Raw genomic sequence first — 65,819 nt, 5'->3', positions numbered from 1 at the left:
CATGTTCACATAGAAATCTGCAATTACAAATCTCATAATCGGAAAGAAAAAAGGAACGTCCAATAAAGAGCAAAGGGAATTCTATTGAAATGCAATCCTGAATTTACATAATCATTATACATCGAAACGTCATAGAAAACTTTCAAGTGCCGAGTAACAAGAGTATGCTTTCTAACAAAAAATAAACCATTATTTTGAAAAGCATGAACATGCATGCATCGCATAATTCACGTGGCAATCCAAGACACTGTAGATGGAGACACCCTCTCTTGATGCCATGTTGCTGTAACTATAGATTAAAAAACTACAATAGATCAATAAAATTTTCATAAGAAAAACAAAATAAAAAAAGGTATTCCTAACCATGTGTTAAAAATAGGCAATAATTTAGAGTTGTTTGAAAAAATATTAACAGAAGCAGAACTCCTAGACAGTAAAGACGAAAAGAAAGCAAAATGAGAATGTATCGCCTAAAAAACTAGGGATCAGGATACCTGGTAAAAAACGTCGAATTTAATTGCATTGCAGATTGTAGCGGCAAAGAACAGAAAAAATGTTTGGGTTAGCACAGTGGAGAAGATCGATCAAAGAAAAGGAATTGCATCAAGGATGTACAAATCAGTTCATAAGTTAAAGAGAAAATAAAGCAGTTGATAATGGAAGATGAAGAATAATTGGAATTATATTTATATCCAAGCATGATGGTCAACTGTTACTCCATTGAACCATAATAAGGTGGGAAAGTGCATCAAGAGTAAATCCATAAAACATTAGAAAAAAGCAACACAGTGGGAAAAAAATATAAATAAAAGGAAAACGCAGATGAGGGCCTGGAAAAGGACCTAATGCTTCACACCAATGAATCAAGAAGCCAACAAGTATAATGAGTGAGAACAACGAATGATGCTTAGTGTCAGGTAAGCACATAATCCTCCGGTGCATGGCGACAGAGTCCCGTCTGTTCATGGTTCTGTGAATTGTTGCAGTGCCTCATTGGTGTCCACCGAGGGAGATGAAGGAGGAGGTGTGAGACCGGCCAAGGGGAGCAGCCGTGTGGCTGATGGATGAACCCATGGCTCAACAGCGAGTAATGTGGAAGTGGACGCTGCTTGACTTCAATGGCAAGAAGATTGTTCAGGAGAGATGGTGCTTTTGGTGAGTGGTTGAGATTAGGGCTTTCTGTAATGCCTTAACACAGGCGAGCAAATAACAAAGTAAGGAAAGAAGAAGGGGGTGGAGGCAATAGACAACCTTCCTTACGAAAGAGAGAACGGGGAATATTGAGCGAGAGAAGGGAATAGTAAGGAGATAGGAGACAGGTTTTGAGAGGAATGCACTCACCCCTTTTCAACATTATGGGTGGAGTGAATCTTGCTCGACCGATTAGGGGTTACGAATAGCACTGACAAGGAGGTGGTGCCTCGTCAACGATTCACAATACTCTGACGATGGGGAAGAAGACACCGTCGGAACATATGCTTGCACTGACGGGGAGGCGCTCATGTCCGGTCAGGCGTTCACAATGTTCCGACGATGGAGGAAAAAGCAGCGTCGAAGCAGATGCTTGCACCAACAGGGACGCGCAGCCTCATCAAAGATGTACAATGCTCTGACGGTGGGGAAAAAGGCACTGCCAGAGAACATGCTTTTTCTTGCAATGATTCAGACTATCACTACGATTTCTGTGTGTGCATGTCTGTGTATTGAAATCGGCCGGTTGATAACGGTTAAAAATTTTTAAATTGTAGCTAAAATCTTTAGCCATGGGGGAACTAGCGACGGGTTTATGGTTCGCTAACTGTTGATGATGCAGTTTGTGGTAGTTTTACCAATAAATCTAAATCTTTTAGTCATCTTGTAACATTTGGCAGTTGTGATTATATATATATATATATATATATATAAGAGAGAGAAAAACAATGGTAAAAACCAGACACTTAGGTCACCAGACCCATTGATTTTTGTTAAAAAACTGTTTTATACAAAATATAAAATTCTTAATATGTTTATATAGACTATTTTGACATAAAACATGATTTAATTCAAGTTGTTTTAATGAAAAATATTGATTTTTTTATTATCATATCATGGGTGCCGTTCATTTTTTGTTATTACAAAAGCCCTATTAAAGTCTAGCAAATGATCAGGTTAATATATGTTTTGCATCAACCCATTCTCAATATCATTTCAATAAGGTTAGACCGCAAAAAAAAAATCAAAAGGTCTAGTTTTTATCCTGAACATGGTGTATATATATATATATATCATTCAGTCATGGATCTGGAATTGTCACACATGCAGCTTGATGCATTATGTTTGTGTGTATGTGTGTGCCAAGATCAATTGCTAGTGGACTAATAAGTCTAATTGAGTTGAGCTTGCACATGGACTTCTTGTTTGTGCTCAGGTAATTAGGCTGGGTGATCCTTTTGGGAAAATTTTGTGAGAGCCAATATGGTCCACAATAATAATTAGTTTGGCTATAATGCATTTATCGCTTGCTAGCTCCTCCAAATTCCAAATTAACTGGTGAAGGATTGAAATTAGGTTCACAGTCCACTCTGATGAAAGACATCAGAGACGAGTTTGAATCTTTTCTTTGCATTCACTCTTTTAATTGGTGGTTGGCAAATTGAGATAAAGGGAGCGTGTGAGGAATTTTACTTTGATGTATCTACATTTGGTTTAATCATGTTAAAGTCCTTAGGAATTCATTGTTTTTCTTGTTTGCCTCTCTTAGCTTGTACGTTGAATACTTATTTTCCAAAACATGTATTTACATACTTTTTGAATCGAGAATGAACCTCAACTACCAAGTCTAATTATGAGGATAATATTGTAAGAAAGCTCATACAAGAAAATATAAGAGTTGAGAACTAATCTTCTAAGACCTTCAACTTTCACAGTATCCTCTTATCAACTGCTCACTCACTGTTGCGAGCCAACTCATGGTCTAGCCGAGTGTCATCGACAGAGTGGCTGAGGCTGGTTGGAACTGCGTTTCAGGGGCGCCACAAGGGCCTTAGCCACAGCAAGGAATGGCTGATGCCTGAGGCCGCGCAAGAAGAACTCGAGCCAAAAGAGGTTGCAGCCCGATGCGCGGCCATAGAAGGCCGACAACCGAAGGAAGATGGCCCGCATCAGGCAATTGTCACCCTGAAAGGTTAGGCAGAGCAATGCCGAACCGAGAGAAAGGAGGTCGCCATGGGACTGGCGGCAGCAGAAGGGCGTCAGCGCAAGAAAAGAGACAATAGCCTCTCCCAAGAAAGAAGAAGAAAGCTGCACAGGGAAAGCCAATCTAATGAGGTTAACATAGGAGCAGCCAACTGGGTCCAGCTGTGTCCAGCGTCTCAAGGCATAGAACCAAGTTGTCGCTACAGGTCTGGCCGAGCATCATCTGCTAAGCACACCCGTAGAGCCACTGCTTGGCGAGCAGCACAAACCCAAGCACAAAGATCGTTAGCGAGGAGCCTCAGTGGCCAGACAAGGGCAAGGACGAGGAGCACCAAGCGCAGTGCATGGTCAACCGGACACCCAGGTGCAGCAGTAGAATGCAGCCTTCTAGCCCTCGAAGAACTAAGGTGATTAGGCGGCAGTGAAAGGCTGAGTGTAGGGTAACGGGCAAAGGGCTCATCATCAGCGACATGGTCAGATTGAAATCTTCATTCGGCAAGCACAAAGCATCCAGAACAACCAAACTACATCCGGTGAGGAGTTCAGTCGAGCCAGTGGAATCCAGCTCTAGGTCGAGTCCAGTCCGAGTCCGTCTAGGAGAGTCTAAGATCGAGTCAATCTAGCGTAAGTCTTGTTTTAGTCCGTCTTTAGGATTGCATGGTTAGGCGCATCTAGGATTAAGTGTCTCGAGTCGTTTTACTCTTTTATTTGTGTGAGTCGTTTTGATTATATTTGTCTCGGGTTAGATTGATGTGAACCGGGACGAGCGGGTTATATAAACCCGTTCAAGTTGTAACTTTGTATCTTTTGTCATTTTAATTAAATCATATTTCGAGTAGTAGGCGCAACCTCTCTCTCCTCCACCCGAGTGGTGTGATCTCCCCGCCGTGTAGGTATGTAACCCCGCCGTGTAGGCGTGTAGAAGCTCTCAAACCGTGGCTCTGATTGAGAAGAATAAGAGGAAGCTGATAAGACTGGTGGAGGCCGGAAATCCACCATTGCCGACGTGCTCCTACGTGTAAGTACCCCGAAGTTTCACCTTCTCCCCACGGTGCATTTGTCTTCAACAATGGAAGACATCTAGAGGCCGTAGGAGAATCCGAGAAGGCCTGTGATGGAACAGACCGGGACAACTGGTTGGGTAATTTCATAGGCAACAACAATCCGGCGGCGAACACCAAGGTAGGCATCGGAACTCTCCTCGGCTCTACCCATTGTTCATCGTAGTAGACCTTGCGAAAGTTCACCCTAGTAGATCGCCTTCTCCCTGGACACATCGGGAAAAAAGTAGTCGAAAAGGTGAGCCGACATCCGGTCCAAGCAAGCTCGTCGGCTCTCCCCTTGCGAACCAATGAGATTGTTGCCGAAAAAGGCGTAGCTAAGCTAGGCTTAGCTAGATCTTGCGTGGAAGTAACTCGAGGGCTACCCAACTCTTGCCAGTAGACGGCCGATGTGGATAAAGTAACATCTTGGCGACCCGACGCCAAGTACATCCTCGGTGTCGCCTTCATCATAACCTCCATCTGAAGGCGACCACGAGTGTGGAGAGGGGCAGCGATCAATCCAGCAGCCCAGCAAGAATCGCCCGGTCAAGTTGGGAACATTGGGCCAAGTCGCGTCCAAATCTGATCACGGACGACGACCATGGAGGAAAGGCTGGAAGTGCAAGTCGTGCAGCCGGAATCCTCGCCACTACTACTTTTCCGACGGCATCCAAACCGCCGCTCGCTGGCTTCCCAAACGGCCTTGGCGAGAAAGGTCGCTTCGTCTTCCGGGGACGCATTAAGTTTGTTGCGGGGTCCTGGAGAGCAATAACTCCCTGTGCCAAGTCCTAAGCAGCCAACGGTCAAGTTCTCCATCTCCACCCTTCATCCCGCCAAGTGTCACCATCTGAGGGCCCACGCTTTTCAAGCTTTGAAGGCGCCATCAAGCCTTCATCTCCAACCGTTCATCACGTCACGTGTCATCATCGTGGGGCCCAAGCCCTTCAAATTTTCAAGGCGCAATAAAGCATTACTCACTTCGCCTTCATCTCCCCTCTCTCTCGTAATCCCTTCATTTTTCCTCATAATCCTTCGCCTAGCCTTAACTCCTCCTCCTCATCCGAGCTCCTCCATAACTCATCACTGAGTCCCTAGCTAGGCTTAACTTCCCTTATCATTTTCGAGCTTAGCCTTAAGCACCCGCCTTAACCCTCCTTTTTCCTTACCGAGTCTGGCCATTACTCCTCTTTCTAGTCCCGAGTCCCCTCTTGAATCCGAGCCATAGTTATTGACCTTACCTTAGTCCCAAGCTTGTCATAACCCCCTCGTAACCCAGCACCCCCTTAACTCCTCCTCATGACCATGAGCCCTTAATCCCTTCCAACTTCCGTCCTCGATTGACCTTGACCTAGACCTAGCTCGAGTCTACCCGGTCAAACCCTAGTCTACCCAATCAGCCCTAACCCGCACTCATACCTCGGGTTAGCCCATACCACATCTCTTCCTCCACTAAGCTCTTTCCCTCACTTCGAGCTTAGCCTCATTCCCTTGGAGTCATGTAGATAGACTTTCTCCAAGCGGACAGCCCGTGAGTTCTTCGTCCTCACCTCCAACGTCGGCCAAGTGGACCGGCTCCTTCCATCCTCGCTACTTACTTTGGCCAGGCGGGTCGAGTACCATAGGCCATCGTAACACCCTTGGTGCTCTCCATTACGACATCCCAATAGTCGTTGCTGAGCTCCACCTGCAGCAGCTTCCACACTCACCTCCTTCCCTCGGCCAGGCGGGCCGAGCCCTTCCGCACCTTCGCCAACTACAGCTAGGATGGCCGCTTCCATCCATCGGCTGTTCATCCCCATCCTCGGTCAGGCGGACCGAGCCTATCCACCCTCTCCACCGGTGTGTGCCGTAGTCCATGACAGTAGGTTAGTGTTAGTTTTTAGTTTGTTTTGCTTATTGTTAGTGTAAGCTGAGGTCCTGTCCAGCGTAGTCATTTTTGTAATAGGACTTGTTTAGTTAGGTTTGGATTTTAGGCTCCCCCGAGAGGTCTTGGGTAGAGGATTCGGCCTAGGGTAGTGGTTTCACTGACTTCGGGTTGCGGTCCTCAACACTCACTGCTAGTATATTTGTGGAGAAAAACAATATCATTTTTTTTTGCTTTTGCATATCTAAGCAAGGCTGTGGATAGTCAATTTAAAAATAATTTCATTGCTTATACATGAATTTGATGTTCATGTTTCTTTTTGTATTTTAAGTATAAAAACGTGCATATTTTTAAAATATTGCATATGACTATAGCCATTCAAGATATATAGTCCATTCAAGATATCTACCTAAATGTGTGAATGTGTGATTATAGATTGGTGGTGTATATCCAATGAAGAAGATGTTGCAGTGCATCTACGTGCGACAAGCCATGCTAGCTTCTAGGTCTGACCCAATCTCACCGAGATCATTACTCATAGTTTCGATAGTAATGTATGCAAAGAAGCAGCTCTAGACCCTGAGAGTAGGAGGAGGGGGGAAGGATGGGCACGGAGTGTTGGTTTCAACTTCCCATAGAGTCACCAAGCCGAGGGGTTATGGGCTTTGCTCGGTCATAGTATGCTGTCTTGAGCTTGAAAGTCCAACCAGAGTCAAAGCCCAAGAAAGCTCGCAGTGCACTTTCCTAAGAACAAGTTGAGCCAATTACAAGTTTCAAAAACATTACTTACGCATGAGTTGAAATGGCGACCTTCTACTTGAGGATGCCCGTTAGGTAGAAATGGTTTTGGTAATAGATATATAATGCATCTTATCAGAAGGAATATCATAAGAGTCAAGTAACTAAAACTACTACTAAAAAATATTTTAAACGGAATATCGATATGCTACTCACTTGGTTATCATTGCTTATATGGTACTGCTTAAATTCAAATTATTTTCATGAAAAGCCATTAAGTTTGTGATGATTAAAGAAATATATATATGCTTAGAAAAGAGTCTTAATATACATTTTCCTACCAAATTATTCTCAATATTACATTTTGATAAAGTGAAATTTCACAAAAAAATACTTCATTAATTTGATTTATGTGATGATTTCAAGGGGTGTAGGGTTCACTCTCATGTCCATCTGTCATATCAATAGCTATCTCAAAAACTAGTTTTCTACTTTTAAAAGCTAGTTTGTCACCTTTTTAAATAATTGCAATAAACGCTAAGGTGTATAATGTAATTGGTCAAGCCGACTGTTATAGAAACATGTCATTGGTTCAATTATAGCAAGTGTTATTCTTATGAATTGCAAAAGGTGGCATCACAGTTTTTTGAATCCTCAATAAAGCCTAAACCCAAAAACAAAAGGTAAGGGAGAGGCTTTTGCTGCCTTATCTAAGCTACATATGATTGCTCGTGCCAACAACAAAATATTTATTTATTTTTATATAAAATGTCTTATAATTATTTACTTCATTATCTATATTGTTCCAATTTCTACAACAGTGTTCCATAACGAAAAATTTTGGATTGTGCAATTGTTCTGCTGCCCATGTATCAACTAAAGCTGCTTATACACGTCATCTCAGTATATGTAATTTCATGCACCATTTTAATTATAACAAAAAAAAACTCATTATTAATACAAATTTTTCATGAGAATAAGAATGAAAACCATAAAATAATATTTAGAAATTCGATAAAAGTAAAACTTGTTAGTTCATATATGCATATAGTCATGACCAATATACCCCTTTAAAGCAATAAAAAGCGTTTTTGTTTTTTTGTCTCGCTTATAGAGTTATCTCATTATTTCATAAACATTTTCTCATATTTATGTCTAGTGTTATCTCACACATTCGTCAGCTATTTTATTATCATATAAATAATTTATTATCTCGTAAACATTATCTCATAAACATTATCTCATGCTTATGTTTAACGTTGTCTCGTTGTTTTGTAAATTTTTTGTTATTTCATAAACATTATCTCTTATGTTTGACATCATTTCATACAATTGTTCGTCCATTATCTTATTATTTCATAAATATTTTATTATCTTATACTTATGTTTAACGTTATCTCATGCATTCATTCATTATCTCATTATTTCATAAATTTTTTGTTATCTATTAAATATTATCCCATACTTATATTTGATATTATCTCTTACATTTGTTCTTCATTATCTCATAAATATTTTATTATCTTATAAATATTATCCCATATTTGATATTTCATCGATATTTGTTATTTACTTTGCTAGTTGCGTGCCATATCTACATCGATCACGGTATCAACCCCACTTCGTTTATTTAACGAAGGAAGCCGTAATGGAGTGAACGCGAGGCTGCTTTTTAAAAGTATCACGGACAAAAACGCCTTACGACCAGATGCACCTAGGCAAGATGGACGGCTGTGAAGTGGTCCAACGGGGCAGGCTTTGATCTCTGCCCATCGCATAAGCCTGCACGCGTCGGTTGCCGGGACCCGAATCGGCCGCCCCCCCGCCGTCCTTTTTTTTTCCGACCTCCTCCTTCTTTCTCTTGTTTCCGATCCTTTCTGCAGTTGCCGACGAGACTAAGGGCCAGGTCAAAGTTGCCGTCAAGACGAAGGGCCAGGAAAGGGGCCGTCCTGTCTTTTCTTATCTGGTGTGGGGAGGGGGCGGGAGCAGTGGCGGGGGGAGGAGAATGGGAGATGGGGCGAGGGGGAACAAACCTGCGTGGCTGCAGCAATACGAAGTCATCGGCAAGATCGGAGAGGGGACGTATGGTCTCGTTTTCCTCGCCAAGAGCAAGCTGCAGAGCAACCGCGGCAAATGCATCGCCATCAAGAAGTTCAAGACCTCCAAGGACGGGGATGGCGTTTCCCCCACAGCAATTCGTGAGATTATGGTATGATCCCATTTCCCCCTCTCTTTGATATCTTCGTATACGTCGCCGGGTGATGTTCGTTCGCTGATCTAGGATGGATGGGCAGCGATTTTTTGGGCTTTTGGGTTTTTTCCCTTTTGTTCCTGGGACTCTCTCTCTCTCTCTCTCTCTCTCCCTTCATTGTCATCTAAGGGAAAGTTTGGTTCTGCTCTTAATGGTTTCCCTGTTTAAATTGAGTAACTGAGGAGCCAGGTGATGTTACCAAGTGTGCCGAAGGCTCTCAAAATAGAGGGAGAAAACAGAAAATTGCTTCTTGTTGGAGATATGGAGCTTCAAGTAAAAGTATTTTCGTTTTTCTATGTTGATTGGAGGTGCCTTTGATTGCCAAAATTCGTGTGCATGAATGAGAATGTGATGGATATAAATCCAGGACTACATTGCGAATTTGCATTTTGTCTAGTTTTGTATGGGTAAAATTAATTCAAAGGGCACTATTTTTAGAAGGGACTAAGTTTCTTTTGGATTGTTGTATTAGACAGGAAACCAATTGAGTATATTGAGTTGCAAACGGTAAGTACTATAGTATAATCTGCAGGTTGAAATGGCTGAGTCGTGCAATTTGTTTTTCTCTCTCATGGGGCAGCTTGTGATGAATTTGGTGCATTCAGGTTATATTGGAGTTACGTAGTTTTTTTCATCTTAACTTTCCTTAAGACTTCATTTGGTGGGTCAGTGGTCTTATGCGACACCAACTTTTGACGAGAAACAAGTGTTGTATATCATATGTTTTAATAGTTTTATGTATTTTCCATTTATGGTATCTGGCCAAATTTCCCTTTTATTGGTGCACTTCAGCCCATAGTTACTCAAGCTACGTAGAATAAGTAGGGATCCTAGTTCTAAGTGGAATCTATCTGGAATCAGCCCATATCACTTCCTCGTTAGTTCTTCATGTTGCTTCCATAGTTTTCGGCTTCCTAAATTATCTTAAACGCAAAATAACCAATTTTTAATGTCATTCCAAGACAAATTTGTTAGGGCAGAGTTCCTGAAACCATCTAGAAAGGGCCTGCAATGGGTAGTTCATCACTTGATTATACGAAAGGTATATACGTAGGCATATAGTGTTGAATCATGTTCTTGATGGGACCCCACTAAAGTGTCCTGAACTTAGTTTCTGCCTTTTCCTGTAAATGTCTTTTTTTTTTCTAAACATAGCTTTTCTCACTCCTGATGCCTTTCTTGTTCAAGAATTTGATAAACTTGAATACGCGTTGCTTCCAATGTTTGAGACTGATATGCTAACACGGGGGCAAAGCCAGAAGGTTTACCCTTGGTTGGGGGGGGGGGGAGGTGGTGTGGGTGGGGGGTTTATTTTGATTGGCAAGGTTTGAGTACTGTTTTATGAGAATCTGAGAAGGTCAAAAGGAGTTTTTGAAAAAGTTTATAAAAGTTGATTTTTTTCAAAATTTATGCAGGCTTTCCTCCTCCATTGCTGTGTCTCGGTGATACCATTGTTTTTATAGTTTGTATTGGATGTTTTACATGTCTAAAGAAATGCTATGCATCTCTGCAACTTGCTTTTTGTTCACTATTTTCATCTTTCTGAGGCTTTGAGAACCATAACTGGTGTTTTGGGATTAGTTTTGTCTGTTCTCATGTTGTTCTTGTTTGTTGTGTTGTTATTTGAAGCAAACAGATTTCTGACTTTCTATTGTACTAATGGTGCAGTTGCTTAGGGAAATATCCCATGAAAATGTAGTCAAGCTTGTAAATGTGCACATTAATCCCTCAGACATGTCCTTGTATCTTGCATTTGACTATGCTGAGCACGATCTTTATGTAAGTATGCTCCACTGCTACATGTTTCCTTTATTTCCTTTCCTTTTCTTGTTTCTGATACCATCTTTTTTGCATTTGGAGGGAAAAAAAAGTTATGGTATATATTAAATGGAGTGATTATATTGCTGTGCACATCGTACACGACACATAGATTGAATCCTGAACTTCAACTAAATCATTTCCCTAGCCAGATTGAAATGTTAGCCTTGATAAGAGGAAAAATTATTGAGATGAAAAATGTGGTGCATATGAAGCTATTGTAGAGGATGGCATATGAAATTGTCATTTTTTTAATTCCATATTAAACAGATTGATGAGAGTTCACCGTCAGTCAGTCAGCCAAAGCAAATGCAGATTAATTTACTGGGGAATTTATGAAAAATATTGATTTATTTTATCACATTTGTGTTCTTTTCAAAAGTTTTATGATGTAATTTACTGGAATTAGTCAACTAATTGATTATTTATTTATAATAAATCTAATGCATGCATACTTAAGTGCCTAAATTCATCCAAGGTTTCAGTCACAAGCTAGAAAGGACAAAGAAAGAAAGATAACAAGACCATGAATATAACACTGAACCAAATTACTTTTGATGACTTCTTGGAAATATGGTAACTAGCTTGGTGTGTGCATATAATTCACATGACAATTGTGTAAAGTCCTTGCATAGAAAAAGGTTCGATTGCAGCTTGCCTTTACAGCTTGCTTTAGTTTGACACCTAAAAGGTTTACAAATCAAGATGCAATGTTGTGTTGGAGCTTAAGTATATATTCAGTCCTTTGTTGGTAATTTGCTTAGGTATGAGACTGTCCTCAAGCCATGCTCATGCATGAAATATTACAAGTTAGCTTCCCTGAGAAACACATATCTTCATGTCTTGGACCTTAGTTATGAGAATTGGACATGATTCCAAGATAATTTTTAACTCAGTACTGACTGATCTGACAAAATGCAACCAACTTATTAGCTTTCTTTATTTCTGCATATTAGACAGTTGCAAAGCAATAGACATGGATGTAATTGGGCCTGACTGTATATAGGGCATTGTTGTGCGAAATTATTTCAGGCTATTCCTTAGCTGTTCCTACACATAGGATGTTATAGCTAGAGGAGACACATCATAGTAAGCAAACCAAAGATTATTTCACAAAATATCTTTTTTCTCTTCTATAATTACATTCTTTTCGATATTTGAGTTGTTTAAAACTTGGGATGATTTGTGAGCTGGAGCGGGAATACAAATAGGTGATGTGTATTTATAATGTCTATGTAAGAAATCTGTGCTGATAGGTCTAAATGTGTTGTTTTAGTTTCTACATTCTGTTTTTCTACCGTATGAGGTAACTACTGTTCTTAATCAGCACATACATAAACACTTATCGTGATATACCATACCGAGGCATACTTATCTAGGGGAAAGTCTGTTAAAGCCTAAAGGGGTTCATCCTGTAGGGTCTTTAGCAAATATGTTTCCTTCATCCTGCTTGTTTGAATGTTCTTCTAATCAATGGTGTGCCAAGCTTTTGACGATTTCACTTCACAGTACAACTACAAGTTTAAAGATGGAAAATGAGAACACAATTTGTACTTTACAATTTTTTTGAGAAGATGGATATTTTAATATGATTCAATCAGAGGTATCTTGTCTCTGTTCTGTTGTTGTTTTGCCTATTTTAGGAAATCATCAGGCACCACAGAGAAAAAGTCAACCATTCTATCAATCAATACACTGTCAAGTCGTTGCTCTGGCAGTTGCTTAATGGACTGAACTATCTTCACAGGTATTGGGAATATTTTTACTTTATCTTTTTTTGGTATTTCATGGGGGCTTTTGTCAATTGTCCACAAATATGTTTAACTAAAAAAATTGTGCAGCAACTGGATCATACATCGAGATCTTAAGCCATCTAATATCCTGGTATGATTCCAATTACTGCATCCATCTCAATAGTGATAAAAAAATCTCCTCTTATGCACTTTTCAAATTGAACCTTCATGACAGGTTATGGGGGATGGAGAAGAACATGGAGTAGTTAAAATTGCTGATTTTGGGCTCGCTAGAATTTACCAAGCTCCAATAAAACCTTTGTATGAAAATGGGGTGAGGTTTCTACTTCTGTTTAGAATAGATTTCTACAGATTAGCTTTGCTTTGTATATTTGTACATTAGTCTGGGGTAGGTTTTTTAGGCAAAAGCAGGTCACACTATTTCAATTCTGTAAGGTTTGCTCATATAAACTAATATTGAAAGGGACCTTTGCCAGAGTAATGGTATCACCATGTCTTATGGTGGTGTGTCTTGGTTGAGACTGTATTTTTAATTCTGCATATGTTAGGTTTCACAGTCAACTGCTTCATTTGCTTATGTTGAGGGTGAGGTGCTTTTATGATAAGTCTTAGCACTTCAACAAATAATCTGTTGACAAAATGCATGAAAGCGACGTACCAAAAGTTCTGTGGTTCCTAGTGGAATAACTAACAAAGCTAGTTGCTGCCTAATGCCTATTGCTACACTATATCACTACCACTCCAAGTCAAGCTGATCTTGCTGTTGCACCAGAGGCTGGTGCTTTGGCCTTTATGTAGTAAAACATGAGTTTTAGCTACAAAAATAGGCTGTAATTGTATAATGAAAGTTGTGTACCATAATCAGTAGATAGGCATGGGTAGGGGGGATAGAATGGATATACTGGGACTTACCAATGGTTGAAAAATTGAACATAGCAGGATTAAGTGCCAGTTCAATTGTAACCAGCAGAGTGGTAATTGCATTAGAATGATTTCCACTTTCCATATCTTCACTTTATGCATGAATAGCTTCTTGAAAAACATTTTAACATGAAGTGTAATTAAGTAAAGGCCTTTTTGTGGATGACTGGGGCCAAAGCTCTGGGGCATAATTTTTTGTTAAAAAAATTCAGAAACAAGCCAAGAATACCAAGAATACTAACCATCCTCCAGCAGCCTGTTGGGTGGAAAATGGATGGTCTAGTGTCACTGGTGTGGTCTAGTGTCACTGGTGTAGTTGTAGCTGGTCTATTTTTTCAGCCATCCAATGTCTAAGAACTGGCGTAAAGGGAAAGTAGGGAAACAACTGGCCCATTGTTTGGCTGCTTACCAGCTTGTCTCCTGATACAGACAACCCTAGCTGCCCCAGTTCAGAGCCTTCTGCATGTTATGGCATCATTACTTTTTTCTTTCATCTTTCCTCAAGAAGAGGTGGAAGATGAAGTTGTCTTTAATTTATAGCTGATGGATATTTGATGTTTCTAATACGTTTAGAGATGAGCGTTTACTTCTTTTGGGTTGGAGATGTATGTCATAAACCCCAATGCTTTCTGCATATGATATAAGCGAAGTCTAAACCTTTTTTTTTTTTTGTTGGGTGGTTTAATAGTTGGAAGTGCTTCATTTTACAGGTTGTTGTAACTATTTGGTATCGTGCACCAGAGCTGCTTCTTGGGGCCAAACATTATACAAGTGCTGTGGGTATCCAGTCAGAAAATATTTTTATGATCTAGTTTGTGTGTTATATTCTATTTTTAGTGGCTATCTTGTGCATGTTTTGGGACTCTTTATTGATTTTGTTTTATGTTAGAATTCATAGCGTTTGGAATGGTTCCTTAAACCATCGTCAGATATGTGGGCCATTAGCTGGTCTAAGTTTGTAGTCTTTTGCAGAAATCATGTATAAGTTATGGGGTTCTTTTCAGATTCCATTTTGTTCTGGAACTCATAGTGTTTGCAATCAATCCTTAATCTATGGAAAGATATGTGGGCTGTTGGATGTATTTTTGCAGAACTGCTTACCTTAAAACCGCTGTTTCAAGGGGTGGAGAGTAAATCAACACCTAATCCTTTCCAGGTGCATCGGTCACTCTATTATCATGCTTTCTGCTTTTTTGGGGTTAACAATATTCTTTGAATCGATTTATTATGTTCCTTAACCATTTCTTGCTTCCCTGTTGCATTTTTTGCTATTTGCTACATTTCTTACAATGCATCATTTGTTTCATGCAGGTTGATCAACTTGACAAGATATTCAAGGTGTTAGGTAGCATAAGTTATCTTGCACTACCTGCTTTGTGTCTTCATTGCATGTGTAATATTGACCTTATATTTTTTATAGGTCATCCCACCCAAGAAAGATGGCCTAATCTGGTTAATCTACCTCATTGGCAACAAGATCAGCAACATATTCAAGGACATAAATAGTATGTTGCAATATGAGCAAAATACAACTCAATTGTGCTTCCTACAGACTTGCTTGGTTATCACTTTTGTTGTGCTTTGTGGCAGCGATAATCCAGGTCTGCATAACATTGTCAATCTTCCTCAGAGAAGTCCTGCATATGACCTACTCTCCAAAATGCTTGAGTATGTTATTCCTCTTACATATGATCGGTTGAATTTTTTTTGTAATTTGAAGGCCCCATGATATTAAAATCTGTTACTGGTGTTCTTTTTTTTCTTTATCTTAAAAAGATGAAAACTCTTTGTTTCAGGCTAACATTGTTTCTTGGATGTTTACCTGTTTATTTCATATGTAGGTATGATCCACGGAAACGAATTACAGCAGCACAAGCTTTAGAGCATGAGTAATGTTTTTCTCTTTTACTTTCACATCTTTGATATATAACGTGAAAATCCTTGATTTTTTTCTTTAATTTATATTAAATTGTATCCAATACTTCTGCATATGGTTCTTCTCCACCAACACAGCCTCCAAACACCAATTGGTTTGTGTTTCTGAATCTGTTGGCAGGAGTTATTGAGACAATAAAGCTGAACATTTTTATCTTTCTAATATAATTCCTGTTGTGTTTGGAAAATTTATGTTAAATCTCTCTTTTGGAGTTGGAAACCCTAATAGCCTGACATGTTCTGATAGAAACATGGGATATTCAGCTTAGATAATTGCCGATTAAGTTAGGCTGGATAATTGAATTGAATCCCAATTTTCGTGCTGTTTGCTACTTAAGGGCCACAACACCACATGGATAACTTAGATATGCATACCTATATCAGCCAATCTCTGTCAAACTTCTCAAAGAGGTAGCAGCATTGAACAGTCCTTGATTCGCATATGACATTAACCAATATACCAAGAAGAAAATACAATGTTCAGTTCTGAGAATAGATTGAAATCTTTTGGACTGTGATCCATCTTGCTAGTGTCAAGTAATTATTTGTCTTTCAGAAATTCTACTAAGGCTTTTTTTTTGCATTTGCTTAGGTATTTTCGGGTGGATCCTTTACCAGGGCGCAAGTAAGTGCCATTTTTGCTGTTGCATGTTACAATTGCAATTTGAGGGGGCATTGAATTAATATGTAGAATGAATGTTCAGTGCACTTGTTTCTACCCAACCTGGGGACAAAGTCGTTAACTACTCTGCTCGTCCAGTGGACACAGCTATAGATTTTGAAGGGACAACAAGCGTTCAGCATGTTCCGCCGGTACTTTGACATTTATTTCACATGCATTTGTTAATCTTATTTATTTTCCTCTAAACTGCTCCCTGTGAGAAGTTCTTATCTTGTTGCATAAATCACGTGGTATGTGCTCCAGAACTTAAGTATTAAACAGAACTTACCTAGGGATGCAGAATTGCACATCCAGGAGCAAACACAGGCACACAAATTAGTGGAAATCATAGATACTTGATAATCACATGTTTTTCCTGGTAATAAATGCACAAAGCAACAATAGAAGAGAAAAAATTCCAAGTTACATCTCTATGTGACCTGTTGATATAGATCGTTGTAGTGGTTAGTTTATAATACAGTACTGAGTACTAACTACCTTACACATGATTATGAAAACTCTGCCCTTGCACAATCTGTTTATTTAACAATGGACTTTTGGCCAGGATGAAATTGGCAATAGTTTGGTTTTCCATTGATATTGAATCATTGATTCATGCGATCAGGTACCTGCAGGAAATGCACATATGGCTGCAGCTGTCAATAGGCCTGGTGGTCGTCCAGTGATGGTTGGCATGCAGAGGATGCAAAATGCAGGAATGCCAGCTTTTAGTTTGGCATCTCAAGCAGGCATGGCTGGCTTGAATCCTAACAACCTTCCATTGCAGCGTGGACCAGCAGCACAGGCTCAACAGGTAAATGATAACCTTACCTCAATACCATATTTCTTGATAATGCATTCTAAGAGTAGTCACACAATGTTCTTTGACAGCTGAGAAGGAAAGAACCGGGGATGGGAATGCAAAATCCAGGATATCCGCAGCAGAAATCCAGACGCTTTTGAGGTATGCTAGTTGATACATTTCTTGTTATATCAACGTGTACTCTTTCTCTTTCTTGGACACTAGCAGCTTGATATTCAAGATACTGATTCTCCCATTTGTTGATAGCCATGATCTTTGTGGACTTGTGATGGGTTAATCAGGATTTCATAAGCATACATTTGTTTAAAATAGAATTATTGAAAGAGCCTGTTTTATTTACACCTGTGAGAAAACTTGATGATTTTGCATGGACAAAAAGGACCAAACCATAAGTGGCTGCATACATTGTCCTACTGACTCCTTGGCATCCCTGACCGGCATGGAGCTGTGGACCAAGTTGGATCAAACTTATTGTCAGGTGTCCTGAGTCCTAGCATAAGTAGTGGTAGAAAGAGTTTCAGACTCGTAAGAAAAGGATATGTCTATGTTGTTAGAATGTATGTACGTGTATGACTTTCAGATTTCTATACATATATTTAATCTGATGTATACTTGTATACAGGAGCTTTTTGTATTTTTGTACTTCGTTTGTATTTCTTTATATTTTATATTTATTTTTGTTAGAGACATTGGAGTCCCCGACAGCTTTATTTCTAACAGTTGGGTTCTCCAACAGATTCCTACTAACTTGTATAGATGCCCATGTAACCTATGTCACATGGGCGCAGGCCCGCTGGGTGTGGGTACAGTACATTTAAGCCTGTGCATTCCGAGCCAATAAGAGTCGGGCTCAGGTTGGCCCGCAGCCCGAAACCCGAGCCCAGGGCCATCCCAACTCGGTTAAAAAAATGTATTTTTTTAAATGTAAAATAATTTTTTTATATAAAATAATTTTAAATAATAAAATATATGCTATTATTAAAATAAAAATAATATTAATAAGATATCGGCCTTAATCGGGCCGGTTTTTTTGGGCCCAAACCTGGGCCCGATCGGACTGAGCACCGGGTATTCGGCCCGATGCCCAGCCCTAAGTACATTCCAAAAAACTTGGGTGCATGGTACCCATACTGACCCGGTATGGTACCGGTAGGGGTACCGTTACGATGCTGGGTAAGGTCAAAATTGTATCCGTTATGGTTTACAACTTTACATACCCAAGACCATACATATCCGTGTTAAGATTCGATCAAAGATGACGGAGTCTTTTTTTGACCAAATTTAGGTTTTTTAAATACTATTTAATACAGTAATAATAAATGTTAACTCTATATTTAATTCTGTAGTAATGAATATGCTGTAATAATAATGTGAACTGCATATTTAATGCCATAATGAAGTTTAATTAAAAAATCAAATAAAGGGGAGAGAGATAGACAGCAAATTTACGAACCTACTGCATAAAAACATGATTGTTAATTGCATATTTCATGCTATAATAATGAAAATTAAATAAAAAAAGGCATAATAAAGGAGAAAGAGAGATAGACAGTGCAATTTAAAAATTGTATTAAGAAAGGATTTGACAAAAAATTTCTGTATTTTGATTTCTAAGTAACTTTAATATAACTTCTAAATAAAACTCCCATCATAAATACTAAATTTCTCATAAGCTATAAGCAACTAAACAAGTAAAAATCAAGTTACAAATATATATATATATATATATATATATATATATATATATATATATAGCCGTACCCTCGTACCCAAGCTTTTTGAAAATTCTCTGTACCTGTACCAAAAGGGTGCCGGCTAGTGCCAAGGCAGCTCTAGCAGTTTGGCAGTGGCAGGACATTGGGTGATCAGGCGCACGTGAGTAGCAACCAGAGGCCAGCGTCCGCAGCTAGATAGGACGGTGCCGGGCAGATCGAGGAAGAGAAAGGGTGCGGGCGCCAATCCAAACCACAAATGAGAAAGTGAAAGGGTGATCAGAGATCTTATTGGAGGGTCATGATTGGCGCACAGTTGGTTGTCTCCATAGTTTCGCCTGACAGCCAAGCGGTGGCCAGGACTTCTCCTTTCGGTAGCCAAGTCATTGTTTAATTGGCTCAATATGGCAAGTGATGCTTGGATCGTAGCCTAACCTTGTGAGAACGTGGGGGAGCCCATTGGCAAGGGCCGGATTACTAAGATGGGTCGTGAGGTTCCTCACCTACCGAAGAGCTCTATGGCTGGGGCAGAGTTGCGACGAGCGGACCAAAGCGTGCGGCGGCGGACTACCTCCATATGGGAGGAATGGCGACAAAAGCAAGGGGCGGCGATGGTGATGCTCCTCCAAGGATGCATGATGAAGAAGAAGAAGAGAGAGAGAGAGAAATTTAGGGTTTACATTAAACAAATCTCATTCCATAACTTGCATAATGAAAGAATAAGGAAAAAACAAGTTTTTTATGGGATGTACCAAATATAGAAGGCTCACACAACTCACAAGCCATAGGAATTCTCGAAATTCAAATGCTCAAATTTGATTGGTCTAGGTTATGAGGTGCCGAGTAGAGGGAGATCTGGTGCTTCTATTGGTCTGCTCACTCTGGCGGTTAAAAACGTGGAGCTAGCCTTTCACTATGAGGTGGTGTGTGCTTGTCCCCGATCCCGCTGCTGAAGTGGCTTGCCATTTGGGGTAAGGCATGTGGATAGCGTGTGGCAAGCATGTGCTGGCCTCGTGCTGATGAAGATCCAACACGTGGAGTGCTGCTTCGGTGCTCCCTGCATGCACACAGTAGAGGGCACCTGTCCTGAATGTGCATTTGTTTGGCCCTGAGATGCCCTTGGACCAAGCTCAGCTCGAGCTGAGGGCGCCTACTCCGCTTTGGCCCGAGCTCTTCTTGGATGGTCTGCTGTCTTGGTCGAGGGCTGCCGAGTGTCGCTAAGTTGGCCGGTTTGCTCTCGGCTGTTGCTGTTGCTGAGTTTAGCCTCCTCCTGAGGCTCGATTGATGGTGTCTACTGAAGGATGCAGGCCGAGGATCGTAAAGGGTGTGGGCCCTTACTGAGGTCCGCATCACACGCATCACGTTGATGGGGGTGCTGCCTTTTTTTTGAGGAGTGTGCGTGACATAGCTTGTAATATATTTTTTGGTGTGGCTGTTTACAACCTATTTCTTTCACCCATACAATATGTCTTCCATTTAGTTGTTTGATTCTTTGTTGGTCTTGTGCCCCTTTATAGGTTGTTTGCTGCTGTGATATTAGCTTTGACTGAGGGCCTTGGTGCCTTGGATAAATTGTTTTTGGTGCCTTATTGCTAGGGCTGGGCGTCGGGCCGACCTGGCCCTATCCAAAGGTGGGCTCGGGCCTGCTTGAGGCCCTTGCCTGACCATCGAGGTCCAGTCCTGGAACTGGCCAGCTCGACCTGGTTTTAATTAAATTATTAAAAGATATTTAACATATATAAATTAGTTATATAAATGGATATTTATAATGAAAAGTATATAAAAATATAATAAAAAACTAAACATAGGACCAAAATTAGAACGGGTAGGACCCTGAACTGAGCTTTGAGGTAAACAAACAAAGTACTGTTTTGATCTGATTTGGGTATGGAACGGTCTGGGGTTCGGTATTTGGACTAGAAAATAAGTTTTGAGTATGGGTCAAGAGTGAACCAGGCAAGAGCAGGTGGCAGTGGGGATAGGTTGGGTTTCAATAGGTGAACTTGGTCTGAGTCCTAGAATCCCAAGAATCGAGTCCATGCCAATGTTGAAAGCTCTCACGATTTTGATCGGAGCAGCAACTTGCAATGTTGGAACTTTGTAATTCCGCTTAGGATCTCAACGCAGTATCAGCCTACAAAACCTGCAACAACAAAACCACATGCAGCAAGAGGCGAAGAGAGAGAGAGAGAGATAAACTAGAAAACAAATGGTGAGGTTGGAAGATTTATGGGTTTGTTTCAAGGGTCCTTGCATGTCTTTGATCCTTACTGTGGTTGTGGCACTTTGAGGATATGGAGTCGCACGCTCTGCAACATACGTCAACGGGCCAGAATCCCCGGCGCGACAGCTATCGCCATCCATGCTTACAGAATCCACCGTCATTACCCTTCGCCGGCGACGACCTTATCAAGGGTCACAGGGGCCTCCCCCTATCATTCCACTGCTTTTACGGAAGAATCTCCACTCCCTTCGAGCACTTACTCCCTGGCACCAAATTGTGCTCTGTTTGTTAAACGAGCAGGTTCCCCATGAGAGCCAGCTCATAGATGAACCAGGACCCATTGAGGAACCTGAGCCCAAGTGATTCAGAGATTGGTGAAGCCCTATCACTGTGTCTGTTGGAACAGTTGGCAGGCTACTACTTGCTAGCTGCTGCCCACAAGCAGTTGGCTGGTGGGTCTCTCCCGTTGGTTGGACCACCTTCTGCCCTTCTTGGAGGTGCCATAGGCATAAATAAAACCCCTCTGTGGGATTTTCTTGAAAAGCATTGGCTGTTCGTAGGGTGTGCATGGGAATTCCTGTGGGCTTGTAGTCTTGGGAATATGCTACAGAGGGAAAAAAATGTGGCTGGTGGCATCACTGATGGGTCGATCCCCCCACTGCTGCCTTGTCCTGCTGAAAGTTATGGGTTCCCAAATCTTCCCACTGTGTAATATTCAACCTCTGAATGCAACAGCCGGTCTCCTCCATTGCCGACAATCAACATTGCAGGTTTGTAAAGACCTAGAGGGCGAAAATTTCTACACCAGCTGCAGCTGAGTTCTTCCAACTTGCCAGTGCTGACCTTTCAAGAGCATGGCTTCTGCAGGGATGACTCCCCCATCACACGCCAAGTTATCATGGGGCAATGAAAGTCTTCTCTTAGAAGCGCTTTGCTTTGGTCTGGTGTGGTGGTTGTTTTCCCTTGAGAGATACCGATATTCCACATTTCAGTTAAAGGATCATTTTTAATCTACCCAGTACTATCACCAAACACATTAATTTTTTCATGAATCTTGCATTTTTTTTAGTGATACAAATAAAATTTGTTTGCATTTGTGTCATCATCTTGAACATCCGCATCATGTGATTTTCATTACCTGTTTTGGTTTTCTCTTCTTGTTCTCCTTTTCCTTTCTTGTTTCTATGAGTCATTCCTCAATTTTTTTTGTCATGTTGAAGAATGAAGGAAAAACCTTGACCTTGGATACCAATCTGACACAGTGATTAGAATTTCTTGCTTTAATCCCCATGGAAATCAAGAAAGGATAGAACGTGAATCGAAAGAAAGAAAAAAGAACAAAAGCAGCACACAAAGCAATTAAGGCTAAACTCAAACCTTCACATTCCCACACTGGTTTGAATCTGATCTTCACATTCCCGCACTCAAATCTTTTGAAATTGGTCTGAGTCTACTCTTACACCTATACCCTCACCCAGGTGACATGGCTTTTCTACTAATTGTTTTGCAAAAATCTTGATAAGACCCAAAATAGTTATTAAAATTACAAAAAAAAAACAGAAAAGGAAAAATATTTTTGAGGGCAAAATAATCATAAAATTTATTTTTATTATGTTTTGAACATATTGCAATATTTCTGTGATAAAAAGGTCTTCCTCTTTTCTTATAAAATTGCAACTTTTTTCAAAATATGACCGACGTTTGCTCCAAGGGTTTGACCTTTATTAGGCCGCATGTATTATAGTTAACCAAATGTTGCGGTTAATCAAGTGCCACAATTTATGCATGCACAAATGACTATTCACATTGATGCTGTCAAAAGAATATAATTTAAGGGCGTCGTAGTTGATGACTTAGTATATGATGAAAGAAAACAAAACCAGGAGACCTCTCCATAAGCCATAGCACGACAATAAAACCAAGAGATCTTTCCATAAGCCATAGCACGCCAATCAGTTTCTGTGCTCGAACGAGCAAATGCTGTTTATTTTTTTATTTCATGAAATTGAATTCTTACCTACCCCACACACACAATGACAGTATTGAGCTTTTTTCAATCGGAATCTGCAACCCATTTGAGTCCTGGTTAACACAGTTTTGCATGTGATCTGTTTCTGGTCTCTTATTTCTCATACATCTGAAGAGTTAGAGCAGTACCTTCTGAAAATGGCTTACCATCTTTATTCTGTTTCTCCTCAGCAGCACCTTCAAAGAGGCTTAATATATTCCGTATTCTTGTTTCGAGGATGAAGCTTTGTTTCATAATTCATTAATCAGGCAACTGGGCGGGAAGCTGTGCTGGCCATACTTCTTGTTTGGTAACATCTCGGTCAGTTCGTGTTGAAAGCTAGTGCAGTAATCATCTCCATTTGACTATGCATTGATGGATAACGAAATTCGGTCCGTTGCCACTATACTGTTGCCTGCCAGCGAAAATTCTTTCAACATGCATTGATTGAGGAAGTGCTGGATTGAGGAGGCAGTTTTGCGTTTTATATTTGCTCGGATGATCTTGAAAACACAAATTGAATGGTCTGCTGTGACTGGCTACTCGGTGCTGCCATTTGAAGCATGTGGCCGTTGATTCCATCTCCAAATACCATTTATCTACCCATTGGGTTGTAATATGCTTGGACCTGAAAAAAATGTAGAAAAAAATGTCGGAACTCTGGTGCAAGTATAAATATCTCAACTAATTCCCTATATTCGCCCTTGCAAGGATGTGTCTCCGGCTTCTGCTGTTGATGAAAAATCATACCATTCGAGGTAGCTGTGAGCAGACCTTAAAAGGGATCGGCCGTGAAAGCAAATTATGGTTTAGACTTCATGGGCATCACTCTTGCAATATCAATGGTGTAGGTATACCGTCGAGTTAAGAAGATGTATCTATGGGGTAACCGCTGCTTATTTTGGTCTTCCTTGGAACTTGTTTTAAAGAAAACAAAAAAGTTGGACATGAAAAGACATGTTGGCACGCAAAGAACGACCTATATAGTTCGTTTATTCTTTACATGCTCTTGCGCATGCATCTCGCAACCTAAAACTTGCCTCTTGAGTTTTGTTACTATTATGGTCAGCCAACTCGTTGGATTCATTGGCATGCCGTCAATACTCAGCTTACTTTCCTAGAATCCATACCCAGATGACTTTCTTGTGCTACTAAGTCGTTAAGCATGCCATCCATCTAGTGTAGTTGTTGATATATAACATATGGACTCTCTCTGATATATCTTACGAGTAAATTGACAATGCAATAGTTGTTTATTGCTTTGTAATTATTTTATATAATTTTTAAACAATCAAATGTGGCTCTACTTCACCTAGACCGTCCACAGCTTAATCTATACTATACTTTCAATCCTTTGTCCCTTAAATATGTGAAGTTTGAGATTATCCAAAATCTACATCTGTTGGAAGGAAATTGTTGTAGATTCAGTAGTTCTTTTCTGCCTTGAAAGCTTCCTTCTCTATGTTTTTAACTTAGTTTGGAAGATGCATTTCATATGAATATTTATGTCAGTAGCTAGTGCACTTTCATTTTCAGTTGGTGGATGAGCTAAAGATGGGCATCGATAACCTTATTATTAAGATTTACTGGAAATAAATCAAACGCGTTAATAGCAATACACATGTTTCATAATGAGAGACTTGGCCAATAATACATAAAGTCTCAGTTTAGAAAAATTCCATACGAGTATTATGCAGCCAATAACTAATTGGCTAAAGCTAAAGACATCATTTATATGTTACCCAGGTGTGGGTTTTAGTCTGAATCACATTAATGGTAGTAATTACGCTACATGGCATGGGTCTAAGAAGATCAACGCCAAAAAGAAAGATCTCCTTTTGTCAATGTTACCACATGAAAAGCAATTTCTGTGTTATCAGATTGGCATATTTGCAAGGACATGATTTAATCTTCGCTGCTTATTCCGCTTCTAAGGACATTACCATTTGATTTAGAAGATTTTCCAATTTATAAACCAATTTCTGATTATTCACAAGAGCGATGCTCTGTTGCCTGCCAATTTTAGTGGTTTAATTTTAGAGGCCTTGTGGGTTGAACCGAATTCCTATATTGGGAATTCCTGATTGTACATGCGGTACTTAAGTTAGATCCTTATCGGCAAGAGAAACAGTATGTCAATTCCTCATCGAGCTGAACATTCGAAATCTAATCCTGGCCATGAATCCCTTACCGGGGATACCTAATGCACGTACACGATATGTTTCAACAAGAACAAAAAAAACTGCGTTGCATCTCCACATTCCTTCGTCTAATTTAAATACTCTCTATGCAAAAGGGTACGAGATTCACTATGCATGGCTCAGCGCAAGAGCTTGTGTGTGGCTGCCGTGAGTGTGACCAGGCCATATCAAGAACGAGTGCTATGCCCTCCATGGCTACCCATTTTACCCACCATCCAAACGCAACCATGCACAGGCAGCTTATGCTCATTTTGTGTACACCGGCAGCTAGCGCGCTGCAGCCCGAGGCACCAACTCCTTCAGATCCATGCCGCAATCAGGACTCCACCAGGTATCAATTATTTTGAAGAGCAAATCAAGCAACTATTCTCTCTTGTTTCTCTAGATTCAAATGTACCTACTGCTAATCTGGCGTAGGTACCCAATTTTTTTCATGGAGATAAGTCAAAATCTTCATTAGTTGGCAGACACATATATCTATTCACATGCATAGGAAAACATATAGCTACCAGACCCTTATATACCACAAGTAATGGGAATCATCCAGGCCATAGATTCTAAGTATGTAAGAAAGTAGAGGTTTAGTTGAAAATATAATGGCCAAAACTATTTTTTGAATGACATTATCCATTTAATTTTTGAATATGATTATTATGTGGGATTCATGTTTGAGTGGATTCAGATTTGGATTAACCCATTTATCCTAGTTATTGGGTCCAATATATATAATTTTATGATATTTATTTACTTGAGGGATCCAATTATGCCAGTATGCACATGCCGCTGAATAAGTTTTTTCCTTTGAGAAAAATTTTGATTGCAATACCTGCATATGACTCTTCAAAACGAGGAGGACCTTAACCTTAGCTTACATGAATAATGATATGTGGCAAATGTAAAATTAGAGGTCCAGATTTGATAAGTTAGATAACAGGTTTATGAAAAGACTGGCACCAAGTTCCAATAAACTATTGATGCACCCTATGTGTTCATCCCTCTGTAAGTGGAAACGAGCATGTTAAAGCCAAGTAGATGAAACATTCACACAATAACTAGCGTGTGATGTGAGCAACACATACTTCTTTTAGAAATTATCAAGTATTTCATAATGTATTTAATGAACTACTTCGCCAATGGAGCATTCTTTGAAAATGGTGATGAAGTTGATGTATTTTGATATGAAAAATCCACCAGCACCAAAATGAAGTTGAAGTCATTTTGCCTCAAGATAAGAAGAAGCTCATAAATATGTTTTCTAGGAAGACATGCTGAGATGCGTGGGGGCTCAAAAAGTTAATATTATCTTTTTATTCATTCCTTACTCTTTCTAGCAGACAGCTTTGGATGTACTCTTCAATAACCTTGCTCAAGAAGCCCAAATGTCTACTCTAACTCTAGAGGACCTACCAAATGCTACTCCTTGAGTAGCTCTAAGCATAGATGAACTTACACAACACAAAAGGAGCCCTCCTTTTGTCACGAAGATGGATGTCGCTTAACTAGAACGTTGGGTCCTCCCTGACTTAGACAATGAGATGAGATGTAGCACCATCTGGTCCTGCTTCATGTCTTTTACGAATATGGTCGAGCAACCATGCTTTAAATGTGTTTCAAAATACTTCAGCTACACATCTGCCACTTCTTTTTTGTCACTTAAAGCATCAACTACAACATTGTTCTTCCTCATCCTGTGCAATAAAGTGCGGTCAAATCAATCAATTGCCAGTAAGCTTTCCTTTGTTATGAATAGGTACCCAACAAGTGGTGTTACCAAATGCAAAGGTAGTGCATCTTGTTATTTCTATGTCGTGCATATATTGCCTCTGAGAGTCTTTCAACCTTCAAAGGTAATGAGGTTGTCCTTCTTCTGCATTAAGATATTGCAGAGTAACAAAATCAGAGGCATCAATGTGGATTTAGAATAGTTTGGATTGTTGGGTAACTGAAGTACTATTCCCATGACCGTTTTTAGCCTCTTGAAAGCATCTTGATATTGCCTTCTTTATAGTCAAGCTTTTTTTCTGAAATGAGCGGAGGGCCATTTGCAGGCCACATGCAACAATTGACCAATCCAAGGGAAGACTGCAATTTAAAAACTTTTGACGGTGGATCCTAGTCTTGGGTGATATTTACCTTCTCATCATCCATGTGCAACTTGTCATGCCCAACAACTTAGACAAAGTCATTGTTTTCCTCTTACCTGAAAAAAGCGCCTCTCCCATTCAATACTTGATACACTATCTATAAACGGTCATTGTGTTCCTTCACATTGTTGCTATAAAATATGATATCATCAAGATCGACTATCATAAACTTCTTGTGAAATAGAAATAAGATCTTGCGCATCGTGTGGTGAAGGTATCTGCAAACTCAAATGGCATCATGAAGACTTCATAATCACCATATTAAGTATTGCAGGTTGTATTTGGCTTTCCTCACTTGGTACTGCTCAACTTTAGATCTGACATCGGGAAGAGTAGGGCATCACCTAACTAACCAAACAAAGCGTGCAATAAGGAGCAAGGATTATTTGGTCTTCTTCATGGTGTTGTATTGGTAGTTCACACATATAGTTGCTTGGAGCTATCATGCTTGATTTGGAATTCTTTTTATAGCCCTTGTCATTCAATTGGCCTTGTGAGACGTGAAACTTTCGTCGAAGGTTTTACTTTTGAAATTAACTTTATCCTGTGATCAACTTTCACGTGTCCCTTCGTTTTCCTCCATTGTCCCTATTGTTTCAGCCCAACTTTTGGCTTTGGCAGTGAGTATCTAACAATTTGTTCAGCCGCACTAAGAGTCATAGCCAAATCTAGTGAGTGCAGCCTCGTTAACTGTGTGGAGCCCATTTGAAAAGTTGAATTATATATATATATATATATATATATATATATATTAGGGCGAGTGGTTTCAGCTTGTCTGCTCCTAAGAGAGGCAAGTGCCTCCCCCCTATGCCCACCACCCCCAGCATTCATTGAGCTTGCGTTGAGACCTATTAGGTCACAGAATGACGCACTGAGTCGTAACAACCAAAATTTAAACCTCAAACCCCTTTGAAGTGGACCGCCTTGCCGCCAATGCGCTACTACCCCTCGGGGTTGAAAAACTGATCCATATCACTCTATCAATACATAACATGAGGGTTGTGAAAACACAAATATGGTCATGAACTGATCTGGTTGTGAAAACACAAATATGGGCATGAACTGATCTTGTTTGCTCCCAATTCATCAATTGGATTCAGGCCAAACACAGGCATCTCCTACTTTAGTGTGCTACAGGAGTTCATAAAAAACCAAGCTTCTTTAATGTCCTAGTGTAGACGTCTCAACCCCGTACAGTTGTTAGTAAGGAACATAGTGGTGACACCCTTTGTCCTCATTGCCAATCATTTTAATGACATCTTTAGGTGCCGTTTAGCTGAATGTTTCATAAGTCTACCTTAAATTTAGGATATATTCATAAAATAATTGTTAAAAGTATTCTATGCTTCTCCTGTGTCTGAGAGTCTGCCCGAACTAAAGGAGTCAGCCATGACACTATGAATGTACCCGAAATTTGTATCGAACACACACAAGTTGGAGAACACGCTTGTGGGTTTAATAAAATGAGTCGACCCCAAGAGAAAGGATAGATGGAGTGTCCCAAATAGTAACCGGACTCACGAGATGCTCTTTTTGCACAGATGATCGATCTAACTAAATTGGTGGCTAGCTTGGTTACAAATGTTAAAGAATTTAAAAAGGGATAAAATTGGGTTACTGGAAGGTCGATCCAAGTCACCTACGCTGTCAAAATACAATGGAGAGTAACTTGCTAAGGAATCAGAAAACTGGATGTTCATGTGCTCTGTAATGCTCCTTATGTCGCGACAAGGTCTCATTAAGGCAGATTGATGTCCATTGCAGGTTGTGTCCCCAGCTTGGTCTTAAAAGCCCTCAAGCACTCTTCTTGAAATTCTTTACTATGAGCAGAAGCTAATCATCCTCTTTTTCTCATTCTGTCTTTTCAGGTTGTTGGATCAAGAAAGGAACGTCAACAAGTGTTCCAACAGCATCTCCAATAACTACCTCTAGACCAGCAGTGCATGCTTGCCTCTTAACATAGCCGAGTCCTGCATGCTTAGGTTCTCTGCTTCCAGCTGAATAACTTGTTAGCATCCCAACCTAGTTTTGACCCATAAATACATCCTTCGTTTAGCTACTGTTTCTGAAGGTGAAAAGAAGAATCTCTTACTCAAAGCCCTACCTTTTTGCCATTCACTGTGATGGCACTTCCTGGTTCTGCTGGGCCATCTAAGTGAATTCCCCAAAGTTTCTGTTTGACACCATCATAGGTGACAAGCCTAGCAATGGTTTCCTGTCCTTTGTAGCATCCTGAAAGTGAAAGTAAAAGCATATTAACATCCTGACCTCGTGAGATCCCCAACCATCCCAATTCACGTCAATCACTACTCTTTGGTATGAGTTTTACTCCTTCAAAGCCGACACAAACAGGATTTCAAATGCAAGTGAACCTCGGAGAAAGCACCTTTATTTAAGGAAATAGCTTTCCATAAACAGGCTTCGAGGACATTGTATTCATCAGTGAGCTCTTTGGCTGGAGCTGGACGCCCTGCATTCATGAAACACCCTGGTAAGCATTACTGAAAACAACCAGTCTTCATCCTTAAATATTATTTTACAAAGTACAATCTACTTCTTAAACTCCCATACAAAAACATTCAGATAGGGAATTTTAAAATTGCAATAATAACCCATCTCTCTGAGTATCATGTGCACCCGTATAATTTGCTGTTGCAAGTTTTCCAAGTACCATCTCATTCATAGGTGCCTCCTGGATTTATACTCAAGTACTTCCAAATATACATTTCACCTGGGAGTCATTTGGAATCTCCTAACCTTTTTGCAGTCGGCACAGAAATGTAGCTAGCACGCCATTGAAGGTCTATGCCTAATTTTGACAACAAAATGACCTAGAGAGAAATCACACGTATTGCACACCAAACAAGCTAGACCTTCTTAGAGATAAGGACCATAGGTACAAAATGATCAATGATATCCTAGTGGTCAGTCAATGTTGAGACAAAAAAGAACAGCAAATTCTGCTCAGGAGTTTCATAGCTCCATTAGTAAGATATGCATAATATTCATGTGTCAGAGAGAGAGAGACAGAGAGAGAGATCATACCTGTGATGACATATGATGGCAAGAAAACTAAAGGCACAGACTTTATTAGTTCAATCGGATAAATTAAGTATGCTCAAGGTAAAAGCCCAATTCTTTCAACAGGAGGTTTGATGCATAAGTAGGTTCTCTAAGCATAAGGCACCAGTTTGCATATCACAATAGCAGAACCCAATAAGCTACCTGTGTGTGTAGATGCACTGTGGATTTGCCACATACACCTCAGCATACTTGTTTACTGGATAGAGGCAGTGTGCAGCATTAGCTTTGCTGCCCTTTTGCCCTTCATACAGGATGGTGCCAACCATGCTGGCACATAGACGTGCCAGCCACAACTCGTACACATGTCATAAGGTAAAAAGTCAAACCACATTGACACAGTCAAGCCACTGGAAGAGCAAGTCCCTGCCAGCATTTTTTTGTCTTGATAACGGTAGATATAAATGGATGGCAAACAAAAACAATAGGACTTTGAAGGCCAATTTCCAGTGCCGTCATGTCCAGAAAATGACTATCTTTTGTGTCATATGCACAAACATGCAGGTGGCGGAAAGAGAGAGAGAGAGAGAGAGAGAGAGAGAGAGAGAGAAAGAGAGAACCTCTGAGGACTCTTAGTCTTTCCCACCCTTTAGTGCCCATTGGAACTGCACCCAGGGTAAGGAGAGCTTTCCAGACTGGTTCAGCATTTGCCGGTGTCAGTAAAAGGGAGAAGCCTTCTTCTGATAAGACACTTCCAACACCCACAGTAACTGGCGCCTTGTTCACCTATTACATGGTCAAATGTGAAGATACATTCATGAAAGGGAACCAAAAGACATATGGCAGACTTAAATGCCTAAATGAGTAATCTAAATAAATATTTTATTCAAAGAACTTTCTCTATCCCTGTACTTCTATCTAATTACAGATAGGAGCACAAACTGTTGAAAGGAAAAGTATCACTTGCAATTTGCAAAGGGGCAACTACTGGCTTCCTTAATATTACTTCTTTAATTTTGTCTGAAATATGATATTGAAAGAAAGAAAATAATTGAAAAGATGCTGCATTCATGCATGGCATAACATAAGTTATCATGCCATTGCTATCAGTATATACAGCTAATTAAAGACGAAACAGAAGCATTCTACGAAAACAAAGAAATCCAAGGAAGTGATATACTATTTACTAACAAATTTTAAGTGTTAATGTCTCTTAGATACAGCTATTTACTAACAAAACAAGTTAAATGATATGCAATAAAGCAAACAAAAGTTCCATCACCTCAGTGGGTGGTTGGATTTAAGACCTTCAAATTGAAAAGAAAGTGAAGTTTTCAGTACACAAGGTAGCCTCTTACTATGAACTTCTAAGTCTGACTTATCTAGCTTGCCAATTGCCGTCCAGAATGCAGAAAAGAGCGTGAGTGCCTTCCAGTAGCTTGAAAATCAGCTTCACAGCATCAGGGGATGTTCTTAAAAGGAAGAGTAAGTTTAGGATGTGTGCAGAGCAGTTACTCTGTTCTTGAAAGGTCCAAAAGGACTTCCAGTATTTGCCGTACCTAATCAATCTATTTTTTCATGGTCCTGGTATTTGCACTACATAATCAATATATTGTCTTTTTCCAGGTGTAGCAATTCCTTGCTGGACCTCTTGACCTAACAATTCCTTCAAGCTCTTCACAAACATCAAAACCCCATTGTCTGGATTTACGGTTGTCTAGTTTCAGTCATGGACAATCCTTTACATTACATGTTCAACTGATTTTTTTGGCACAATTTTCTTGAGCTCCCAATTGGCCAACTTCCCAGATCAGTAAACATGTAAACTCACAAACCAGGAGATGCTGCAAAATATACAAAGTGATACCATAAAGTAACCAACAAATAGCACCTTCAGAAATTCTAATAAAAGGGTATCCAAGTCAAAAGGAGGAAGATTGTCAGATGGGCAATGACAATAGCACTACTGAGAACAAGCTTTCAAGCAACAAAATTGCAATGATAGCCCCGTTTTCCTTACGCTATAATGATGGTGTGTGCCATACGGTTTGCCCAAAAGGTCACTGAGATTCAAATTACTTATCACCTACATTCACATGAAAAATAAAAGTTATAGATGTCCAAAGGGTAGCTTGAAAATGTATAAATGTGCAAGAAACAAAAATTCAAAGAAAACCTCACTTCACTGCTTTTGGGCCCCATGAGTGTGAAGAAGCACGTGGTTTTTGTAAGGTCCTGAACCTCTACTTTGTCTGAGAAGAATATGTACCTATTCCCATGCATGAAATGAAAACATAAAAAAGAAATCTGAAGATATGCCATCTGTCATAATTCATAAATTAACAGAAAACATGCTTTTTCTTTACTAAAAGGAAAGATACAAAGTGCTGGCTGTTAAGCAGTCAACTTTTTCATACGACACCAAATCAAAGTACCTTTATACTTTAAAATGACTTAATATAATTAACTTTTTCTACAAAGAATGCCCAAAGGGGTGGCTGAACGAAAGTTTTTATGCTTCAGATCGGCCCCGGGGCTGTTCAGCCTTTTTTGGCTGGATTCTTGCAGTTTTTCATAAATGACAACTGCAAGGGACGTGGCAGGAATGTTCAAAACTATATGCTTGGGGAAAAAAATGAAATCTGATTGTCATGAGTCCAATCTAAAATCACATTTCAGTTTTTATTTTTTATAGTCATAGAGGTGATCCGACCGCATTTCTGCAGTCAGATGGAAAAATCTGGCCAAAAAGGGGAGATGGTCAAATCCAAATTAACTCTCTCTGCTTCACCATATCTACAGCTATTTATCTATATGACATAGAGAGGTATTTCAACACTGTCAGCATAACAACTCTTAGGTCAGGAATTAACAAACTGGCCCAGCCATTTCCGAATGGTAGCTTGGCCAAGAGGTATAGTAGTTATGTGGTTAAAGCCCGATACAGGAAATGAACCATAGATGGAATAATCCCCAGCACAAGACAAATATACTCAATAACGTTCTTGTCAAATTAGAGAATAGATAATAGATCAGGAAACCAAGCCATGCATCAAACTTAATGAACGTAACTTACCAACCCAAGTGCCTCAGAAATCAAAATCCTTGTTTTATAAGAATATGAAGAAGTACAAAGATGAAAGGCGATGACTATGTGACATATTAAAGAGAACCAGATCTATTGAAGGAAAGGATACCTGTTGAGCATGTCAATTATGCTGCTACAGGTTTCTGGAGAAACATGCAGCAACACAGAATTTTTCTGTAAACAAGCAAGTGCAATGAGAAGTCATCAGGTCTAGGTCAAGAACATAAATGCAACACATGAGAATCAGGAGAGAAGCCTCCAGAAGTACAGAAGGAATTAAAAAAGCAGCAGCACACCATAACCCATGCATGTGCGATATCAATGGTTCGTGCTGTTGGTGTCACAAAAACAGTGTCACAACCCTGCATTTTAGATAATGATCTTGTTAGTAGACAAGTTTTTGAACTAGAAAGAGAATATTTTGAAAACCAAGTTGTTAGTGGTTGTCACCTGTCCTTCACCAAGGGATTGGAAATTGGCTGTGCTTTGGTTGTGTAGATAGTTAATACGATCTTCTCCAGTTACTGCATTTAGATACAACATAATGATACAGCTGCATGAGAAAAAAAAAAGTAATTTTGTATATACAAAGAACAAGAGTTCAAAGAAAAGAATGAGCACTTCATGCTCTGAGTGCCATCTATTAAGTTCAAGTCAGTGGCAATGATTAATATATGATATTTCAGATGTCAGAAGTGTGATATACATATCCGAAGTTAACATAATTAACAGCTATACCCTAATATATCAAATCGGGACACAACTGTCTCTTTTTTGAAGTTAACATAATTAACAGCTATAACCTAATATATCAAATCGGGACACAACTGTCTCTTTTTCTAGATCATAGTCATAGGTTTAGTTCCTATTTGCCTTTTCCATTACCTAAAGGCATCTTATAAATTCATTTTATGTACTGTTAGTCTATTACTTGTGCATCATGTTTTATCTTAATGGTTTCAATTATTCTTCATCCATTCTTCTTAAAGAATTTCAGGATGAAAAAACTGCATTATTTCAACAGTATTACCCAAGAAGAATGAACCATTCCATTCTTATGTAGTTTCACTCCCAAGTAGAATCCACAGGAATCCAAAATTACATGTATAGAATAAAATTTCCAACAGACACCTCATATCATGATCTTATGAAGGTAGTTGAGCATTAGCATCCAGAAAGAGTAAAACAGCTGCATCCTGAAAAAAATGTGATTAAGTGTTGCAAAAATAATACATAATCCAATGTTAAATTTATGCCCCACCATCCAACCTAAAATGCTTCTATGCATGTTGGATACCAAGTCTGCAGGCCACTCATTCACTTTTAGAAACTTCGAGAAATGGGGGCTACTTCAAGTTCAGGAACTAATGATGCAAACTAGGTGGAATTTAATTATCTCAGTTAACAAACATTCCAAACTAAAAACTCAAATGCTTTCAGATTTCCTTGTTGACCAATGTGCTTAAATTCTTTGCTTTTATTCTTTCCTTGTCTTTTCCCTTCCATCATTATCATCATCAACACCATCTTCTTCTTTTTACAAATGAATGCTTTAAAAATATGAAAAAGTATTTCCAATTACTGTTATAAGTGGACAAAATGCCATTTTCTAGTATGAAATTATTGACAAACTTGCTCACACACGCTTCCTTTCCTTCTTAGAACTGTGTTAGCAACTTAGCATCCATCGGCATTAAATCTTTTTCCATAATGTTGTATGTGCAAAATATGCAGATATAACAACCATATAAAACATTCATGCACATCAAAACAAATATAACAGAAGTTAAAATATATCTAAACCATTGTCGAGAGAGAGACTTCTTTATGCTCACAATGGCAAAATAAACAGCAAGGGTGACCATACTTCAAAAGGAAAAAAAATGAAAGCATACCTCGAATTCGTCCAAAATGAGAAAGGTCCACAACCTTGGTTTTGAAAAAAATACAGAATTAGTAGGCATTCCCTAGTAACGGATGCAACCAGTTCAAGAAAAACTCAAAACAGTGACAATAAGAAAGAACCTGTGTTACTTTAAAATCATAGGAATTGGTTTGGAATGTCAAAAATCATCTCCAAATATTTAACCACGTAATACTCAAATTATGGCCCTAATACAGTAGTTCATGGAGGAGCAAGACAAAGAACAGAAACTTGCATTTGGGACTCGCCACAAGCATAACATTATAAAGATACACAAACTAGGCTACTTTTTGGATTCAACTTCTTAGAGTAAAATACAAAATGCATTGCATGCATGAATTCTTTAAGCAACGTGCCAATTCAAAGTGCAAGCACTGTTCCACATGTTAAGAGTGTCAACTTATGAAACATGATTTGCCATATCAACAAGCTAAATACCAGTCTTCTCTTTAACCGCGATGAGAAAAGGCGTACATAAACACATTCAGATCAGTCTCTTCAAAACGCCAGAAAAGTTGAGAATGAAAAAGTATTACAAGTATGACCTAAAAAGTTTCAATAGAAAATATCATGAGTTGTAGCAATTTACTCATTAACCAGAAATATATAAACAATCTTCATTTCAACAAGATTTTGCAATAAAAAATTGAGTTTCTCGTCAAAACAATTTAAACTAAACATGTATTCGGCAAGCTCACAAAAATCTCCATTATTTTGCAAACATCGGAACGTTATCGTCATTTTGAGGTCAGCCGATTATATTGGCAATACATCTCCCAATTTATTAAAATTACAATTCTTTTTAAACCTTTGACAAAGGCCACTTTTTCATTTTTTTATGCATTGATTTTTAAAATTTTGCTTCTTTTTATGTTTCGGAAAAGTTTTTTTAAGTGTTTGCAAGAAAGATAAAAGAAAACTTGTTAAATCTACATCCCTTGAAGGATCCCAGAACTTCGCAGAGAGTGATATGGGTGACTACCATTTACGGAAACAACATCAAGCAAGAGACACAGAATTGGATTAAGCAATTGAAAAGGTGACATTTCCTTCATTTTATCAAGTGGACCAAGTTCCCGGCTTCAACAAGGCCGGAGTAAATCAACTTAAGGACCCAAGGTTTCCGAATTTACACCAGCAATGAACAAAACAGTAGCTTTGCGGTCCAGAGTTATTGTCCCATGTGCATGGCACTTGCAAAGAGTTAAAGTATTCATAGACATCTGCAGTTTTACTTCATACTTTTGCGTTGCATTATGCGGACTTATAATGTGAGATGCCCTAAGAATGAAAACAAACACGAGAGCAACTAATTTGCCGAGAGGTTAACCACCAAACAACCATTATAGCTTAAGTGCTGAACCATGTCCCAGACCACACTGAAGTCTCAACTAATTTCTTCATCTATATACCGTTTACTGAATGGGCCTATAAGTGCTATCATCAGAGCTTCCAATTCTATGGAGATGTAGAATATCGGAACAAAGAAAAGCATGCCTCATACAGCAAAAAAACGAAGCAACGATTGAGCAAATAAAAATAAGAAAAAAAAATCGGCAACCTGAATAGGATTTAGGAATAAGGGCTAGAGAGTTAAAATACGAAAACGCCACTAAAAGGATAAAGAAGAGCCCACCGCAACACCTTCTTCTACTGCTTCTAGTGCCAATTCATCGTTCCCAAAAGTCTCTACACTTCCATCCTCTAAGGTTTCAGCTCCTAAGGCCACCATGGCATCCTACGTATACCAAAAGCAATTTTCAGTAAACGAACTAAAGGCCCGCCTACATAAAACAATCAAAGAAGAAAAACACCAGGATAAAGCAAGAAAAAAGGCAACCGACGAACTTGCAGGTCATGATCGATTGGAGGTGGCTCAAAATCGAAAGGAGAAACTTCAGCTCGCCTCAAGAGCTTTGCTTGGTTCAAGAAACCCACCCTGATCCTCCCATTAGGAAAAAACCTACTGGGCAAAAAACTGGTACCAGGAAACCCAGATTCCACAGACTTCAGAGAATTCCTCGGAGCCAAAATACCAACATTCTGTGGAAAACTAAGGCTAAACCAAACAGAGGAACTCCCCATCAAGTTATTCTTCAAAAACTGATGGATGACCAAAAGGGATAAAGCAGCCAGAAAGAAGAAATGACAAAAAAGAAAAAGAAAAAGAAAATTCGTACTAACCACAATAATCAAGGAAAATCAATGTACAAAGAAAACCATAGGAAGGAAAAAGAAGAAGAGGCCAACACGAGAAAACGGTGCAGTCTAAGAGATTACAGAGTTATATGAGTTCAAACCAATCAGAAAAACAGAAAAAAAAGAAGAAAGAGCGCTTGGAATGATGGTTTTATGAAAGGAACAACAGAAACCACCTAAGAAACAAAACAAGAACAGGAGGAGAGGGATGGAAATGTAACAGAAAAGCCAAACTTGCAAACCACGAAGAGATAGTGTTTGCAAGCATTATATTCTGTGCATGCCTGTAGGGAGAGAGCGGCGCAGACCGAGACTTGTGGCTACGAAGCAGAAAACCACAAGCTTCATTTTTCCTCTCTCCACGGTGAAAAATGAGGGCACCCTAGAGGCATGCATATATACTTACCCGTCCTTGGGAGAGTACGAGTCGGATTCGTATGATACTAGGTATGGACCCAAATCCTACTTAGCTTGGGATGGTAGAGGGCCGAGAATAATGTCATTGAAAGCCTCTTAAGCCACATTTGCGTTTCGTGATGGTCTTTGTTTTTGAATTTGAAGTGAGTTTGATTAAATTTTCTACATCATAATTCATAAATCAAATTAAATTTAGAAAAGTAGAGGTTGTTCCACGTAACAAACGCATAGTTACATTTAGTATATTCTGTAGTCCATAATCTACTTAAATATGGATAAGAATACGTTGTCTAATGTGAAAATCCAGATTTGCATGTATTTCCAAGTTAATTTAGCTTCAAAAACCTGCAGTGGTAAAACTTCTTGGGTGCACGACCCTAACTTAGTATTTTTAGTTGACACATCTTGCTTTGGCATATTGTGTTGCCACCCATGGTATATAATCCACAAAATTGCATTCACAATCATAACAAACATTTACGTGGTTCAACTCAAGTGGAGTCTATTCTCTCTATCTCTTAACACGCCTTGCAAGTTCTGCCAACACAAAGCAAACATAGAGTTGGAAAAGTGGAGGCAGAAAAGGGGTGAGACTTTCGAGTGAGCCGGACAAACCCACTACTCAACAGAGAGTTACTCAACAGAGAGTTGAAGTTTTCATCTAACCCCTTGTTCCCATAAGGTACAAAGTTTGTTTTTGATGACTCATGGTGCTGCCTGCTACTATGCTTTAAGTTGCATATCAGTGACCTTTTTTTTTTGCAGCACAAGAGGTTGATGTCCTTACATACAAAATGGAGGCTGCCTGCCCACTAGCCCCCATTCCAAGCTGTTGCGTCAACTTCTCATGGGCGAAAAGGGTGGGAACGAGTCAAATGCGCTGACATGCCAAACAAAAAGATGCTTTTGGCCAATGTGGTTATGGATGAAATGCATAACAAGTTCAACATATTTAGTGTTATAGCAAAAAACATGATTGGCAGACAGGTAGGGGACATCAGCATTGTTAACAAAACTTAGAGAAAAAGAAACGAAGATATTGCAAGTGAGAGAGAACTCTAAACCATAGACTACTCAATTTCTTTTGTTATTATGCCTTAATGCTAGGATGACTAACAGCATGTTACTTGCAGGTACTCTTGGAAATGACAACAAGGCCATTAGCAGACTTGTAATAATGAAGAAGGAAAATATCAGACAAACAAGAAGATTGCAATGAAGAGTATGCATAACATGTTGAAGGATTCATTTGGTTGTACATGTTGAAGGATTCATTTGATTGTAGACCAATAAGTGGTAGTGAGAGGAACCCAAAAAGGCAAGATCCATCGCCACATCAGTATTTGGGGGAACCTACAACCTAGCAATATTTGATAAGATCACCAAGCAATATTTGGTAAGATCAGCAAAGGGTTCACCATCATAGAAAATGCAAAGGAAGCTTGGTCTTAATGGTCATATAAGTGGAGATTAGTTTGGATCTAGACATCGTTAGTGTGCTCTAGTAAATCAAACATGCATTTTGTTGAGCCAAAAGAAGGCCATTGGGAGTCGGGTGGCTTCAATGTCAAAATAGGAGAAAAGACCTAAATATTTAATAGAAATTTTGTTGGCATATGTTGAATAACATGAGTAATGACTTATGAATCACTTCTAGTATAGATATAAGAATGTGGACAATATGACCGGTGTTAAAGAATCATTGCAATTTAATGGCACAAATATGAAGTAGAAATCCTTTTGAGGTTGTACCATAGAAACATCTTACATAAGGTGGTCTTCGAAGAGAACATTCACTTCAAGTTATATGTTGAAGAGAGCAATTTAGTGACATCAACAGCCAAACAGTGCAAGTAATAGGATGTTTCACAATATGAAAAAAATATGAAAAAATCAAATATCGAATATTAAAAATTCATCATTTATTGTCACACTATATAAGGAAGAATAGAGAACAAGACTCCAGGCATCATTAATTAAGAGACCTTTAAACTCATCATACATACTTTGTCACCAATAAGTGCTTTTGAAGGCTTGGGGAAAAGTAGGTGGTCTTGGATTATTGGGAAATTTTGGTGCATAAAAGTGCAAGAAAAAAAACAACTAGCATAGAAACTTTGAGTTTGGAAGGGCTTGTCTAAAACCAAGTCATGAGGTGAGAGCAAAGAGTAGTAGAAGTAGAGGAAGGAGTGTTGTAGAAGAAGATGAAATAGGTTGGGTTGGTACATTGGTAGAAAATTAGTAGGAGAGGATGTGAAATTAGTGTATCATTGAGTTAGTAAAATTACTATATAAAAGTATATGTACTTTTAGACACTAAAGTAGCGGTTATGACCATTATATGGACAAAAACATAGATAGTAAGGACAACCAAATAGACTATGGTTTGTTGAACAACTTTTGACAAGAAGCATCATCTTCAACATAGAACTGAGCATAAGATTGGTTAAAAATAAACCATTGTAACAAAAACATAATCCAAAGTTTTGGATGTCAAGCCTAGTTGATCATCCAATTAAAGATATGCTTCTTCAACATGCTAAAGTTTGTATTCCGCTCACACATTTTATTCATAAGTGCATCAAAAAGTAAGTCCATATCCAACTCTATTTCTTTAAGACAAGTGAACTATGTTTGAAACAACCTGCTCCAACCACTTTGATTGATTTTTTGATAAGTGTGTGAAAATCTCTAAAACCTTTCATACATTCAACTTATAATGCATAATCTAAATCCTTATATATTGTAAGAAATCATCAATAGAGAAGATAAAATATTGATATCCATTCATTTGGAAAAAAATAAATCAAGAGTTCTAATCAACACATAAGCTAAAGTCTCAAAAGAAAAAGTATAAGTGTGTTTTAGTTGCATATTTCATGCAAATTAGTTTAAGAAGTAATCTCTTCCTTTTTCATTCCTTTCCATTCAAATAAGCTGTTAACTAAACATTTTGTGCAACTTCGTGGACTTAGGTTCTAACTAGGGCCATCATGGGAGGCTAAAAATTCTCAATATTCCTGGTTATGATGTGTTACCCCCATGACCATTATTTGCAGATAGTGCCACTATTCTTTGCATAGCATATTTTCCCCCCATAGAGTCCAACAAGCAATCTTTAGTTGAATTTGAAGCGTGGTACTTAATCACAATAAATCAGTTGTGATTCACATTCAAATTTGGAAAGCAGAATTAAAAGGCTAGGAGGCTGTGTTGGATGGGGTTTACAAAATACAATAAGCCGTATAATACCCATTTTGTTCCTATCTTTTTTTTTTTTTAAATGTCAGAAAATAAAAAACGCATATAATACGCGTATTATACTTTTTTTTTTGTGTTTTTTCATATTTCTTATGATTTTTTATTTTTTTTATAATTTTTAAGATTTATTAAATGTTTGGATTGCTAATTAAGGAGAAGGGAAGGGAAATTATTAATGATTATTGTGTTTGGATGAGAATGAAAGGAAGGAAAAAATACATGTCTCCCCAATCCCTCCAAAAATGGAAAGATTGGGAGGGAAAGGAGTCAATATTTTATATTACGACCAAAACGCCCTTGATAAATAAATAAAAGATGCCTCAGGTCCCTTTTTTACGAGTTTATTGGATGACATGCAGATGGGTGTTAAGCAATACCACATACTGCAACCGAGAGTCCTTGTCTTTTAAGCAATACCACATACTGCAACCGAGAGTCCTTGTCTTTTTTTTTTTAATATTTTTCTATCTAAACAACATTTTACATTGTTTTTTCTCTTTCAATTTCAAGTGAAGTTATTATCATTGTGTGCTATTTATAGTTAGTGATAATAAGTACGAAAAAATATGAATTATTGCATTTGGCTAAACTCACTTGCCTATATGGCTATTTCTAGAACGCCTTGGTATATTTTATTTTCCCAATATTTTTAGTACGATGCACAGTGAAAATTTATGTTGTTAAAGTTTATTTTTTATTGTTAATTTTCTCATGTAATAGAAAATTAGGTTATAAAATATTTAAGTCATTTTAAAAAAAAATTAAACAAAAGTAAAATAAAAAATAAAATAGACATAGAATAGTTTTTTTTTTTTTTTAAAAAAAAATGACATGTGTTACACTTCAATCAAACCATATAGTTGAATAATAAAATTAGTATTTTTACAAGGATAGGAGCATTAGTATAAACCAACTTAATTTTTTTTATTCTTTCCTTTCCATTCATTAATTCCTTTCTCTCCCTTTCCCTCCATCCAAACAATGAGTGAGGAGTTTGATCTAGCAAACCTTGCATTTGACCAAGACTTTTGGTTTGATAATAAAATGCATGGGCACAAAGAATTTGAGAACCAATAAAAGTTTATCGACTTTAGTCATGGAAAACTTTAGATATGAAAAACTATGGGTTGTGTGATCTTTGTTAGTCAGCAATCATACCAAGCTAACTTATGATTTTCTTATAAGTGGACCCACTTATAAAATATTACCATTTTGAACATGCCAGATGTTAAGAGTCTAATCTTAGTCTTATAAAACCATCAATCAAAAATTTAAAGTAGTTGATATTTTCCAGCTTTTTAAGGCTTAATCTTTGATAGAAAACTTAAAATAATTTCTCCTATATGGATTACAAACATTGAAAAGAAAATGCGAGCTAGAGTTCATATGCCTTAGATATATATTTGAATATTGAAAAACGTTTAATGCTTAGCTAATTCATTAGCAAATTTTTCTTCTCATGCATCCCTGTTAAATCTTAATGAATTGCACCAAATGCAAAATTAGTCTTAAGAATCAGAATTATGAATTTAATTGACGTGATTGATATTTTGGTCATTTACATTTGAAACCAAAAGGAGTTGGCATAGTGTGAAGTAAACTAAGGCTATAAAGCAAGCATAATGATCTATCTATCATCAAGTAAGAATCCATGTTATCAAAGGCAATCCAAACCCATACAACATATGCCATAGTTCTTTAGTGATAAGGCTTAAGTCATGTTAATAGGGATAAGAATATAGTGCCAATGATGATGAATGCATAGCATATTGCTATGGGAATCAAAATTCCTCAACATTATAATCTGTAGAGTACACAAATGGATCTTTGTCATGTCCATATTTCTTCTTTATGAAGCTAGAAAAGAGGCCAATAGGAATCTTAAATTTTCTTACGTGGCAAAGGTTTGATCAATCATTTCTAACTTGGACTTTCTCTACCATAGCAAGTTTGTTGGCTTGAACGCATCTTATAGTGTATGCACATGTATCTCTCATGCACAAACTCATGTTTAGCAAGTTCAATCTCAATGTAGAACTTAAGAAGTCAGCAACAGTATTATTGTTTATGTTCTTAAAGCAATGGCCAGCAAAACCCGTGGATGATTTGATGTTATACATCTTGTTAGGGTTACATACAACTAATTTTATACCTCTAATAATATGTAAATGCAAAGACAAACGTCATGAACTTATATAAATTGTTGAGTTTGTTTCTAAAAGACAAAGCAAAACTTCGTGATCATGACAACTTCAAAACAAAATTTAGAAGAATGGGGCATACAACTTCAAAGGCATGATGTCTTAATTTCTCACATTAGTCATTAATCAACTTCTCTTCAACATAGACTGCAATAAGTTCATCTTAGTGCAACTGATTTAAAGGCTGCATTTTTAGGCAACATAACCCTTTCTTATTGTATTGCTAGTGAAAGAAAATTTCATTTTCGATAGAAAGATGGTGACCGATGGAAGGAACAATCAACATATTTCTCCTTTAAAACTGATTACTAGGGACATGATCATTTGTTAATTGATTATTACCAAAGTCTTTTATCACATGTTGCCTTGCACCCAAATTAAGGTATGTGGTTGTCTTTTGGAACACTTTTATCTTTGATAAATTTAAAAGTATTGCTTTGGCACTTGCAATGTTCATGCTTTCAACAATCTTGACAACTAATATGCAACTAGATCCTATATGACCTATCTTGCCACATGTGTGATATTGTACAATCAGAGGTGTTTCTCATGGATGATTGGTTTGTTGTCTTTTTCCTTGCCGTATATACTCATACACATTTTTTGTGACAATGGGTTTAAATTCCAATTGTTTATGAGTTATTTGGGTCTCTCATTCTTTATAGGAAAAGTATGAGAAGAAGACAAGGTAGATTTAAAAAAAAAAAAATCTTAAAAGGATTTGTAGTTAGAATAGGTAACTTGTCCATGCTATGTGCAAACTATGTCAGCTCCTTAAACATGTAGTGAGTGGTATCTTTGAATACTAAGCCATGACATTTAGGTTCTAGGGAAATTTTTTATAAGATTCTGAAGATTACCGAAAGAATTTCTATGGGGAGACTTGAAATAAAACTGAAAATTGCACCTTATAAGCTGGACTTCCATGTGCGTTCTAATGGAGTGTGGGGAAGGGTAGGAATTGAAAGTTTATCTGGTGCTATCGGGGCTAATATGTTATTCTTGGTGATTAAGGCTCATTGTTCTAATTCCTTATAGGCAATGTTTGTGAGAAGCAAGTACTCTGGGAGACATAGCTTATGGACCTACAAGTTGAAGGTAGAATATTCCTGGTCATGGAACGACCCAATATGGGCCAGTATTGATGAGTCTAATCGTCTCATTGCTCGGCAATCGACCGATGGGGAACTATGTAACCTTTGAACTAAAAATCATGAGTGAGGTATTCTCTTTTTATCTGTTAAACAACGTGAAATATGACAAGTGTATCCATTGGCTTGGAATGTTTGCTCAGCAAATTTACATACCTAGGGCTTTGCCTCCTTCTATTAGCCAGGGGGTTCCTAATGGTTTTCTGCACGTACTAACTATAGATATTCACATTGGATTAAAGTGATTGTGTTAGTGGGGAGATGCCCGAAGATGCTGCTCCCTCTTTCGCCTTGGTCATGAGGTCCAGGACTACTAGATGGGGAGCAGTACACTCATCAACTAGATTGTCATGTATCCACCATTTGCAATCCAAACAAGTAGCACAAATGTGAATCAAATTGATGGATGGATTTTCACCAGCTAAATTACATCCTTAACATGGAATATGATTGTGTTTGCGGGGAAGCAAGGACATATCGTATGATGAAGTTAGAGATCTTTAATGTAAAGGTCGGAAACAGGTGGAAGGTGACATTGGACAATGATGCCATTCCTAGAACCAAAGAGACATTGTTCTTAGCATGCAGAAAAAAAAAAGTTAAAAGAACTCCTAATAGCAAATAGGCTTCGACATCTTCAATTTTCTTGGGCTTGCAGGTGTGTTCTGCATGAATTCCAGAAGGAGTCAACCTCCCACATGTTCTTAAGCTGAAGTTTTTTGGAATGTTGTGGCCATTTTGGGATGTTAAGCTTTACACTAAGATTTTCTTCACAAACTCGATCTGTGAGGCACTAGCTTCGTGGTGGGGGCTGGAAATTAGAGAGGCATGGGTAAGAAAATTATATGTAGGCTACTCTGTCCCATGAATATACAGTCTTTGTGAAAGGCTGACAATGCAATCATCTATAGGTGTCTCAACCTGGGTTAGGACGATATTTGCCAAACATTTTGACTGATTTCATGAAGATCATATGTATTACCATGTGGGCCTTCAACTTTAGGAATGAGATTGCAATTGTCTTTCTCTTTGATCCTCAATGAAACACTAATGGCATACAATTGCATTTTTGTGGGATGAATTTTTTGTGATATTCTCTGTGTATGGCTTGATCAAAGCACTCTCAAAGAAGAATTCATCAGGGCGAATTATGGTTTTTCACCGAGGGGGTGGATTGAAGCGATTGCTGCAAAGAATTGATCTGAAATGAAGCACTTCGTCTATGGGCATTGTAGAAAGGATCGAATATGACCCTCAAAATGGAATGACATTCTTCATATTATTCTTAGTGGTTGTTTCAGGACATCAAGGTTTGATGGAATTCAGGAAAGGAAAGGAGATTCTTGAAAAGAAAGGATCAATTTTAATGTTGTCTAATGAGGATTTAGGGCGCAGGTGTGGATTAAGTGTGTCTTGGCCCTATTGGAAATACCAGCGTGAGTGAAGAACCCATTATAAATGATAGTGAGAAAAACGTTAATAGTTGGAGTGGTGGGGGCAGTTATAATTGCAGTAATGTTGATTATTTACTCAACTTGGGCGGTGTCAATTGCCATTTCTCTTTTCCCTTTCATAATTTCCTTTCCACAATTGGTAGGGTCAGCGTGAATGGCAATCTCCTTTTCTTTTCTAAAATCTATCAAACCTTGATGTTCTGAAAGTCAAAGTTGTCCCTGAAGCTTCGCTTTGCGAGTGTTTTTTGAGTCAAAGAAGTTTTGCTTCTTCTTTCGCCAATGCCAATGCACGGAAAGGGAGGCAGTTGCGATAGCGAAAGAAACCAGTGCGTGCTTTCTTAAGGGAACCCATGAAGCTCTTACGGAAGGGAGAAATTGGAATTGTCTTTCTCTTTGATCTTCAATGAAACACTAACAACATACAATTGCATTTTTGGTATGAAAAATGATTGATCCTTCTATTATAGTAGCCAGCACTTTGAACGATTTGTCTGACCTGAATCAGTTAAGTGACCTTCATTAAGAACCATTCAATGCAAATTCCAGATTTTGTTTGATTAAAGTTGTCCTGGAGACCTAATCCATGGCTCTCCATTGTCAAATGCCAGGAAAGAGATTTTTGCTTGGTTAAAGTTAATTTTGACATGTAGTTCATGGCCATCCATTGGGGAAGTTGGTTTCATAATTCTAGTAGTCTTGCAGCCGTGACAGAATTCAAATTGCTTATCCAGTCAGAAAGCTAAAGAAGGCGGACTCTCAAAAGTCGGTGTAGTCAGGCCGTTGTCGTTCAACAGCGGTGGTTTTGAGAAGTCATCATGATGGTAGGACTCAAGTATTGGACACCGTAGAGCTGTAGTATTGGATACAACAATTTAGTTATGAGCTAGGAAAATTTAAAGGCTCATGAATGGATTTTTCTGTGGTGCATTGCAATTGGGTGCATTTCAAAGTAGTTACTCTTCAATCTTTGATCTTTATTGAGATTTTTCCAATTGTGAGATTGTCCGCAAGGTCCTTCTCAGGAATGAATCCCTGCTCGGGATGGATGTATCCATTTACTTTTTGCTTGTCTTTTGTACCTTTAGTACATTCTATGTTTCCTGTGATTGTCTAAACTGATCATTTATTTGTTGCCAATGAATTTTTACAAGGAAAGCTAGGCTACATTCCCTGATCGAGATAGAAGAGTCAAAAGTTTTAGCTATTTCAGCTTGTTTATGTAAATTTTCTCTCCCAAAGTTTGGAAAAAAGAACTAAAAAGAAGAAATACATTGAAAAGGCCACCTAGACTTTCAACATACTTTCAAGTAAAATTATTTAGTCTTGCACAAAATACACATAATCATTTTGACGTCATTTGTACTTGGCTTAGGCATTGCCATTTGTACTTATTTTGTTTAGGCAAATGCCATTTGTTACTTGCTTGGGCAGGACATGTAACCATCAAATTTTAGTGTCTTACATGAGTGAAGTTGGGTGAGTAGAAAGAATATGTCATGTCTAACAATTGGATGAGTACAAAGCTTATTGTCTAACAAGACGGTTTTCATCTCAAGGTACATGTCTACTTTTCAGTGTTTTGAAATGACACTTTCACGATGCTTCAACTTTCTTATCATACAAAAATTTGAACAAAAAATTCCACCCACCCTCAGACCATCCGTTGCAACAACTCTTACATAAGTGAACTTGTCTGAAGAGTTTGGCATAGTTAGTTGGGTCAACAGCAGGTATGACAATGGTTGGTCTCCTGTAACCCCTTGCAGAAGCCTAAGCAGGTGTAGGCCCTCAAGGTGGGCGTACTGGTCTCGACAATGCAATTTCCTTCAAAACCCAAAAACATCAAAGAGAAAAAAACGGCAATCATAACGCTCCACAATAAGATGGATCCTACGAGAAATGTTTTTGTTAAGTGGAGTGTCCAATTTTGACAAACGTTTTTCACCTGTTTTGGATAGCCCTTTTTTTATAAGCAAAACTGCCTAGCATGAAGCAACATCTTCTCTTTTGTGAATATTTACAACATATAGAAAAAAGATGGATAAAATGGTATTAAAAACTTTGGTTATCAACACATTTGTACCACTGTGCCAGGTGACGGTACAAATGACACACCATTTAACTGGTGACGAGTTCCCAACTTGGCAAGCTAAGAAAGAAGGGATAGAACAAATACTGAAACAACAGTTAGTAGCAATAAGAGATAAGGAGACCGCACTTAAGCATCACAAAACCTAAAACCATTCATTTGGTATTTTACTATAGTACGAAATTACACTCAATACATCAAAGAATAACAAATTACACCTCATACATCTAATAGATGACACATTATTGATTTCGACAAGGACTACAAACCCTCCCAAAAAATTAGCACCCACGCCAGACATTTCTTGTATATTTGCCTAAACCTCATTGAACTTTCTTGTGAAAGCAAAACAATTTTCATAAAACACTAATAGCAAAACAACTCAAAGAAACCTTAACGAACAAAACTGGAGAAACTCCAGCCAGGACACCAGATTAAAAGAACACGACAACAGGTACTTCTCCTGCCTTCACTGGATGGTTGGAGTCTGCCACAAAAACAAAATGAGAAACTTGTGCTTCCACAAAGATTGAGAAAACTTACACAAAGGGAAAGGAGACGAAATCATACCTCACATATTGGTATTTTCTTGTGGCCATTCAGAACCAAACCGCCAAAAGAATTGTAGAGAAATAGAAAAAGGATGACAAGACCATGATAATTTACAGGAATATTCCACATTAATGCTTATTTGCAAATGCAAGCAGAGCATTAGCTTGATCAGGTGGGAGGCTGCCCATGATAGGTTGAATCTGATCACCGTAGCATGAAACCAGATGGCAAAAGGCCCTGCCAACTTGAGCTTTAACTTCAGAACTCTCTTCCGATGACATCACAATTTGGCCAAAAACTCGGATAACCTCAGGGATAAAAGAACGTATCTGAAAAAAAAAAGTATATGCTCAATAATGTCCGACAATAATGATATATTGAGAAATATACAAGACAATTAAGGAGAACTTCTGAACTTCCATCACCTCAGGGTTACTGGATACAATTAGGCTACAAAGGCAACCATAAACAGGCATGGACTCCTCAAGATCATCCTTCAGTGGTAACGCCTTGAGCAAAACTGGCAACACCTGCCAAATTGCAATTAAAATAGAATTTAAACATTACATACACAAGTGAACAATGCTTAATAATTGGTTACAAACCTGGTTTAATGGAATGAGTTGAGGTTGTGTCATAATCATTCTTGCAACAGCACCAGCAGCATTGTCCCTAACAGCATCCACTTCGGAATCTCCAAACATCGGATAAAGCCCACGTAGTATATCATTATAGTATCTAGTAACCAATGAAGGAATACAGTCCCGTATTCAAGAAAATGCTAGCAAATCACAAAGCAAGACTGAGGAAAATATATTCACTTTGCCAAAAGCCATGTCATTCATTTATATATATAGAGGGAGAGTGAGAGAGAAAGAGACAGGGAGAGCACTTGTTTCCTAAACTAGAGCTCACACTATGTCTTCAATCATTGTTCTGTTCTCATTACCAATCAAGCTACAGGGTCCACATAAGAAACTCGACAACAGAATTTTTTTTTTTCTAACTTCTGCTCATCTTAGATCTGATATATCATCCCAAAAATGGAATGATTGACTAAGTAGTTCCAAATGATCGGCAGCTAACAGGCCACAGACCCATTTCAGGCATTTCCACAACAACAAAGTGTGAGGAGGATACTTTACAGCAGGCTCCCCACCATTTTTGCAAAGCTCACCAACACAAAAAGCAGCATTCCTTCTATTTGTTGCCTCCGAGGATGCTATCTCTTTCAGTACAAGTGGCATGATTCTCTGATGTCATGATAAGTTAGTTTCCATGTAAGAAAGCATAGAAATGAAAATCAGTTTGAAAACATGGCATCTTACTTCAACATAAAGTGCAATAGGGCTACCCATATGCTGAGCCACCTCAGCAAGGCAAGCAACAACCATTGTTCGATCTTCAGGAGGACGTGATGCTTTCTGTTATTCCAATAAAATCATATGACATACTAACTTTCTCTCTTAACAATCACCAGGAGCTGCGGAAAGTTTCAAATGATGTCTAAAATACCTACCGCGAATTTCATTAGAGGCTGATAAAAGGTTGAAAATATGGACTCAAACTGCGGACCCATGCACTTTGCAAAAGCAGGAAGGATGTCAAAAACTGCGTCCATAAGAGCATCATCGTGTTCAACATCATTCTCGTCAATATCACTATCAGAATCCAATTGTTGGCATGCTGTTTCCTCACGCAAGAGTGCTAAAGTTGTCTCAACAAGATGTGGCATATCTGAGATCAAGTCATGCAATCAGAAAAAAACAAATATTCAGAAAGACACCTTTGGTCCAGTGCAATTTTCAATCACAGAAAACAACTAAAGCTCCTACTTACAACATTCAATAGGTGCATAGCCACAGGAATTAACTATCTCCACTATGCTTGTACATGTCTGAGCAACAACTTCCTTATCATCATCTTCTTTCAATGTTCTTAGATAGATATTCATGACCGTATCTAGAGCAGGCAAAATCAAACTTTTGAAACCAAGAAAGCACAAAGGATGAAATATAGAATCTAAGAATGCTGGTGATATATAAATTTACCCAGAACATGTTTACTTTCTGCAGACAAACTCTGCAAGAAAAAAGAAGTATGTCAACACATTGACGGATTAACCTGACAAATCAGAGCAAACACAACAAAATAACCATCCTGTTTAGTACGTGTTCAACGGCACAGGATTGGCTCCAATTTTCATTATGTAATATTTTTGCAGACAACAAATTCTAGAGGACAAAGGTAATATTTCACCCAGGAACTCACATAGGAAACACTTAAAAGCTGGATCAGAAGACAAATGAGGAAGTGGAACATGCCAACCTATAACAAAATGTACTGAAACTGTGAAATGTTCAGAATATCAACTTACATTTAAAGCTGGAAAAGCAGCCTGTGTGGCTGTGAAAATATCTGGAATGGAAGAATTAGGAAAGAAATTAGCATATGAAAGACATGTGACATTTGTTATCTGTCAGAAATAAGACAAAATGATCGATCCACATGCCCTGATATAACAATGTCCATTTAATTCATTTATGAAGCTCTCAGTCTCCCTTTAAGTACAAGAGTAAGTTAAACATGTAAATGGTAGGAAAGATTACCAACATGGACCTTCAATTTTCTAAAAGAGGATATCAGGTGTACTTATTTGACAATACAAATCAGATATATTAGTTAGGGGAGAAGCAGAAAGAAAAAAATGGATAAACTAAGAAAAGTATGAGAAATAGTAAACAATAAAATAAACAGGTTAACATAAAATATGAGTGACAAACAGAGAAAACAAGACATCTGTTCGTAGTGGTTCCTTACAATTTGATAGATGGATGAAGGAAAGAGAAATTTGCATCTTGGAGATGAAGATAATGATGGGCACCATTTTGTAACTTACAGTAACCAACTGGAAATCAAAACTTGATAAACCATTCAAGTACTATTTCCATCTAATATTTGCAACCATAGTTTTATTCTCCTTTTTGGTGTTCAAAATGCAAATTAATCTACACCAAGAATGCTATTGATGTAGGCCTACATAGCAAACAATTTAGGGTGCATATAGAAAAATGGCCATGAAAAGAACAAAAGCTAGTAGTTCTATAAGAAAAAGCAAATAAAAATGGGGTTCAGCTGGACAAAGTAGAATATCAAGGTCTCCACATATGCCAGAATGTGGCAGAAAGAATATGGAAATTCAATGTTAGCATTGACACATGACACATACCATTTTGCTGAACAATATAGTAAATCAGGCTGTATCAGATGATATGGATCAGTCTGACACAGCACTTTTAAAATGACTTTATATTTAAAAACTGAAAAATTAAATATTCATAAGAGGCCTAGGCTGGCGTCCAATAATGAAATTGGAAAATGAAGAGAAGGTGAGGCCTTATGCAGAGAATATGGGTGGATCCATCTATTTCTAGGGATATTTTCAAATGGGAATGCCAATTGCAAATAAGCTGATTTGGGCAGCATTGGTTGATTTGAAAGACCTGTATGGGACCCTCCAATGTTTCAGTAAGGGGCCAATATGATGCGTATTTGACAATACAAGTAGTAACAGAAAAAGACAGAACCGATTTTAATGTTCAGCACATGCAATGGCAACAGAAAGCCTGAATGGACAAGTACAATACTCAATAGTCATATTACGGAATAATTCTTTGTACACAAACCCTTAATGAAAATAAGTATCCATCACCTTAGCTCAACTATGTAACACAGGAACATATGCAAAAGCAGGCATATCTGTCATGGGCATCACATTAAAGAAAACTTAAATGGCTGAAGTTTGTGTTGGCATTAGTTGGAAGAAAGGAAATAAATGAATTTCTTAAGGTCCACATCTAAGACATTCAGCATCTTATGCTCTTGGAGTAATAAGAGCATGCCAAAAATAAGATGCAAGCATGGCAAGGTAAAAAGATGAGTTAAAAAAAACACTAACGTTGCAAAGAAATAATTGCCTGCAGGCGCACATCCTCATGAAAATAGCCAGCATGCTTGATCAAAATCTTCAATACTTCATCAAAATAACTAGTAGAAGTCAAGGATGATATCTGAAATTTGCATGTTTTCCATCTCTTTCTCTTTTATTTTTATGGTGTATGGAATATGGCTTTTCTATTTATTCTAACAAACTTGGCATCTAAACAGGAACAAGGATACGGTGTAAAGGAACTCTTAGTGTGCAATGCAAACAGCCCTATAGCTTGGGTAGCTGCTGCTTTCTCATCCAAGACTCCTGTTCTTATACTGATATGCCGAACTCTTGGTTCATCATTATCTTCATTGTCAGAAGAGATGCTAATAAATCCATTTTCATTGCCTTCATCATCAGTTTCATCAATGTCCAGCGCAGAGCCATCATCAAGATTGCAGGAAGCAACGGCCAGAGGCATCACATGTGGAAGGTACTATTTACAGGATGATCAATTAGCAGAACATGGTAAATTAGCCCCAGATGCAATATACCTCAATACAAAATGTTTTGAGTGAGACATCACCATAAGACAAGAAATACCACCTGTGTGAATCCATCATCTAAGAGCTCTGCTATATTGCTAAAGAAACCATGAGTATATTCTCGAAGTTCACTAAATTCCAACGCAAAACCCTGTTACAAATGGAACAGTCATCAAAAGAAAAAGTGGACCAGATTATAATGGAAATAAGTGACTGACTGATTACCGATATGGCAGCTTCAATAAAAGGAGGCAATATTGGTTCCATCTTAGCTCGACCAACAGCCATTGCAATTATGCCCACAAGTTCAGTGGCCCTTGCACGTGAACAAAGGTCTTCATCCTTAGTCAACACCATGAAGAACTTCATCAGTTCAAGAAGTCTTTCTGCATAAGGAATAAAGGCTTGCTCAGCTGCAGCTGCTACTGATCCAATAGCTGACTGTAAATGCAGTTTCAAGAGAAACAAGCTAGGTCAGCTGCAAATGAAACAGTAATCTGAGTTAAAAAGAACACTACCTATGAAAAACGATTACTGCCATACCATGCACATTTCCTGCAATTTGCGGGAGTTGGTCTGCAATGCCTCCAGCAATCTCATCATGAGAGGATCAAGATAGGGGCGTATCTCTTCACCCATATTCTCACAAAAAGCAGCCAAAGCATAATATGATTTTTCCTGAAAAATTGAATGCATTAAATTAAAACCAAAAAAGCAAGAATAGAAATTTTACAGACAGGGCCCCCTTCCTACCTGCACAGCATCTGATGTATCTGTTAGTGAGTTCAAAATGCAGGGAAGAACAATCTCATAGTGGGATACAATGTCCGGCTGCAAATACTCAGCAAATTGGCCCAATGCAAAGGAAGCAGCACCTCTCACAATTTGTTCTGGATCTTTCAAAGCTGCCAAGACAATTTCTAGAACAGGTTCCAACCTATTTTTCATCATCTCAAAGCAGCCCTCTGAAATGACCCCTAGAGCTGTAACAGAAGCTTCTCGCAATTTTGGATTTGCATTCTGAAAACTCAAAGAAGCAAATTCAAACACAGGTGGGAAAACATGTTTTCTTGGAAGATTCATGGCCATTGTATCAATAACTTCTGCAGCAGCACGATCTGCAGAAAAATCATCATCTTCATCCTCATGATTTGTCTCAGCAAGTAGAGGGCACATGATATGCAAGATAGGAACTATCAGTTTGTGTTTCACAAGGGACTTGGGCTTATATTTTGCAAGCCATGAAATTATCTGTATAGCCTGCACATAGAAAGGACAAAAAGGATAATGTTTGAGAAACATTTCACAAAAATGGAAAAGGGACCACCCACATATTAACATCAAACCGAACCTGATGACGAGTATTTGATTCCAATGTCTGGTTTGATGCAACTTCAAGAGAAAACTGGACAATGGATACAACAGAGGCCCCGAGAAGAGGTGCTGGAGATTCTACAAGATCATCAAAGATTTCAAAAGCAATTACAGCAACCTCCTCAACGCCAGAAGCAAGACATTTTCTTGACACGTTTAAGATATTTGGAACAAGTTCTCGAAAAGCAACCTGCATTGATTTGTAAAGAAAATGAAGCACAAGAAAGAGCATTTCTACAACACAACTTTAATAAACAACTAACAGATTAGCTAATCCGTCTACAACATAAAGAATGAGAAGATTCAAAAGTTAAAATTGGATGAAAAATCAAAAGGAAACATAATATGAATAAGAAGCTAAGAGATAAATTTTTCATGAAGGCCATTTTTTGCTGATATGTATTTCTCCAACACGGCCATTGGAAGGTTCAAGAATAATTCATCTAGCACATGCAAACAGAAAGAAAGAGAACACCATCAATTCAATGCACCACTTCCAAACCCAAGTTCTCAACCATACCAACATAAGCCCACAACATAAGAAATGTACGTTCATAATGCATGATTCCTTCACAGTAAAGAAACCATATCAACCAGTGCTATTAAAATCGGTTGGAATTGGCTGATTTGATTCGTTTCGGCTCTTTTTTCGATCCAATTCCCACAAAAATTTGATCACTTTTAACTTGAATCAGTGGAACTGTGTACCAATCGGGGGATTCAACTTGAAACACTAAATTTGGCATGTGAATTCCAATGCTCTGATTTCTGCTTTTGTCAGCAAAAAGGAGGCACCATGTTTAGTCTCCTTTTCTTGGAACATTCTTCAAGAACACCCCAAGCCTTACAGCTTTATGAGTGACCCTTCACGTATTTTTTCTGAGGTCACTTTTTTTTTTAATAAAATGAACTACAAATAAACTTTTTCAAAATTCCTTACCATAGTTCCACTGGTTATCAATTATAAATATTTTTTTTCCAAAATTCCTTTGCCAGTCCTCAACTAGTTATAAATGAGAAAGCTGTTCATAAGAGCCCCCCATGCCTCGAGTCATTTATCTTTATATAACAATCTATCTTTTTTTCTTAACTGTTTATAACTTTATGCTATTAAATTATTTTGTTTCCTTTTCTCTGATTTTATGATGTTTTTTTAATTTTATTTAATTTAAACTTTTAAAAATATTTAAATTTTAATTAATCCAATTCACAAAAGATTCCAATTCTGATTTGATTTACAGATTCATTGAATCATTTGGTTACTGATTCAATTAAAAAACCGATTTTAACAACATTGGTATCAACCAGTCTGAATTTGAATGCAGTCCACAGACCTCCTATGCTTAGTCATAACTATAGTCACAACTTTTTTTAAAAACAACGTGAAAAATAAGTCGATCAAACAAACTGCAAAAGATGTTTTTTTTTTTGAGAAAATACCGAAACGAAAAAAATGCAAAAATACGTTTTTTCGTGTTTCTTTTCGCATTTTTTTGCATTTGGATGTTTTTTCACATTTTTTATGTTTTCACATATTTTATATTTTTCCTTGTTTGGTGTTTTCACATATTTTACTGCCACATTTAATTTCATATTTAATTTTAAATATATTATTTCTTTTAATTGTTTTAAAATTTGCCAAGATCTATTCAAGATTTTCCTGAGAAAAACAACCTTCTGTGCAATACCAAGAAAAACCTTGCCGTTTAAAACCCATAAAGGTATGATATTTGTCTATGGTCATAAAAACTGTCATAATTATTGGCGTCCTTCATTGAACAAGAAAAAAATAAAGGAAAAAGGGCAAAATATTTAAACATCAATATTTTTCTTAGTTTTTCATTTTACTGAAGTAAAAAAATGTAAATGCATTTTAAATTTGTTAAGGTTCCTTTTAATAATTATTAAATATTTTGAATTTTTAAACTTAGTAAAAAACATAAATTTTTATATATTTTTTTAATATTTTTTTATATTCTTTAATAAACCTTGCCGTTTAAAACCCATAAAGGTATGATATTTGTCTATGGTCATAAAAACTGTCATAATTATTGGCGTCCTTCATTGAACAAGAAAAAAATAAAGGAAAAAGGGCAAAATATTTAAACATCAATATTTTTCTTAGTTTTTCATTTTACTGAAGTAAAAAAAATGTAAATGCATTTTAAATTTGTTAAGGTTCCTTTTAATAATTATTAAATATTTTGAATTTTAACTTAGTAAAAAACATAAAATTTTATATATATTTTTAATATTTTTTTATATTCTTTAATTTTTTGAATTTCCAAAAATATCCCAAGAAAAACAAACTAATTAATAGTTTAATGCCTTGAGAAAACCTTGCATATAACCCAAGAATAATGTCTGCAAGAATGGTCCCAACCTAAATATTTTGACAATGTCATATTTTTAAGCATGTATAACCAAGTTAAAGTAACAACAGGTTTCCAGTGTAGTAAACAGTGAAGCTTAACAGAAAGCAACAACTAGATAAATTTTTTATGGAAGAAAGAGAAAAAAAAGGGAGTAGGATTTAGGATTGGTGCTTCTATGGCGAAATGCTCTAAAGAAGCAACAAGGTGAAACCAATCTTCTAAATTAAGCGAAAGAAGTAGTCTTTAAACAACGCATCAAAAGAACTATTGGAAACAAAATGCATTTGAACTGTAAACTTACCACTTCAGCCTCATCATGGATAAATTCCACAAAAGATCCAACAGCCCTATTGAACAGCAATAAAGTTTCAGAGATAACTTTTTCATATGAATCCAAAGAAAGAAACCAAGTAGAGTCCCAAAAAAGGATAAATGGGTAATAACCAAAATTAATAAGAAAACTACAAAGGCAAGAACTATTACTTGAGTGCTGCTATTATTACTCGAGTGCTGGTTTCATCACGAAGTGATTTGAGAAGAAGGGCCTGCAGAGAAGGAAGATGTGGCCGAAATACTTCCCCAATTGTTTCAGTTAAAGAGCTGAAAAGAATCAATGCCACCTGAAATGAAAATAGGAAAACAGCTAATTATTTATATAATAAAGACATTAATGCATGAGATAATTGCTATACGTAACTTACTTCACTAAATTAATCAGGAAGATCTTGACGTTCATTAATGCATATTTTAAATAATTTTTCCATGAACATGATAGAGTGATCTTTTAAGAATTTGATCAACTCTCCGTCTAATTGACCTACACATACACACACCAATTATATACGGACTGTAAGGAAATTTCCCTATTTTAATTTAATATAATTTTCATTCTTTTCAACTTGGATAAGTGAACTTTCAGATATAAACTAGACCATATAGAGACACTAGGTTTTTTTTTTATTCTAACCAGTAACCACCAATAGACAAAAATGAACAAATAAACATACAAATAAATAAATAAAGACGGAAGTTCAAGAGAATGATTCCCCATAAAAGTAATTAAAGCAATCATATTTCAAGCAACAAAAATTAGAGAAATTCCCTCTAGAGAAGCAGACAGAAAAACCATGATAATGACAATGTAGACCAATGTCAATTCAAGTAAGAAAACAAATCGAACTCTCGGACAGCACAATTCTTTCGCATTCACATCAGCGTGTTTATAGATAAAAATGAGACTACAAATGGGCATCCTTTTAGTTCCTGTGGGTGATTGTCAAACAAGGTTCCAACTCTCATATCTTCTGTGTGTGTGTGTATATATTTATATATTCTTAGGGACCTTCCTGGCGAAAACAGAGAACAAGATAAGCATCTGCAGTAGACAGGACAAGAAGCCCCTGTTGCTGTTTCCCTCAACCTTTGACAGGGTTAGCTCCTAAAAAACGAAGCTTCTTCAGGTAGGGAAGCACCATGAAAATCCATGAAAATGGATATCTTTCCACCAACTCATGAAATATGTGCAGCCTTCTCAACCTCTCATTATGTTGTTAACAAAATAAAGAATCTATATCATGCCCAATCAATTCAAATAGGGTTGGCAGAAGATCCCAAAAAGCATAAAATGGATTACCATCTTCGTAGGAGCAAGTCTCACTCATGTATAACACAATGTCCTAACCGGCCTAAAAATTATAATGCTTAAAATTATATGTTTTAATCCACAAATGAAAGACATGCATTTTACCTCACGATGGTCTTCCTGATTGCTTTGGCTGCATTGAAACAAGAAGGGAAGCAATTCAGGCCACTCCCCTGCTGGCACAGCATATTTAGCAATAACACTAACAACATTTGCACTTGCTCGCCTCACTGGAGAGCTGCACAACCAACAAAAATACACATGGTTAGAAACTGCAGAATTCTCCATAGCATACACTTAATTTGGAAATTGCTTTTAATGTAAGATTTTGATGCTAAGGAACAAATTCTCCATAGCAATAAACTTGTTTTGGATAGTTATTAATGCTAAAAAGTAAAAACTGTCAGAATTAACAGCCTGTGAAAGGGATCACTCCCTTCAGATCATCACCACAGACAAAACGCCAAAATGGAAGCAACTCAGTGCGAAGATTAGACCAGTTCTAGGTCTAATGTTGGGTTGACATAACAATGGTAGGGTGGTTTTGTTCTGGGATATTGAATCTACAGTTGATCATTTATTACACTGAGGATACTTGTTCCAGGTTTTCAATTTTGTCAAGGTTGGATGTCACTACAAATGTAGTTAACCCAGCATTTATATATATGCCTGCACATATACCTTATTACCTATATGCACCTTGCAGGCAATGAATAGCCGCTCACCAGCCAGTTTGGTTTTAAAAATCCAACTGTATGTGAGGATGCAAAAGATTAAAACCTATTTACATAAAAGATCAGTAAAACTGGATATATAAAACAAATTTCATAGAAGAACAAAATCAACAACTTCATATTCTTTGAATATAAGGGTCATAAAATCACATTCATGCATCGGATTTTGCCGACTTTTTTGTGAGGCATATAGATTTGGATATTCCAAGTTCATCTATGAGGTTGGATTTACAAAGGATGGCCACTGACAATTTTACTCTCTCTCTCTCTCTCACACACACACACACACACACACACACAAAAAGATATGTAGTCATAAATATCAATGTTTTTACCAAAAAATGTGATGACAAGGAAACCACAACAAAAAAATCCAAAAATGAAAATATCAAATTTTTAAAAAATTTCAAAAACATTATTATATTTTAAAATTTTTGGATTTCTTTTAGCATTTCAATAACTACTTTGAATATTTGTCAATGTTTTGTACGAAAAATAATAGAAAACTCAATTTTTTCATATTCTTTAATTACTTTTTATAGTTTTGAATTCCCGAAAAGAGTAACTTCCCAAATAGTATTTGAGAAAAATCTCGTCAATAAAAACTCAAAAACTATATAGCAGAGACAAACTCAAAAGCTCCAAATCTATTGGTTTGAAATAAAAAAGAAAGTCATTGAAAACCAATTGACAAACTAAATTCTGCGAGGATCTCAAATTCAATGGTTTCAGAATGTTCTAAATCTATAAAAAAAAAATCTGGGGGTCACAAACCCAATCCATAATTTTGGGGTACTTACCAACTAGCCAGTAATAGTGGTACTTGCCCTCGAATTTAATGTATGCTTGTAAAGATCAGCATCATTTACTCGATCTAAAATTATAACAGTTTATTATTAAACCCAATATTCGTAAGTACACTTGAATTGCTGAAAAAGCATAAAGTAATGTTCATCTTTTGATAACCTTTACCTTTGCAGTTCACAAGCAATGTTCCTACTGTTTCCAAAATGAAGATCATATACAGTGAAGGAGCCAAAAAGATTTTTTTTAGGGGGGCCATTCATGTTCTACACAAAGTTTGAATAAGGGGATGTGAGGTTTTTTCTTTTTCTTTTTTTCCAAAATTAGGGGTGGCCATGGATTTCCTCCAAAAAAGTTTTATAAATGAAATTGAAGTTTTTGGTATTTCAAGGAGGCCAGGGCCCTCCATTGGCTCTTTCTTTATCTACTGGCAGGTCTTCTTCAATCACGTCCAACGATACATGCTCGTCCACATCAGATTACATAGGATGTGGTCTTGGTCTAGCTGAACACAGTTCTGAGAACCTTCGGACCACAAAAAGATATCCTGGGATCTATGTTGTCAAGGTGTCACCAAAGCAACGCCTAGGCGTGGACTAAGCCTGGGTCCACACCCGTCACCTGTTATATGTGTATACTGTTAGTTTGTCATATAATATATAGTTGTGTGATACCTGTTATATTTATACATTAGTATGGTTATGTGCTTATAATGTATATTATTATGTACTGTTCGTCTTTTTATTATATTACATCTTATTCAAGTACAGTTTGCTATACCTGTGATATTACATAACTTATATATAAATATATTATGTACATAGTCTATCTGTTCTATATATGTTTCTCTTTCTGGTTTCTTATTTCAGTTTGAATTGTTAATTTGTTATGCTTCTCTTTCTGTTATATGTGCTTTAGTAACATGTATACTGTTATATACTGTAACATGTATTATACTGTTATATGCTGCTGTATTAATATGTAATATGTATAATGTTATATACTATAATGAGTAATATGCATTATACTTTTATATACTAGTTATAAACTTATAAGAACACCTACTTGGCATTGGAAAAAATGCCACTGCATGTAACAACTCGACAACCAAGATTACAAACTTTTTAATTGATTTTGCACATGCAATGAAGTCAACAACTAATTTTTGATTGTTTAAGTTTATTATGATTTTTATATTACTGCTCTCCACATTTCAAAATTCAAATATTAGTAATAGTTAATCAAAATAACTTGACATATTAACATAACTAAAAAAAATCAAAAAAAAATTGGCGAGCCTAGCGGCACCTGCGCCTTGACAACACACCTTGGGATAGTTGGTCAATCTTATGACCTCAAACAGGGATAGTTGGCCCGTACAAAATACAAGAATAATATACCCCATGTAGACACACAATGCCTTGATCTGTGTGCAGATGGATATCAAAACCATAACCACGGAATCCAAAGGTACTTTGCTAACTTTCAGCAAATTCCTATGTCCACTAAATTGCTTTTTTCTTTGTTAATTGCATATCAACATCCTATAAAGCCATAGCGAGTAAAATACATTCCCAACTTCATAAGCCTCGACATGGATGAGAACACAGATAAATCATGTGAGTGGGGAAAAAACAATGGAAAACATGGTGAATCGTTTCTTGTCTGCTACAGTGCTTGTACACAACTCCTGTCCCTTGTTTGCTACAGAAGCTCTCCTTTCCTTGCTCTGTAAAGGGATTTTTTTCTTGGTAGACCTTCCCTTATTCCATTATAGCATAAGTATGGCAACTCTCTAGGCCACATTAATCGTCCCAATAAATCGGTGCATCTAAGCTACATCCTTGAGAAAGCAGTTCGTCACAGGAGAAATGTCCCTTCATTTGAATTAATGATTGTTGTCCTCATGAGCATCAGCCAATTTGATCCATTCCATCTCCTCGTCTGCATATTTACGCAGTATGGTAGGTGGCGACACCAGCTCAAGACGATCCCATATCCGGCTTCCTCCTTTATCCGATTCAATCGCATCCAATCTTACTTATAAATAATTCTCAGACGATAAAGTTAAATAATGACCACCAGAAATTCTTAAAGCATCACCATCTATTACCAGGACCGAGAGCACGAAATATCAATCATATAAAACCAGAAAACTCAAACAAATCGAAGGCAACGAAGAAAATTCGTGCAGCAAGAACATGGGAAAAATCAGACACAACCGTAAGAGAATGGCCGAGATAGATAGAGCGTCAGAAAAGCGAGAGGAAGATGGAAACCTGTGCTCGGTGGTGATGCTGGAAATGAGAGTGGACTTGACGGAGTCCCTGAGCTGCGGGGAGAGCTTAGCCCAGTGACCGGTAATTTTCTTGCGAAGAAGGACGGCGGAGAGCTGGCGGACATTGGAGGTCTTGGCAGTACGGAGGTGCTCGGTGAGGGCGACGACGACCTGCGGGTGCTTCGAGAACTGCTCGATCTGCTCCTCCGCCTTCTTTCGGGCATCATTGTCCGGCATCAGACACTGAATGAGAAGCAACTCCAGCGACTGCGCCATTGCCTCCGCTTCTGCCGCCAAGCTCCAACCAAACCCTTGGGGAACCCCGCAAAAGATCGACGAGATGAGAAGGGGCTAAGGAGAGAAGCACCAAAAGCCCTAATTTAGCGCCGCCGTCCAGAGGAGGCAAGGGCGATAAACCCTAAATAATCGCGAGGAGTCTCCGGAAGTCGATCTTTTTTTTGTTGAGAGAAAGTGGGAGAGAGGGCGGGAGAGGACAGTTGGACGGATCTTTTCGCGGGCAGTGGGGCAACGGTCATGGGTAGCTGGAAAAGGGGTCACCATGGTTCAACTGGAGCGTCGGATGTGAATGAGATTGGATATATCCGATTACTCGTTTATTTGATTTTAGATCCACCGTAGAATCAAGAAATTTGGACAGTTTAGTATCGGATTTTATGCGGCTTTATAGTTGAAACTAATTTTTGATATCCCGATCCCAGTAAAGATCTTACCCAGTTACATATAAATGTATTGTTGGATCTTACGTTAGTAGTGTTCAGCTTTAATTAAAAAAAATTGAATCCAAGTCTCATGTACAAATTTCATTACATAAGATCTATAAGTCCAATTCAATAAAGGCTCACTCCATCCAGTTAATTCGTTTAGACCCTTCCTTTATTCCCGCTCAAAACTAAGGGTGGGTCACAAACCCCCACGGCCCAAATTTTTGTTGAGAAAAAAAAAATACAAAAGCATGTTCTTTTAAAGAGCAGCAAAATACATAAGTCCAACTCATGTTTGAAATTGAGTGTGTTGAGTGGTTGAATTCTTTTGAGTGGGGATACAAAAGGTCAAAGTTCCTCTCGGTTTCCTTACCTCCCGAGTTTAGGGCTACTATGTGATCTATGTGAACATACATACTTTGTTCATAGTGTCTACCACCGATTGCAATGTAAAAAAAAAGTACCCATGAGAATCAAACTGATGAGAGAGTTGCTAGACTATGCACGCACCTCACAGCATGTAGAATTCTTTGTACTGACATTGTCTTATTTTATTCAATAAAAATAAAGTAAATTTTCGTTATTGAATACCAAAGTCTTATAGCATCTTGTCTCCTATGTTCGACCCATACTCACCCTTGTAAGAGTTCAGTTTCTCTTAAACTTTCGTGGCCGAACTTGATGTATATTTTGTTGCAATGTATCATTTAAAAAGCCTTTCACGACAAGATCAATCGTAGATTAAACTAATTCTCCAAGGATAGGCCGTGCATCTTGAGGACCAACTAGGCTAGCAGGTTGTCCATTTAACAACTAGAGTTCATATTATGGTCCTTAATCACCTATTTATCAATTTAATGAGCTGCTGTTAGTCACAACCAATTGGCTAATGGTGTTTTCAATTGCAGAAGATAGAACCTTGATTAGTTCATTGTTTGCCTCTTTTCATTTCATGGGAGCATGCACCATAGACCCCATCTCTAATCCAACCATGCACTCATAACAATTGCATGTCATCGTTTTGCTCTATATAGGAGTGGAGACAGAAAGTTCTGGCTAAGGGGCACTAGGTATAAAATATTAAAATATTTAAGGTGCACGAATATGTAAATGAAAAAAAATTGCTCAAAAATATCAATGTGAAAAATAAGAAGTTTTTTTTTGGGTTTTGTATGGGTAATTTTCCACACTTAGTCCACACCTACTCAATAAAATTAAATTTTCAATAAAATTAAACTTCCTATGTTTCTCCTCGCTAGATGAACCAAACGGCTCTGGTACCACTGTCACGGGCTGACAACTTTAATCAAGGATGATGATGAGAGCCTTAATGGTATCATTCAAAATCTCAAAAGCAATTCTAGAGAGGGACATCATCAACCACAAACAATCAAAAGAGAGTGCGAAAGCAATGTAAGCAAGAGGTTTCAGTAGGCTACTAAAGGAGCTAATGGTGTAAATTTTAAACAATTTCATTTGTTTTATATAAAAAATTTGAAAAATGATATTTTGGCCTTAGTCAAAATTTAGAATCTTTAATTCGGCCTACCCAATGAAAAATTTCTGGCTCCGCCCCTGAATGGTGAGGAAAATGGTTGGAGTGTGACAGTTTGACGGTCTCTTACTTAAACCGTTACAAAATAAGCATTTGAGGTGAGAGTCAAGGGTGATACCATTGAGTGAGTGCTCTGCTAGTGTCTGTAATAGGCTATGAAGATCTCTTGGTGACACAAGGAATCTTGGTTCACTCTTTCTTGGGGAGACCTTATGCAGGAAGAATTTTCCAAGTAGAAGTTGATGCCTGTGGTGGAGCATTGTTGATTAGGAAATGGAGGGTAGAGATTCTCAAATGGAGTGTGCAGACTCATCTTCCTCATCAGAGAAAAAAAAAACTGTCAATGGGCTAATTTCCCAGTGCCATTGATGGAGTCAGGATGGAGGAAGTTTTCTTTTACCAAGGCAACATTGTTCATGGGTAAGGTGAAATGAAAATGAGTAGTAAGCCCAATTGGAGATCTAGATGTGATTAATACAACGTCTTTTGTCCCATGGGATCAAGTGTGGAGGATTAGATACTATCATAAAGTGCTAGCCTGGATTTGGAGAGGACATGATAGGAAGCAAGCCCAAATACATTGTTAATATATATGATAAATCACACTTATCTTTCCTCCTAAACTCAAATATTAAAATGGTATTGGATTAGGCAAAAGTTTGGGATGAATTTGTTTATTATTGCTAATAAGGAATTTGAAAGCCTATGCTGATCATGATATATGCATGTGAAAATGTGCAAGATCAATGTAAAATCATGTGTATGATCAACTATTATAATATTAATGGTAGAATTTGGAAATGAGCTTAAGCTTATTACGAGAGTGTATCACTAAAATTTACATAGACATTCCTTGTTTTAGAAACACAAAGCTCATCCAGATTTTCTCTCATGCCTTAATATTCTAGGGGTCTAGACTTAAACAATATTCTCAAAGTAGAAATGACAAAAATCAAACTTCTATAGAAGGCTTAAATGAGTCTAGTGTGATACTAGAAGGTAAATGAGAACAAGCATGTGTGATACAATTGAGCAACACTCAAATATTGGACGACCTCAAAACCACTTATATTTACCATGTTTTGCTGAATTCTGAATGGTGTGAATACAATTTCACTTCGTATCAGTTCATTTTGCACAAATTATTATTGGACTACTTTTCTTTGCTCACAACAGGTAATTGTTAACTATCTAAAGGTCCTTAGAAATTTATTTCTTTCTAGACATAGGA

General features: G+C 37.8%; 3 protein-coding genes and 1 long non-coding RNA gene across 8 annotated transcripts; 1 reads left to right on the top strand and 3 right to left on the bottom strand.

The window, feature by feature from the left end:
- Positions 1–659: 659 nt before the first annotated feature.
- On the bottom strand, positions 660–1,668 carry LOC126410479 (uncharacterized). Its single transcript, XR_007574536.1, has 2 exons — positions 1,342–1,668; positions 660–1,188 (listed from the first exon to the last, which is right to left on the bottom strand). It is a non-coding gene; the product is annotated as an uncharacterized LOC126410479 (long non-coding RNA).
- A 6,814-nt stretch (positions 1,669–8,482) lies between these two features.
- LOC116262236 (cyclin-dependent kinase E-1) lies at positions 8,483–23,623 on the top strand. 4 transcript variants are annotated; one of them, XM_031641402.2, is made up of 16 exons: positions 8,486–9,028; positions 10,739–10,849; positions 12,532–12,635; positions 12,730–12,772; positions 12,857–12,955; positions 14,274–14,343; positions 14,625–14,719; positions 14,875–14,908; positions 14,984–15,068; positions 15,154–15,231; positions 15,405–15,452; positions 16,091–16,123; positions 16,203–16,311; positions 16,785–16,973; positions 17,051–17,123; positions 23,171–23,623. In XM_031641402.2, exons 1-15 carry the CDS (start codon positions 8,825–8,827, stop codon positions 17,120–17,122), a joined length of 1,374 nt encoding a protein of 457 aa, XP_031497262.1. In that variant the 5' UTR covers positions 8,486–8,824; the 3' UTR covers position 17,123; positions 23,171–23,623. The 4 variants fall into 4 exon arrangements, 3 of the variants coding, with proteins under 3 accessions (XP_031497262.1, XP_031497261.1, XP_031497260.1); XM_031641401.2 differs by having other exon boundaries at positions 23,121–23,623; XM_031641400.2 differs by having other exon boundaries at positions 23,118–23,623.
- A 5,232-nt stretch (positions 23,624–28,855) lies between these two features.
- LOC116262398 (putative transferase At1g60990, chloroplastic) lies at positions 28,856–37,867 on the bottom strand. Of its 2 annotated transcripts, none has more exons than XM_031641737.1 (12): positions 37,788–37,867; positions 36,941–37,042; positions 35,276–35,309; positions 33,831–33,904; positions 33,677–33,742; positions 33,490–33,554; positions 32,474–32,561; positions 32,313–32,378; positions 30,913–31,078; positions 29,658–29,741; positions 29,376–29,503; positions 28,856–29,293 (listed from the first exon to the last, which is right to left on the bottom strand). In XM_031641737.1, exons 2-12 carry the CDS (start codon positions 37,034–37,036, stop codon positions 29,123–29,125), a joined length of 1,038 nt encoding a protein of 345 aa, XP_031497597.1. In that variant the 5' UTR covers positions 37,037–37,042; positions 37,788–37,867; the 3' UTR covers positions 28,856–29,122. The 2 variants fall into 2 exon arrangements, with proteins under 2 accessions (XP_031497597.1, XP_031497596.1); XM_031641736.1 differs by having other exon boundaries at positions 37,153–37,863.
- Positions 37,868–48,205: 10,338 nt separating this feature from the next.
- LOC116262518 (uncharacterized) lies at positions 48,206–62,830 on the bottom strand. The gene is made up of 21 exons (XM_031641967.2): positions 62,313–62,830; positions 58,601–58,733; positions 57,337–57,473; positions 57,155–57,200; positions 54,456–54,668; positions 53,858–54,364; positions 53,648–53,782; positions 53,330–53,545; positions 53,166–53,255; positions 52,808–53,055; positions 52,587–52,675; positions 51,006–51,046; positions 50,680–50,710; positions 50,468–50,590; positions 50,148–50,365; positions 49,957–50,052; positions 49,769–49,881; positions 49,234–49,366; positions 49,054–49,158; positions 48,647–48,957; positions 48,206–48,563 (listed from the first exon to the last, which is right to left on the bottom strand). Exons 1-20 carry the CDS (start codon positions 62,585–62,587, stop codon positions 48,757–48,759), a joined length of 3,150 nt encoding a protein of 1,049 aa, XP_031497827.1. The 5' UTR covers positions 62,588–62,830; the 3' UTR covers positions 48,206–48,563; positions 48,647–48,756.
- Positions 62,831–65,819: the final 2,989 nt, after the last annotated feature.

The sequence above is a fragment of the Nymphaea colorata genome, chromosome 10 (assembly GCF_008831285.2).
Source record: "Nymphaea colorata isolate Beijing-Zhang1983 chromosome 10, ASM883128v2, whole genome shotgun sequence".
NCBI lineage: Eukaryota > Viridiplantae > Streptophyta > Magnoliopsida > Nymphaeales > Nymphaeaceae > Nymphaea > Nymphaea colorata.
This window is presented reverse-complemented; position numbering and strand designations above follow the sequence as displayed.

What these genes read in the sequence shown, in the direction of transcription:
- LOC116262236 (XM_031641402.2), top strand. Translation starts at nt 8,825, where the DNA reads ATGGGAGATGGGGCGAGGGGGAACAAACCTGCGTGGCTGCAGCAATAC. An exon ending in CAAGATATTCAAGGTGTTAG is followed by an intron (nt 14,909 to 14,983) that starts GTAGCATAAGTT and finishes TATTTTTTATAG; the next exon opens with GTCATCCCACCCAAGAAAGA. An exon ending in GATCCTTTACCAGGGCGCAA is followed by an intron (nt 16,124 to 16,202) that starts GTAAGTGCCATT and finishes ATGAATGTTCAG; the next exon opens with TGCACTTGTTTCTACCCAAC.
- LOC116262398 (XM_031641736.1), bottom strand. Translation starts at nt 37,389, where the DNA reads ATGGGGAGTTCCTCTGTTTGGTTTAGCCTTAGTTTTCCACAGAATGTT. An exon ending in TCATTTTGGACGAATTCGAG is followed by an intron (nt 33,905 to 35,275) that starts GTATGCTTTCAT and finishes ATCTAAATGCAG; the next exon opens with TAACTGGAGAAGATCGTATT. An exon ending in TGGGGCCCAAAAGCAGTGAA is followed by an intron (nt 32,379 to 32,473) that starts GTGAGGTTTTCT and finishes ATGTGAATGTAG; the next exon opens with GTGATAAGTAATTTGAATCT.
- LOC116262518 (XM_031641967.2), bottom strand. Translation starts at nt 62,587, where the DNA reads ATGGCGCAGTCGCTGGAGTTGCTTCTCATTCAGTGTCTGATGCCGGAC. An exon ending in AGCCTCTAATGAAATTCGCG is followed by an intron (nt 50,053 to 50,147) that starts GTAGGTATTTTA and finishes TTGGAATAACAG; the next exon opens with AAAGCATCACGTCCTCCTGA. An exon ending in CTATTGCACTTTATGTTGAA is followed by an intron (nt 49,882 to 49,956) that starts GTAAGATGCCAT and finishes TCATGACATCAG; the next exon opens with AGAATCATGCCACTTGTACT.